General features: G+C 44.5%; 2 long non-coding RNA genes across 2 annotated transcripts; both read right to left on the reverse strand.

Moving 5' to 3' along the window:
- Positions 1–12456: 12456 nt before the first annotated feature.
- Positions 12457–55083, reverse strand: LOC121274184. Its single transcript, XR_005942231.1, has 3 exons — positions 54433–55083; positions 54137–54200; positions 12457–12794 (listed from the first exon to the last, which is right to left on the reverse strand). It is a non-coding gene; the product is annotated as an uncharacterized LOC121274184 (long non-coding RNA).
- On the reverse strand, positions 19209–22663 carry LOC121274185. Its single transcript, XR_005942232.1, has 2 exons — positions 22322–22663; positions 19209–20694 (listed from the first exon to the last, which is right to left on the reverse strand). It is a non-coding gene; the product is annotated as an uncharacterized LOC121274185 (long non-coding RNA).
- Positions 55084–72089: the final 17006 nt, after the last annotated feature.

A 72089-nucleotide genomic window follows, 5' to 3' on the forward strand; every position in this document is an offset into this window, starting at 1 on the left:
TACCTTTGGATAACATTCTCGTTATTCAATGTTACCTTTTAAATTAGTCTGCACTTTCCCTCTCAAGATTGTCCCAAATTCAAATGAAAGTGTGTTGGAATGCAGATTTCCTTTATTATTTAATTCATCTCTTCAAAATAAACCCCTGTTTATACATGGGAACCACATAGACCGTGGGTTTATGTTTTTTGATTTTTCTCGAGTTCTTTTGAATTTCAGGTAATATTTTTTGCCCTCAGAAATTTAGAATATTTACTCGTATGAGGTAAGGCAACTCGTATGTATCAATCCCAATCCGCTTGGAAAATGATTATACTAGTATGCACGGGGGTAATTCAAAAGATGTATCATCTAAGCCTGTTTAGTTTTATGATACCTTCAAATTGTGATTTTTTTTATTGCAGGCTCTCTTATACTCAAAACTTTGGAATATTTTAGCATACTTCTCCTTTAATCCAACCCTAAAGTGCTGAACTAGACACACAAATGAAAATATACGGAAGAAAATATATTAAAGTTCACATCCGAATGCTTCCTTGCAAACAAACAAGCATATATTGAGAGATATGTATTTATATTCCTGTCTCTTTAACTTAACGACTTAAAACTCTGATATTCTAAACGAATCTTCAAATAGCAGCGGGGGAAATAAAGGGATGTTGAAGGTTCCACCAAGAGAGACCATCAAACTGATGAAAGCTCACGTCCCCCCTGCTCCTGCCTGTCAGTACTAATTAACTCCAGAGGGAACCCTCCCTTACCTCCCTTTCTCTCTCTCTCACTCTCTTCAGTACAACCAGCTCTTGTAACTTAGATCAATTATACAAGCAAATAATAACTATCATCCCTTTCCTTTCCTTATCCTTTTAGTTCTACGCACCGCAGTTTTTGTTATCGGGGGTTCCCTGTGGATTCCCTGTGGATTCCATGCCCCTTTCTGCACTTTTGTATTAATTTTGACTGTTGTTCCGCTGTGAACCCCGTAATGGAGTCCCCGGTTCGCAACCAGTGTTCCACAGCTCTATTCTGTTTTCCTGATGGCCTTCTGTTCTTATTTCCCCCTCTTTCTCTGCGCAATAGGTTTGCACGGCCCCAACAAGTTAGTTATCTGAGGTATATGCGGTCTACTTGTTTAACTGGGGTCTGGCCTGCGCGGCTTCGGCTAAGGTTTTGTCTCAAACCATAGCCTGCCTGTGCGGCTCTGCCTCCCCTCAACTGGGGTCTGGCCTGCGCGGCTCCGGCGAAGGTTGTATCTGAAAGCGCAGCCCGCCAACGTGGCTCTGCCTCCCCATAACTGGGGTCTGGCCTGCACGGCTCCGGCGAAGGTTGTATCTGAAAGCGTAGCCCGTCAACGCGGCTCTGCCTTCTATCGGCGCCTCCCATTTCCTGTCCTGTGTCCTCCTCCTGATTCTTTTGACAATCGGCCGAGCCATTCTCGGGTAGTCTTACTGCACTAACTGCGGGCGGTAAGTAAAATATTCTCACCCACTTTGCAGAGCCGCCCCGAGGATCTGATCTGGGTATCCTGCTGACAACGCCAAACTGTTGTGGTCAGTTTGACAAACGGACCACAGGAGTCTCAGGTACAGGTCGCAATCGTTTATTCGAGCAATTGCAAGGGGAGGGCCATCTCAATGCAGCTTGAGATAGCGCTCTGCTAAATTTCAAGTGCTCTGTATATTTATACGTTATTGATCATGAACAAGAACAATTTCCAGATTCCAATCTCGTCAATGTATAGGTTTACATGAAACATATATCTCTGGTAACATGTATGTGCACCGTATGTCCCTATTTGTTCACTAAGGCAGATACCTTCTCTCCTCCCTAAAATAGGACCATCTGTTCTTCCCCTATCTTTTGAAGAGCACACTTACTCTGTTATAGCCATCCTCTGACACCAGTCCAGCACCGAAGGCCTTTCTGTTGTTCGCAGGCCCTAAGGCAGTGCAAGGTTCATTTAGTAACATTGAACAGCCAATTTGCTAGGCAGCACTGACTGCTTGGAGATTTTAAGTAATTTATTCCCTTTCAATAAGTTAGTTCTGTAACCCTATATTCCCCACAACAACAGAAAGACAGAGAAAAGTAGACAGAGAGCGAGAGGCAGATAGAAGGTCACAGTGAGATGGGGAGAGAAAGGGAGAATGATGCAGAAGCAGAGATAAAGGAACAGAGAGAGAGAAAGATAGAAAGAGGCAGAGGAATAGAGAGACAAGGTGAGAGATAGACAGAGAGAGAGTGAGAGAGAGAAAGATGTAGGGAGAGGGACAGATGGAGAGAAGGATACAAAGGGAATTTTGGAGAGTGAGAGGCAGAGACAGAGAGAGAGAAACACGTACACACACAAATTGATACGAACAAAGAAAGAGAGAGAGAGAGGGAAGAACAGAGAGAACGATCGAAAGGGTGAAAAATAGTGAGTTGCTGGGAGGGAAAGAGAGGGGGAGGCAGAGAGTGAAATAGAGGGAGACAGAGGGACAGGCAGAGAGAATGTGAGAGTAAAAGAGGGAGAAGGAGAGAGACAGGGTTTATGACGTAGGGCGAGAGAGAGAGAGAATAGAGAGAGAGAGAGGAGGCAGCGCACCGAGAGATGGAGATAGAGGGAGGAGGAGAGAGTTAGAGTTTGAGCCACAGCGAATGGGATCAAAAGAGATGGAAGGGGGGGAGAGAGAGAGAGAGAGAGATAGAGAGAGAGAGAGAGAGAGAGAAAGAGAGATAGAGAGAGAGAGAAAGAGAGTTTGAAAGAGAGAGATTTTGAGAGAGAGGGAGAAGGAGAGAGGGAAACAGACAAACACAGAGAGTTTGAGAGAGTGAATTAGACAGGGAGAGAGAGACAGAAATAGAAAAAGAGATATAAAAATAGATAGATAGAAAGACAGGCAGAAAGATAATTGGATAGGGCCATAGATAGATAGATAGCTAGATAGATAGATAGATAGATAGATAGATAGGTAGATAGATAAGAATATAGAGATACAGATAGTTAGAGAGATAGAAAGATAGATAAATAGGCAGAAAGGCGGGTAAAGGGGGAGGGACTGAGAGGGGAGCAGAATTGGTGGAAAGACCCAAAGAGATACACACACAGATTGAGAGTAAGAGAAACGCAAGAGGGAGTGATAGAGACCCACCGACACCCACAGAAACACAAACATTCAGACACACACACATATTTACACACAGAAGAGGGAGCGAGAGATGGAGAGAAAGATAAAAATGAAATGATAGAGCGTGATGGGCAGAGGGCAGAAAGCAAGAAGCACGTACACACAAACACGTCGAAACCCTGACAGAAAAAGAGAGAGGGCTGAGAGGGAGAGGGCGATAGAAAGGGAGAAAAATAGAGAATTGATGGGAGGGAGGTGAGAGAGAGAGAGAGAGAGAGAAAGAGAGAGAAAAAGAGAGAAAGGGGGAGAAAGATAGAGAGAGTGAGGGAGAGAGAGAGAGAATGGGAGAGTGAAAGATGGAAAAGGAGGGAGGCAGTGTGCATGACATAGGGTGAGAAAGTGATAGAGAGAGAGAGTGAGGGAGAGAGAGGAGGAAGCACACTAAGGGAGGGAGACAGAGGGAGGAGGAGAGGGTGAGATTTGGAGACACAGCAATAGAGACCAAAAGATGGAGAGAGAGAGAGAGAGGCAGAGTGAATGCGAGAAGGAAAAATGGAAAAGGAGGGAGGCAGTGTGTATGACATAGGGTGAGAGAGAAGGAGAGAGAGAGAGATTGAAAAAGAGAGAGGGGGAGAGAAAAGGGAGAGAGACAGTGTCAAAGAGAGAGAAAAAGTTAGACAAAGTTGAGAGTGAGATAGAGAGAGAGGCAGAGAGAGAATGAGACAAAGAGACAGAGTGAGAGATAAGCAGAGAGAGTGAGAGGAGAGAAAGAGAGAGAAAGAGAGAAAGAGACAAATGACATTTTAAGGAGTGAGAGGCAGGGACACAGAGAGAGAAACACGTACACACACACAAGTAGACACTGATACAGAATTAGAGAGAGAGGGCGGTCGAAAGGACAAAAAAGTGAAACTCACTGGGAGAGACATAGAGGGTGAGGCAGAGAGAGAGAGAGAGAGGCAGATAAGATGAGAGAGTGAAAGAGGAAGAATGAGGACAACAGGCTGTTTGATATAGGGAGAAAGAGAAAGAGAGAGAGAGAGCTGGAGAGCGAGAGAGAGAGAGAGAGTGCTGGAGAGCGAGAGAGAGAGCGAGAGAGAGAGAGAGAGAAAGAGAGCAGGAGAGGGAGAGAGAGATTGAAAAAATTACAGGGGGACAGAAAAGATAGAGAGACGAAAATAGAGAGGCAGAGACATATGGAAAGTGTGAGAATGAGGGAGAGACATGCAGACAGATAATGAGAGAGAGAGACAGAGTGAAAGAATGACAATGAGAAAGAGAGAGAGAGAGAGTGGAGAGAAAGATAAAGGGAACATTACAGTGTGAGAGGCAGAGACAGAGAGAGAGAGAAACATGTACACACACACACACAAACCAACACATAAAGAGAGAGAGAGGGCGAATGAAAGTGAGATAAAAAAGAGATTTGCCTGGCGAGAAAGAGTTGGTGAAGCAGAGATAGATTGAGAAAGAGAGGGGGAGAGAGGCACAGAAAATTATAGGGTGAAATAGGGAGGATAGAGACAGGGTGTGTTTCATAGGGGAGGGAGAAACAGAAAGGGAGGGATTCATAGGGAGAAGGAGAGAGTCAGAGTTAGATAAACAGCGAGAGAGAGAAAGAGAGAGAGGGAAATAAAGGTATTGACGAAGAGAAGGGGAGCGAAAAGAGCGAGAGAGGCAAAGAGAGAGGCAGAGTAAGACACATAGTGTTAAAGAGAGACAGAGAGTGATAGAGAGAGGGAGAGAGAGAGAGAGGGAAAGAGAGAGATAGAGAGAAAATGAGAGAGAAAGTGAAAGACAGAAGGAAAGGGAGAGACAAACAGACAAGCAGAGGCAGAGTAAAAGAGGCAGAGAAGGAGAGAGAAGCAATGAAACAGACAAAGGGAAGTTTAAAAACAAAAAAACTGAAGATGCTGGAAATCCAAAACAAAAACAGAATTACCTGGAAAAACTCAGCAGGTCTGGCAGCATCAGCGGAGAAGAAAAGAGTTGACGTTTCGAATCCTCATGACCCTTTGACAGAACAAAGGGAAGTTTAGCAAGTGCGAAAGAGAGAGAAAGTGAAAGAGGCGAAGAGAACAGAGAGACAAAGGGAGAGAGACTGAGAAGGACGGCGAGAGAGTGAGGCAGAGAGAGAAAGACAGATATTGACACACAAAGGGAGAGATAGAGAGAAAGAGGGAGATCGAGAGGCAGGGAGAGTATAGAGGAAGGGAAAGAGACAGCGAGAGCGATAGAGCGAGAAGTGAAATGTGAGTGATAGAGACACAGCAAGAGGGGCACAGGGAGAGAGAGAGTCAGAAAAGCAGATAAAGTTTGCGAGAGAGAGGTGCAGAAAGGCAGAGAGAGAGATAAAGTGACAGAGAGAGAGTGAGAGAGAGAGAAAGAGATAAAGAGAGAGAAATAATCAAAAAAGACAGAGACAGAAAAACAGACAGATAGATAGATAAACACAGATAAGTAGAGAGACAGACAGGCAAATAGAGGGGGAGGGAAAGAGGAGCGTGAGAGAGGCGGAAATAAAGACAGACATACACACAGATTGAAAGAGACTGAGAAACGCGAGAGACAGAGGGAGAGAGAGTCATCCACCAACACACACACAGATATACACACTAACAGACACACACACAAACTCACACAGAGAGAGCAAGAGAGAGCAAGCGAATCAGGGAGGGAGACTGAGTGAGATGGAGTGAGGCCAAGAAAGGCGGAGAGGATGAGAGAGGCAGTGAATGTGAGAGAGGGACACAGATGAATAGAGAGAGCAAGAGCCAGCGAGAGAGAGAAAGAGAGCCAGAGAACGAAAGATTTGGAGAGACAATGAGCTAAAAAAACAGAAAGAGATAAAGAGTGGAACAGCGACAGAGGAGGAAAGTGAGAGACACAGAAAGAAGTAGTGAGAGAGAGAGAGACACACACTGAGGAAAAAGAGAGAAACAAAGAGAGGGGGAGAGGAGAGAGAAAGGTAATGAGCTGGATACGCATTTGATTAAGGTGTGGAATCAATTTTTGGGGGATTTTAAATATATCATGATATTTTATTTGTTAAATTTACTTATACATTGTCACCCTTAACGCACTGTAATCACACAACAGAATTTCCACAGTTAAAGAGGACAGTTACATCCCAGAGTACAATGGAACAGAGCGGAGAGAGGCACTCTAACATTTGTCATTTAATCAATAAATGGTAACAATCAAGTGACGGATATCACTAAAACAATAGCAGAACTAGAGGGTGGACTAACGGTGTTTGAGTGGACAGCATATTATCCGGGTGAATACAGCATTTGTTCTTTAATAGTTAATTAATTTAATAAGCAGAGTCCAATATTTGGAACCTGGCAGCTCCATTTGAAAATAAGCATATTGTTTCTCAGAACTCAATATCACAATCTGTTTGTTCGTATACTTAAAAAATAATTTGAACAATGTGACAATTTCAACGTCCCTGAGGTGATCCCACAGGGTATAAATTAAAGGCTTTGGGAGTGTATCACCTCAGCGTTTAAGACACAGAGATTACCAGCAGCACAAAGGGACACATCACTTCGCACTACAACGATGAAATCAATTTATGTGGCTCAGAAAATATTCTACACAATCCTTGCTGTTATAGGTGTTCCTGGTGAGTGACCATAACTACTGAAGTTGTGTAAATCTGTATGTGAGCGGCTCTCTCATTTTAAACTGTGACTGAAAATATTACATGCTGATCTGTTGCTCACTGTCACAGACACACTGAATCAGCGATATAATTTGCTGAATTAAAATGTCTTGAAATGTCTCTGCGGCTTCACTTAACTTTGTCACTTGAAAATAAACCTTTGTTTGTAACTCAAAGGCTCTCTGATGAATCAAGTCCTGATATTTCGTGGAATACGGTGTAATGTTAAATTAGAGCTCAGTGAAGGCAAATTCTCTGAAGGAAGGTTCAGTGGGAGTCAGAGGGAAATCACCCTGAGAGTGGGTCATTAACAAGAGAGCAATACCTGACTCCAGTGACCATATATTTCTGCGTCTATCTGTAATTGTCAAATTGTACTTAGTGTGGGTTAGTAAACAGAGTGGAACACCTGACTCGAGACACCAATCTTTCACTGACTGTATCTGTTAGTGTCAAAAATTCCAAAGTGTGGGTCATTAATCAGAGTGGAATACCTGACCCCAGTCACCACTCTTTCAATGACTATCTGTTAGTGTCAAATTGTATTAAGTGTAGGTTAGTAACCAGAGTGGAATAGCTGATCCCAGTCAAAATTTATAATTGGTTTTATCTGGCAGTGCAGTATTGCATTGAGCGTAGGTCAGTGTCCAGAGTGGAATACCTGATCCAAATGATAATGTATGACTGGGAGCATTTGTCAATGTAGAATTGAACTGAGTGCGGGTCAGTAACTGGAATGAAGGTTCGATTTGGAAATCATGTTTTTTTTTTGATCAGTTTCCATAGTATTTTTTATCTAGTGATAGTCACTCCTTTATTCCCTCACCCTATTTTTCCTTTGATTATTTAGTATTTTTTTGGAATGCTATTAGTGTCTTTTACCGTGAAGGCTGATTGAAAGGATTAATTCAACTCCTCTGCCAATTCCTGGTTCACCATTATTATTTCCGCAGCATCATTCTCTAAGGGGCATTAATTCAATTCAGCCTCTCTCTTCATGATTATGTATTTATAGAAGCTGCTACTGAACGTTTTTATATTGCTTGCTAGTTTACGCATAATGTTTATTTTCCCAATCTTTAATATATTTGGGTGATCTTTTCTTGGGTTTTAAACATTTCATAATCCTCTGGCTTACCTTATTCTTTGACACACTGTATGTATTTTTATGACTTTCAATTTGATTCTATCCTCAACTTCTTGGGTAAACCATGGTTGGTTTAACTCCATCCTAGAATCCTAATTCCTCACAAGGATATATCTTTGATATGAGCCATGAAATAGTTTCTTAAATGTCTGCCATTGTTCATTAACGTTCTTTCCTGTGAACTTCCTTTCCCAGTCTACTCCAGCCAAATCTGCCCCCATTCATTTGTAATTACCTTTTTATAAGTTTAGCACAGTTGCTTCGGACCCATTTTCACTCTCAAACTGAATGCTAAATCATACCATATTATGGTCATTTTTTTCCGAGGGGATATTTTACGCTGAGATCATTTATTAAACCTGCCTCATTATTCATGAACAGATCCAAAGTAGCCTGATCTCTGACTGGAAAAAACAGCAATTGTTCTAGAAAACTGTCCCGGATACACTTCATGATTTCTTCCTCGTGGCTGCCTCTGCCAATGTGATTTTCCCAAACTACATGAAGGTTGAAGTCACAATGATTAATGTACTGCCATTTTTACATTACATAATTATCTCCTGACTTATTATCTTTCAACCAGTATAGCTACTGTTAGGTGTCCTATTCACTACTCCCACCACTGTCTTCACTCCCTTATTTCTGAGTTCGACCCATGTGGATTCTACATCTTCCGAACCAAAATAACTTCTTGCGATTGTACGTATTCTATCTCGTCTAAAAAAGCTGTCCCACCTTTTCTTCCTGCCAGTCCTTTCGAAAATCACAGACCATTGAATATTTAGTTCACAGCTTTGATCTCTTCGTAACCACGTCTCCGTCTCTCTCACAGTTAATGTCCCCGCTGCTCCTCTCTCACTCCCTCAATGTTAATGGCACCGGTGGTTCTTGCACTCTCCCACTTTCAATGGCTGTGCTGCACTGCTTGCACGCATAGAGTCAGAGGGTCACAGAGTATCTGAGTTATACAGCATAGAAACAGGCCATTCATCCCATCATGACCGTGCCAGTCTTCAAGTGCCTATCGATTTTAATCCCATTTTCCAGCTCTTTTGCCCTAGCCCTGTGTGCGATACCATTTCAAGTGCTCATGTAAATATGCCTTAAATGTTGTGAGGGTTCCTTCCTCTACCACCCCCTCAGGGAATATGTTGCAGATTCCAACCTCATTCAGGTTGATTGTTTCCCCACTCAGATCCTGCTAACAGCCTCGCTGCTTCTCTCGCAGCTTCTCTCGCTGCTAATGGCCCCTCTGCTTCTCACACTCCATCACTGCTTATGGTCCCACTGCCCCGCTCGCACTCGTAGACTCAGAGAGTCACAGAATAATGAGTTTTACAACACAGAAACAGGCCCATCGGACGTGCCAGGCGTCACCTATCTATTCAAATCCGATTTTGCAGCACTTGCTATGCCGTTTCAAGTGCTGATCTAAATACTTTTTTAATGCTGTCAGGGTTACTGCCTCTGTCACCCCTCAGACAGTGTGTTGCAGATTCCAAACACCTTCTTGGTGATGTTATTATCCCTCAAATCCCCTCTGGACCTCTTGCCCTTTGCCTTAATGTTCCCTGGTTATTGACACCTCCGCTAAGGGGAGAACGTTTGTTCCTATCTACCTCATCTATGCCCTTCATAATCTCCCAAAGCTCCATCAGGTACTGCTCTAAGAAAAAGAACACCAGGCTATCCAGTCTCTTTTCATAGCTGAAACGCTGCAGTCCAGGCAACATCCTGGTGAATCTGCTCTGCAGCCTCTCTAATGTGATCACATCCTTCCAATAATGTGGCGGCCAAAGCTCCAAACAATGCACCAGCTTTCGCCTAAGTAGCGGTTTATACAGCTCCAACATAACCTCCCTGTTATAATATTCTATGCCTGAGGTAATAAAGGCAAGGATCCCTTTTGCCCTCTTAACCACCATATCTACCTGTGCTGCTGCCTTCAGGGTCTATGGACGTGTACATCAAGTTCCCTCTGATCCTCTTTCTTCCTGGGTTCCTACCATTCATTGTGGATTCCCCTGCCGCCTCAGTCCTCCCAGAACCCATCACCTTACACTTCTCAGTATGAAATTCAAGTTGCTGCTGCTTTGCCCACCTTACAAGCTCACCTATATCATCCTGTAATAGGAGGCCTTCCTTCACACTATTTACAACACCACCAATTTTCGTGTAATCTCAAACTTATTGATCATACCTCCTAAATTCACGCCTTAACCATTAATGAGCACCATAAACAGCCAGAGTCCAAGCACCGAACCCATCAGTACATCACTCGTCACAGGCTTCCAATTTGGAAAAACAACTTTTGACCATCACCCTTTGCCTCCAGCCACTAAGCCAATTTGAATATAATTTGCCGAATTTCACTGGAACCCATGGGCTATTAACTTTTTGACCATTCTCCAATGCGGGACATTGTCAAAAGCCTTACTTAAGTCCATGTTGACTGCATCAACTGCACTACCCTCATCTGCAAATCGAGGCACCTCCTCGAAAAATTCAATCAAATTTGTTAGACATGATCTCCCCCTGACAATGTTAAGCAGACTTTCCCTGAAAAATCCTTGCTTCTTCAAGAGAAGGTTAATCCTGCCCCTCAGAATTGTTTTCAATAGTTTCTCTATCACTGACGTCAGACACACAAGCCTGTAGTTGCCTGCTTTATTGCTACGGACCTTCTCGAATAATCGTACCACAATTGCTGTCCTGTGGCACCCCTCGTGTGGACAGAGAATTTGAAAATAGGTGTCAGAGCCCTTGCAGCATCCTCCCTTTCCTCATATAACAGCCTGGGAACCATTTCACCTGGGCCTGTGAATTAGTCCACTTTTATGCGAAAAACACTAAAAGCTCCACCCTTTCAATGCTGCGGAGTGACCACATCTAAAAATGTGCTATACACATAACACTCATTCCTGGCGGATGCACCGCTGCGTCTACAGCTGACGCTCAAGCTCTGAAACCTATTGCTAAAGCTGCTGAAGCTAATGGCACTTGCTGCACATGTGGTCATCCAGACTGCAAGGCGTGTCTAAGAATCCCCATGCAACAGACGGGACTGAGTTCTTGGTAAACGTTGTGTTCATTCTAAAATTAAAAAGAAACTATTTCCAGAAATTAAAGCCAAATATAAGGCTATTTATCATTTTCATGAAAAAAAGGCAAATGTGGAGAGTCATACATTCTGTAATGTCTTTGTAAAGTGGGAAAGATAGAAAACAACTTCCTCAGTAATTACCAATCAGCTCTCTCCCACGTCCTGACATCACTCCTTTCGAATTCCAGCACCGCCCAGTGCCTGGGTGAGAACTGGCTCGCTCCCAGGAAAGCTCCGGTCGGCCCTTTATACACCCTCTCCGCTCCCTCACAGGCAAACTCCGCTCTTTATACAGCCTCTTCGACCCTGCTCTTAAACAACTGCTCGGCTGCCTCACAGGTAAACTCCTGTCCTTTATACACCCCCTCCAGTCTCGTTTTTTTCTGTTGTTTCACCTTTATTATTGGTTTAATTTCCCCCTATGCTTGTTACTAATTTTAAAATAATCAACAAGCGATTGTTACTCAGCTGCCGATTTCAATCTAAAAACAAAACTAAAAGCTGAAATACTCACCAGCCAGTCGCCTGCCTGTCCTCCTGTGACCAAACTCTGTTTTGGTGTTGAAATCGTGACCTCACTGTGAGGGTCAGACACAGAGAATGTTTAATCATTAATTAACAGGCTCTTCTCCATTGTCTCTCTGACAGTTAATTTACTGGGCATTGTGATCCTGTCCCGGGGAAAGTGCGGCCTCTCCACCTGCACCACTCGCTACCTGGTGGCCATGGCAATGGCGGATCTAATGGTCATTATCACAGACCCCATACTGACCCAGATGAATTATTATTATTTCACAGTGACTTTCCTGTATCTCACTCCTGTGTGTAGTATTCGTGCTGTCCTGCAGGCTGCAGCCATGGACTGTTCTGTCTGGTTCACCATCACTTTCTCCTTTGATCGATTTGTGGCCATTTGTTGCCAGAAGCTGAAAACAGAATATTGCACCGGGAAAACTGCAGCTGTGGTTCTAGCGACAACCGGCATCCTGCTCTGTTTAAAAAACATCCCCCAATACTTTACATTTGAACCTGCAGGGATAATTGACAATGTACCGTGGTTCTGTAGTACAAAGCCAAGCGTATTTACTGAACCCGGATGGGTTGCATTTTACAGGTTTGATCAAGTTTTAACCCCATTGCTCCCATTCGGTTTAATTCTGCTGATTAACGCTCTGACAGTCAGACACATTTTAGTGACCAGTCAAGTCCGGAAGGGACTGAGGGCTCAGAGTAAGGGAGAGAATCGCAGTGACCCAGAGATGGAGAGCAGGAGGAAGTCTATGATTTTACTCTTCACCATATCCGGCACCTTCATCCTCCTGTGGCTGGTGTCTGTTATAAAATTTGTCTATGGTGAAGTGAGAGGGTTAATTTACCTCACCTATCCTGAATATGTCTTACAACAAGTCGGGTTTCTGTTGCGGACTTTAAATTGCTGCACAAACACATTTATTTATGGGGTGACTCAGTCCAAGTTCCGAGAGCAGATCAAGAACGCGGTGAAATATCCGGTTACATCAGTTGTTCAATTAATGAAGAAAAACATGTGACTGACAGCCGCCACAGCCAATCAAAGCGCTCCTTCCGCTGACGGTCAGGCACTTCCTGCAATGAGGGAACTCCGCATGCTGACTGACATTCGCCTCAGCCTATCAGGTACCTCTGCTGCTAACTGACAGCTGCTTGTGCCAGTCAGGGAAAACAGCCCCATAACTGACAGGCGCAACAGCCAATGGGGCAGCTTCAGGTTTTCATCCACAGACACTAAGATAAACAGAAAAACAAAAATAAAATCAAAAAAACTGCAGATGCTGGAAATCCAAAACAAAAACAAAAATACCTGGCAAAACTCAGCAGGTCTGACAGCATCTGCGGAGAGGAGCACAGTTAACGTTTCCAGTCTGTATGACTCTTCAACACAACTAAGGAAAAATAGAAAATAGGTGAAATAGAAGCTGGTTTAAGAGGGGGTGGAACAGGTAGAGCTGGATAGAGGGCCAGTGATAGGTGGAGATAACCAAACGATGTCATAGACAAAAGGACAAAGAGATGTTCACAGTGGTGATATAAGCTAAGAAATGTAATAATAGGTGACATTAAGGGTAGAAAGCAGGACGAGCAAGGTACAGATAACCCTAGTGGCGGTGGGATGGGGGGAATGGAACGAAATAGGCTAAAAGGTAGAGATAAAACAATGGATGGAAATACATTTAAAAATAATAGAAATAGTTGGGAAAAAAACTATATAAATTATTGGAAAAAAAGGGGGATCAGAAAGCGGGAGGGGATGGAGGAGAGAGTTCATGATCTAAAATTTTTGAACATCCGTGTTCAATCTGGAAGACTGTAAAGTGACTAGTCTTAAGATGAGGTGCTGTTCCTCCAGTTTGCGTTGAGCTTCACTGGAACAATGCAGCAATCCAAGGACGGACATGTGGGCATGAGAGCAGGTGTTGAAATGGGAATCGACAGGAAGGTCTGAGTAATGCTTGCGGACAGACCGAAGGTGTTCTGCAAAGCGGTCACCCAGTCTGCGTTTGGTCTCTCCAATGTAGAGGAAACCGCATTAGGAGCAGCGAATGGGTTAGACTAATTTGAGGGAAGTGCAAGTGAAATGCTGCTTCACTTGAAAGGAGTGTTTGGGCCCTTGGACAGTGAGGAGAGGGGAAATAAAGGGGCAGGTGTTGCACATTTTGCGGTTGTATGGAACGGTGCCGTGGCAGGGGTTGAGATGTAGGGGGTGATGGAGGAGTGGACCAATGTGTCCCAGAGCGAACGTTCCCTACAACTAGGCACTTTACTGCTTTCCGGACTGAATATTGAGTTCAACAACTTTAGATCGTGAACTCTGTCCTCCATCCCCACCCCTTTCTGATCCTCTTTTTTCTAATAATTTAAAGAGATTTTGTTTACCCACCTATTTCCAATATTTTTAAATGTATTTCCATCCATTGTTTTATCTCTGTCTTTTAGCCTACTTTGATCCATTCCCCCCACCCATCCCCCAATAGAGCTATCTGTAACTTGCTCGTCCTGTTTTCTACGCTTAATGTCGCCTATTGTCACATTTATTAGCTAATATCACCACCTTCAACACCTCTTTGCCCTTTTGTCTATGACATCTTTTGGATAACTCCACCTATCACTGACCCTCTATCCAGCTCTACCTGACCCCCCACTCCTCCCCAGCGCCCCCTTAAACCAGCTTATATTTCACATATTTTTTATTTTTCCTTCGTTCTGTTGAAGAGTCATACGGACTCGAAACGTTTACTGTGTTCCTCTCTGCAGATGCTGTCAGACCTGCTGAGTTTCTCCATGTATTTTTGTTTTTATTCACCACAGACCCCTCAGCCGTTCAGGGAGAACCGCTCGCTGACTGACAGCTACCTGAGCCAATCAAGGTGACCTGCTGGCTGACTGACAGATGCTTCATTCAATCAGGGAGCTGCAGCCTTTTGGCCCAGTCATGTGGGCCAGTCAGGGTGTTCATCGTGGGTGCTGAATGTTGTCTCAACCAATCCGGGAGTGATACCTGCTAACTGATAGGTAGTTCAGCCAAACAGTTCATTCCACCCGCTTGCTGGCAACAGCTTCATCCAATCAAGTTGCTACGACGAGTGACTCACAGATAGTTCAGCCAATCAGCGAGCTTCACCTGTGATTACAGAAGTATCAGCCCATCAGGGAGCTGAACACGATCACGGACAGCGCATCAACCAATCAGTAAGCTTCGAAAGATGCGGTCAGCAATGGAAACAATCAGGCATCCCAAGCCAATTCCCAGCTTCCAGCGTGGAGTTTTGTCCAATCAAAGCTTTCAGTGTTTGACTGACAGCTCCTGGAACAAATGGACAAAGTGTGATGGAGGCCTGCCGTGTTCGATTGGAGCGTTTCAGTTTCAGAGTGACAGCCAAATTATCCAATCGGAGAGATACAGCAGCCCTCGAATTTCCTTCAGTAATGAAAATTCCGCTTTAAAATCCGACCAATAGCCAAGCGCCTGGCTCAGCTCAGCAAAACCTACCCCTGCCCACTCTGTGATTGACAGCAGAGTAAGCCAATTGCTCAGTTGCTTGCAGATCATTGGCCAATCGAACTCTGGTCCTATTCTTTCGATTCAGGAAGGGTCACCACCTACCCTCCGTTGTGACGTCATGACGCGCGACCCTGGCTGGAGGTTGGTCAATGATCCTTAAAGCCGGGTGGCACTGGGAATTACGCCAGTGTAACTTTTTCTCACTGATTCTAATTAAAGCTGGAACCGAAAGGCAGAAATTCATAGACTAAAATAGGAGGGACACAGGGAAAAGGAAGGATCAAGTTAAATAACAGAATCACAGAACTGTTACCAAGTTGAAGGCGGCCATTTGGCCCATCGTGTCTGCACCAACTCTCTCAATGAGCAACTCACCAAGTTCTATTCTCCAGCCTTCTCCCCATAACCTGCACTTTCTTCATTTTCAGATAACAGTCTAATTCCCGAATGAATGCTTCATTTCAACCTGCCTCCACCAGCTCTCAGTCACTGTTTTACAGATTCAAACCACTCGCTGTGAGAAAACATAATATTTAATGTTATCAGTGTTTCTTTTCTTGATGACCTTAATACTGTGTTCTGTTGAAGGGTCGATGCTGCCAGACCTGCTGAGTTTTTCCAGGTAATTCTGTTTTTGTTTTGGATTTCCAGCATCCGCAGTTTTTTGTTTTTAATACTGAGCTTCCTCACCCTGAGTGCTTTCACGAAAAGGCACCGTTTCCCCTTGTTTAATAAGGATCACTCATGATTCTAAATAGCCATATCAAATATCCTCTCAGCTTTCCCTTCTTCAAGGACAACAATCCTAACTTACACTCATAGAGTAGTAGGGGTCTGCACCACAGAAAAAGACCCTTTCCAGCCCATCGGATCTGTGCCAGTCAAACAAGTACCTAACTATTCTAATCCCACTTTCCAGCACTGGTCCCATCACCTTGTGTGCCATGGCATCGCAAGTGCACATCCAAACACTTCTTAAATGATATGAGTGTTTCTGTCTCTACCACAGTTTCAGGCAGTGAGTTCCAGATTCCCACAACCCCCTTGGTGAAAAAATTCTTCCTCACATCCCCTCTAAACCTTCCTGCACCTTACCTTAAAGCTATGCCCACTGGTTATGGATCCCTCCACCAAGGGGGATAAACTCCTTCCTGTCTACCCCATCTATGCACCTCATAATTCTATACACAACAGTCATTTCCCCCTTCAACGTCCTCTCCTCCAGGGGGGAAGAAAAAATCTATCTAATCTCTCTTCATAACTAAAGCTCTCCAGACCAGGCAACATCCTGGTAAATCCCCTCTGCACTCTGTCTAGTGGAATCACATCCTTTCCAAAATGAGGAATCCAGAACTGCACGCAATACTCTAGCTGTGGACTAGCCAGTGTTTTATATAGTTCAAGCGTAAGCTCCCTGCTCTTTTATTCTATGCCTCATCTAATATCGGCAAGTATCCCTTTTATCTTCTTAACCACCTTATCAACATGCCTCGCTATATTAAGGGACCGGTGGAGATGCACACCCATGTCCCTCTGATCCTCAGTACTTCCCAGCTACAATTCATTGTGCATTCCCGTGCCTTGCTTGTCCTGCACAAGTGAAACAACTCACACTTATCTGGGTTATATTCCATTTGACACTGATCAGCCCATCTGACCAGCGCGTCTATATTCTCTAATCTACAGCTATTCTAGTCACTATTTACCACCCCACCAATATTTGTGTTATTTGCAAACTTACTGATCAACCCTCCTACATTCAATTCTGAATCGTTTATATATTCCACAAACAGCAAGGGACCCAACACCAATCCCTGTAACTTCTGCAAGCTCAAACCTGGAAACATTCTCGTGAAGCTTATCTGTCCTCTACAGAGTAACTTCACATTCCTTGCCCAGAACTCTATGTAATACTTCAACTGGAGTCCATACTAGTGATTTATACAAATGAACTAACTTCCTTGCACTTATCCTCTATTTTACGATAAATACAGCCTTGCTTTAGTTACTGATTACTCAAAATATACTGCTACCTTCAATGAATTGTCCTTTTGCTCATACTCCCTTCAGAGATGTCTCCTTCATGTTATGTTGCTTCTCCTCATGTTCTCACTACAAAAATGAATCATTTCGCATCTATTTGCATTCAACTTTATCCACCAAGTGCCTACCCATTCCACTAACTTGTCCATGTCCTTTTGAAATTACATACTATCCTCCTCATAGTTCAGAAAACTTCTGATTTCGTTGCTTATCAGGTACCATTTTTTTCTCCCCATGTCATGTTTTCAAGACAAATACAAGAATTAGCTTTACTTTATATCTTGTATATTAGTTATCATGACCAATTCACGATTAACGCTAAATTTACCCATCTGTGTGTTGGCTGTCAAGTTAATTTTTACAAGTCAGATCGAACATTATACCCTGTGGGTCAGTCATTATATCAAATAAAAGAAACACGTACAATTGTATTCCTCTGCATAGGGTATGAAGCCCAACTTGGCAACTAAATGTCAATTTATGCTAGAGTGTATAATTTATGTTAATTATTTATTGTATATCTGTTTGTGTGTGTGTTTGTGTGCGCGGTCAAGACAGGCCCCAGCCGAGGGAAATTGCTGAAGGTTAGGTTGTGTGTGCGTGTGCCTATTTGACTATGTGAGTAAACATGTCTTTTTAGATTTCTGTCCGTCTGTGTTTACGAATGTATGTCAGAATGTGTATGTGTGTGTGTGTGTTTGTGCGTATGTCTGTGGCTCTGTGCGTATTTGAGTGTCTGTCCACCTGGGTGTGTGGCTGTCTGCATGTTGGTTTTTTTTGAGAGTGTGTGTATGTGTGTATGTGTTTGTGTATGTGTGTGCGTGCCTATCGGAGTTCAAGCATCTTTTTATGTTTCTGTCCGCCTGTACGTTTGTGTCCGTTTATAAGTGTGGGTGTGAGAGGGAGAGTGTGTATGTATCTATTTTTTCCATCTGTGTGTTTGTGTGCATGTACGCAGTGTGTTTCTGTGCCATGTGAACATGACAGCATCCTACAGCGGGAGATTGCTGAAGGTGAGTGTGTTTATGTTTAGGTGCCTGTGTCTGTCAGCCTGTTCGTCTACCTGTGTAAGTGTGCGTGTGTGTCTGCTTGCGTGCGTGTGTTTGTTTGAGAGCGAGAGTGAGAGATTGTTGTTCCAGTACAGACTATATTTTTTTATTTAGTAAATACCTTGTTATTGTTCTGCACTGCCGTCAATCCAATCTCTGTGTTAAAAAGTACAAGGCAGTGCTTGTTATGAAATGAGAATTATAAGCCTAACCAGTTTGTAAGTGTGTTTAAAATTATCAGAGTATCGCATGCTGTATCAAAAGAGACGGAACGTTAAAATGCTTAATGTTAAATTTGAACAGACATGTCCCAGAAACAAAAAATGCTGGAAAAACGTTGCAGGTCTGACAGCATCGGTTGAGACAAGGACTGAGGTAATGTTTCAATTCCATATGACTCTTCTTCAGAGCTCCCAAGAGAAATTATACGGTCGATACATTTGCTCCGTCTTTCTCTCCACAGATGCTGTCAGACCTGCAGAGTTTTCCAAGCATGTATATTTTTGCTTCAGATTTCCAGCATCCACATTATCTTGCCAGTATGGAAGAGTCATGTACTGCACCTTAACATGTTTGATGAATAAAGTGCATCATTTTTTGGAAAACTAGAGTATTACACAGTTTCCATTCTCATTTTTTCTTTGTATCAGGGACAATCATTGTGTCAGTTTCCTGCGGTCTTCAATCTGTCTTAAACCGCTTAAGTGCCTAACATTTTCAAGCTCTGATCTGAGGTAAATGACCCTAAATATAAAGTCAGTAAGTTTGGAATAGAAATACAAGGAAATAGTCTGGTCTTCAGTAGACCAAGGTGTGTCTTATGAATGTCAGTTAAAGGATTGAGTTAAGACATGCTGAGACCCTGAGGTATGTCAACCTTAAAAAGGCCCATTCTATAAAACTTTTCCTTTATAATGCCTACAGGAAGCGCACTGAAAATTTTATCTTTACAAATTTGCATTGGAAAAGGCACAAAGAACACATCACAATGGAACTAAAATACGTCTTACCTGTTTGCATTAGATCATAATTACAAATTAAAATAACTTCACAATTTGTTTATTGGTAAAAATGAAAACTTTTGACGACACAAACAGAAAAGCTGTTAGAACAATCAGCAGCTTATTAAGAGGAAGCAGTAATACAAACTGCAGCAAATCTGTTTGCACATCATATGATTCAAAAACATTGAAACGCTTTCTTTCTTGATGTTTGGAAAGCAACATCACCGATGATGTCCTCAAATAATAAAATACCAAATGTATCACTTTGGATGTACATAATGCTGAGGGCAGATCACTATCCTTGCAGCAAACTTTAGCTAAATTCATGGAACTCAGTCCTGTAGAACTGAACAGAATTTCTCAAGTAAGTGTTTGTGAACGTGTGTCATTCTTACAAAGATACATTCCGTTCAAAGCTTGTAAACACTTCGAATTCCTAGATTTCAAAAATTACATATCCAAAAATGTAGATATTGATCTTGTGCCAAAGAGATAAAAAATCCATGTGGCACTTGACCCGAGGCACAACTGATGCTGCCGTGCAGCTGGGTCCAGCAGGCTGCTGGATTTATACATGTAGTTTGCAAGTTCAACATTCAACATGGAACATAGTTAAGCCACAGGGAATAATTATGTGGACAGCAGCAAGGGGATCTGAATGGAATCCTTCATTTTGTCTGAATTTAATATTTATCTATGGCGTTTCACGGCAGTATAAAATTAATTATTGCTACACCTGCACAAATACATGAACTGATTCTGACTAGTAAGTTTGCAACGATGTAGATGAGAAAATTTTTCGCATATTAGAATTAAAATTCCATATTTGTAGTGTAACTTGCCATTTTCAAACAATTACGTCCAATTCCAGCCCTCCCAGACTCCCGACCACCTGCCCTATGTGTCTTTAAAGCCTGAAATCGCGCCGGTCCAGAACATGCACGAACCAACTTTTCAGGACTTAACAGGAAGGAGGCCTGGAACAGCTCATGGACACTGAGAACATTGGGGATGGTGGTTTCCTGAGCACCAAATGGTACCGATTATCTTGGCGATCTCTCCAATGGAGCCTCCAGCAGTAGTTACATCACTCGGGTGGTCTCTCCAGCAGTAGTTACATCGCTCGCGTGGTCTCTCCAGCAGCAGTCACTTCGCTAGGGTGGTCTCTCCAGCACTAGTTACATCGCTCGCGTGGTCTCTCCAGCAGCAGTCACTTCGCACGTGTAGGCTCTCCAGCATCATTCACTTCACTCGGGTCGTCTCTCCAGCAGAAGGTACTTCGCTTGGAAGAACTCTCCAGCAGCAGTCACATCGCTGAGGTTAACTCTCCTGCGATAAACAGCTGAAGGGGACCCGGAGCATGTCGTTGGGCGAAAGCAAAGCTTTGCAATCGGGGCATGTGTGCAGGGCAAATGACAAGCATCCAGGGAAGGCTTCTCACACAAGGCTCAAAAGCACTTGGGCAAAGACTGATTACTCCCTGTGTGCACAATCTTTTGGGTGGCGTAGACTCAGCCTGGGCTGTCCCCCTGAATATAGGGAGTGTGCTCACAAACAAAAAATAGGAAAAGCAATGAGAACACTCAAGACCTGTGTGGAAAATTCCGGCTTCTCTCTCAAACCCACACACACACATACACAAACCCACACACACACAGAGAAACAGGAAGCCATACATATTCACTCGATCTCACACTATTAAATTGTCAAACACACTTTCTCAAACATATGCACCATCTCGCCTGCACTCAGTCACAGTATCATACACTCATATTCGCCCTCACATACTCACTCTCTCACACACTCACTCACAGACACATTTTCACTCATGCACTCAAATCCCAAGCTCAATCAATCTGACACTGTCAAAAAAGTCACGCATTTTCTCCCTCACACAAACTCACACACAGTATCATAGACTGACGTACACTCACACTTTTCCATACACACACATTCTCACTCACACATTTTCACAAAATCACATGCTCACTCAATCCCACACTGTCCACATCTCTCCCTTTCTCACTCAGAGACATACACAACATGCGCACACACACAGACCGACATTCACAAGCACCCTGTATACCACATTTTTTTCTCTCATGCACACAATCCCTCACACTCATTCGCACAAGCACACACGAATAATCTCAATGATACACTCATTCCCTCTCACACACACACTCCCAGAATCAAGTATTCCTTCAATAGCACACTGTCACAATGCCACACATTCTCTGTCTCCCTCACACACACTTTCACTCACACAGACTCACATGCACACAGACACACACCAACATGCACACACAGACAGATTCTGTCACACAGTCACAATATCATACTCTCAACGTCTCACACACATTGACACTCACTCTCTAAATATCACAAGCAGAGACACACAGATTCACATACTTACTCACACCTCACAAAACGCTCTCAGCTCTCACACGTGTATGCACTCACCTATCACACTCACTCACAAACTCTTACAGAGAAGCACTCATGTGCATCAACAGGCAATCGCAAACACACATTCAGACACACACTCCCTCTATAACACTCTCACTCCCATGCACATTCACACATTCTCTTAAGCACTCTGAATGCCACAAACCCTGCTGCCGCACCACATACAGACACACATTCGCACAATCACGCACTCTCTCACACAATTACAAACGCATTTTCGCAATCTCATAATGACACACTCTTACGCAAATGCTATTGACCCACTCATACGCACACACAAACTCATACTTCCTGAATCACAAATACACAAAGTCATAGTCAAACTGACCCACACGCCCTCCCACGCATGCACTCCGTTACACACACACTCACATGCTCTCTGATACAAAGTAATATATTCGCACTGCACTATCTCACACACACACCGATACACATGTGTTCAATCACACCGTGTGTTTCTATGTGTGAATGTGTGTGTGAGTATGTGTGTTTCATGTCCATGTGTTTATTGTGTGTGTGTTTCATGCATGTTAATATCCCAAGTGTGTGGGAGTGAGTCCGTATGTGTATGTGTGTGAGGGAGAGTGTTTTCAGGTAGAAGTTCAGCCATGATCTTATTGGATGCCAGACAGGCTCCAATGCACGAAAGGCCTCCTTATTGTGCCAATTACTTAATTCATTACTCACCTTTAAGATTTCTTTATGTCCTTACTGGTGACAGTGCAATGGCGGGCTCTTTTCCCAAAATCCCCCGCGGATGGGAAAGCCCTCTATCAGTGACTGGGGCCGCACTGCACTCTGGGAGAGTAAATCGACCGCACATTCGCAACGCCATTGAATGCTTAACAGGAAGCTGCTTCTCATTTTTCATTTCATTATTATCACTATTATTATTATTTTGCCCCTCAACGGGTTAAAGTTCCAGTTCCTTCTCCATTCTGAAGAGTCGCTTCTTCCTTTCTCTTTGTCGATTTAATAAAAATGCCGGAAATGAGACACTGAACCCAGGAAGCCATTGCTCCCGACCTGTGGCCGGGGTTCCACAAGGAGCAGCGGTTCGATGCAGCGGGTGGGCAAGAGTTAACACTGGGAGGACCTGAGATTCACAGGAGGGCCAGGCGAAACCTACAGCGGCATCTAGTGGTTGAGAGGTGAAATGGCAGCAATCGCAGTCCCTCTTCCCAAAGCCCAGTTCAGTTGGCAGAGGCAGGAGGAAATGTCTCAAATATGAACTTCAGCTTCTAAATACATCAAGAAAAATTACCATTCATGCCGCACAACAGATTTAATCTCGATTACCCACACTATATCATCCCTTATCACATTAACTGTTGTGTGAGATAGTTTAAGTCGTTTCCTGTTTCAGATATCAAAATCGATTAATGGCTTTAGAAATAGGAGCAGGAGAAGGATACTCGGGCCCTCGATCCAATTCCGCCATTTAATAAGGTCATCGCTGATCAGATTGTGCCCTTATCTACAAACCATTGCTCCATTTCCACATCCGTCCCCCCATTGCCCTCGGTTCCCTTGTCGATGAAAGCTCTGCCGAACTCAGCATTGAATATAATCAGCTTCCACTGCTCACTGGGAAAGGGAATTAATGAATCTGGGAAACAAGGAATTCCTCATCATCTCCGTCTTAAATGCCTGACTCATATTCTTAAATTGTGCCACTAGTTCTGATTCCGTCACAAAGGGAAACATCCTCTCAGCAGCCACCCGTTCAAAGCCTCTCGGAATTTTACCTGTTACAAGGCGACTCTGAACTCCAATATGCATCAATTCAAAGGGCTGAAAATTTGTTCCTGAGACAACGCCTTCATCACTGGAATCAGCATCTCTGAACTGCCTGCAGTGCAAGCATTACCCTTGGTCAGGAGGCCAAACTGATTGGAGAAGATTAGACGAGAATGGATTCAGCAATGATGGACCTACGTTAAAGAATACATTAGAGGAGCTGGCATTGATCATGGAGAAGAGAAGCTTGCGAGACTAGGTAGATGTGACCTGAATCATGATTGATCAAGACAGAGTAGATAATTATTCTTCACTTTGGCAGAAGGGCCGAGAATCAGAAGACATTAGGTTAATTTGTTTGCCAAAGAAGCAAAGGTGAGATGAGGAAAAACCCCATTTAACACCGTGAGGAAATGGGGTCTTGAATGTTTGTCCGAGAAAGAGGTGGAGCAAAGTTTAATCCTGGTTTCTGAGAGGAAATGGGACAGGAAGCTGAAGGGAAAATATTTGCTGGGTTTCGGGGAAAGGGTGGACAAGTGGCAGTAGTGACATTGCTCCTGCAGTGTACTTTCACTGGCTGGATGTGCTGAATGCCCTCCTTCTGTACTGAAACCGTTCTATGATTCACACATAGAGCTGGGTATCAGTTATGCTGACTGCTCCGTTGCATCCCCTGTTTAAATCTGATTTCTGCTCCAACACATCCGTGCTCACTTTAAGGGCAAATGATTGATGATGGAATTTGAACAGCCCAAAGGGTGTGTTGAATGATCTCAGGAGTAAAGATTCCTCATCAAGCTTCACGTTCTAGTCACCTTATCTGGTATCAAGCTGCTGAAAGCTTTGGCCCCAGCCAGTTCTGGCATGGTCCCTTGCACTGTTGGAATAACATAGTCAGTGCTCTTTATTGTTTGAATTAGGTCTTTGGGATCCAGGCAAATACTTACTCGCAAATTTGCCTTCTCTCTGACGGCATTGAAATTTACCAATCTCTAGGCTCGGTGACTTGGGTAATTATTTTCTTCTATCTCTTGGAGCTCACTTTCAAGCTTCCTTTCAGCTCTATTGGTAATTTACATGGGGTAGGAATCAGTGATATTCTCTGGATCAATCATCATCTGATACTCAAAATATTCAGTGCATTCACATATCTTATCTAAACACTCTGGGTCCAATTGGACCAGATCTTTCTTTCATCTGCTTGGAGGTTGCTTTTTCAATGAATGTATTATTTTCAATCCTCAGTGACGCCTCATTCATTTCTTGATTTGCTGCGATCAGATACTGCTTTTCACAGCTGCTCAACCCTCGGATAGCCGGTCCATCTGTTTCACTGGCATATAAAATTCAATTAACGTCACTTCCTTTTGGTCCCTTTGAATTTGCTCGACCCCAGTTATGAAATATCAGTTCCACCTTAGACCTTCAGCGTAAGTTTCCTGGCTTTCATTGCACCTTTCTTCAGGGAACCATTCCCTTTCAAACTTTCAGAAGTTATTTCCTGCTTTTAGCCTGAACGGTTTGACATTTCTTTGTGCTCTGGCATTAAGCTTTGGGTTAATGTTTGTGAGCGTATTTCCCATCTCATCCAGTTCTGAGTAATGGTGTAAATTACTTCTGTTCAGGAAATGGCACTTCTATAAATTTCATTCAATTGTCTAGTTCCAATCTCGTATGTATCCTCAACCTCATCGCCATTTCCTTGGAAATGGAGTTTTTGATTTCTTCTCTTCCACACTCGCCCTGTTCCTCTGCCTCAGATAATTTGTTGACTGTGTTCTTTCTTTGCCCCCGTGCATCTGTTCCCAGTGATTGTGTTGTCCACAAGCTCTGCCTCCAAGTGTCTGAGGGCTCTGTTTGCCACCTGTTTCTGCAGGCAGGTACTACTGTGGGTCAACATTGTATCCCCACACTGCCAGTCATGATCATGACCACATTGGTCATTTACATTTGGAGACATGGAAGGATTGAGTCTGCTCTGCCATTCAATGATGGCTGATAAGTTTCTCAACCCCATTCTCCCACTTTCTCCTTGTAACCTTTGATCCCCTTTACAATCAAGAACCTCTCTATCTCGCTCTTAAATACACTGAATGACCTGGCCTCCACAGTCTTCTGTGGCAATGAATTCCATAGATTCAAAACTCTCTGGCTAAAGAATTTTCTCCTCATTCTGTTCTAAAAGGTCTTCCCTTTACTCTGAAGCTGTGACCTCGAGTCCTAGTCTCTCCTACTAATGGAAACATCTTCCCCACGTCCACTCTATCCAGGCCTTTCAGTATTCTGTAAGTTTCAATCAGCTGCCCCCTCATCCATATAGTTCCCTTATATCCCAGAACTGGTGCCGGTGCCCGTTGAACTGCAAAAACATTTTCCCACACTCAATTCTGAGCGCATATTTAACTCAGTGACTTTATTTATCCTATGGCAGTTTGCCCGTGGCTCAGGTAGTAATCCCAAGACATTTTTCTGAGAGGTTCTACGTTTTAATTTGGTTCCTGACTGTTTGAATACTTTCAGCAGGATTTTGTTTCTAGTTCTGTCAGTGTCGCCGACACCAACGTGGACGACGACAAGTAGATTTCTCCCCTCCACTCCAATTCCTCTCCAGCCCTGAGGAGATGCCTTGGCATCAGGCAGGCAACAGGGCCTTCGTAACTCATGCTCAGGGCTGCAGAGAACAGTGCACATCTGCCCATTTTGCCGTCCCCTACCACCACTGCATTCCTAATCCCTCCCCAAAATTGAATGGCTCCCTGTATCACGGTGCTGTGGCAAGTTCGCTTTTCCACCCTGCAGTCCCCGCTCTCGTCCACACAGCTTGCAAGAAGCTAGCAACTGTTGAACAGTTGCAGGGGCAGAGGCTGCTTGAACACGACCCCCTTGGTCCCCATAACTATGTCACCTGTGGTCAGTCCCTCCTGTCCCTGATCCCAGGCCAATTGTGAATTACCTGATCTGAGGGGTGTGACCACCTCCTGGAGCAAAGTGTCCTCTCTCTGATGTGGGGCAATGTCTGAAGTTCGGACACCAGCTTCTTAAATTGGATCAAAATGTCCTCGAACTGCAAACAGTTGCTACTGATGTACTCGCTCTGGATCGCCTTTCTGTCCAGCAGGCCCACATGCTGCAGCAGCAACACATCAGGCGTCCTGCCATCGCTATCGTATTTTAATTAATTCATTAACTGATTAGATCAGCATCCCTGCTGTTTACACTTGAAGAATCCCCCGCTTGAAGCAGTTGATTGTTTTTTTTTTACACACCAGTACAGATCTTGTACTTAAGAGGGTTTTTTTAAGAGACAAAAAAATCCACAGACATCAACACAAACTAAAGGCCTTACATTTACTTTAACGACTACAAATACCACCAATCAGCTGTTCTCACGCTCTTTCCCCCCTCGAGCTCCTTCAAGGTCTATCACCTTTCTCCACACTCTTTAATGATCTCTCTTTAATGAGTGACACAAAAGTAGGTGGGAAGGCAAGTGGTGAAGATGACACAATGTGTCAACAGATGGGTAGAGATAGGTTAAGTGAGTGGGCAAATAACTGGCAGATATAATACAATGTGTGAAAATGTGAGGTTATGCACTTTGGTACGAGGAATTGAGGAGCTGAATATTATTTAAATGGAGAAAGACTGCAGAAAGCTGCAGCACAGAGGGATTTGGGAGTCCGGCTGCGTGAACCCCGCAAAATAATTTCAGTGGGTAACAGGGAAGGAAACAAGAATATGGACCTTTAATCAAAGCGAATGGAGTATAAAAATTGGGAAGTCTTGCTAATATTTTGCACAGCATTAGTTAGGCCACACCTGCAATACTGTTAACAATTTTTTGCCCCTTATCATTGGAAATATATACTGACATTGGAGGCAGCCCAACGAAGTTTCACTAGATTGAGCCCGGGAACGGAGGGATTTTCTTCTGTCGGGTGATTGAGTAGGTTAGACCTGTACTCACTGGAGTCTGGAAGAATGAGAGGCAACTTTATTGAAACAAATATGATTATCGGGGGGCTTGAGAGGGTAGATGTTGAGAGGTTGATGCCCATTGAGGATGGTATCGGACCAGAGGGCATAATCCCAGAGTTAGGGGTCACCTATTTAACACAAAGAAAAGGAGGAATTTCTACAATCAGGTGGTGGTGAAGCTGTGGATTCTTTACTGCTGATGGCGTTGAAGGCTGGGTCGTTAGATATATTCAAGTCTGAGATAGGCAGATTTATAATCAGAAAGGTAACAAAGGGCTACGGGAAAAGGAAGGAAGGTAGAGTTGAAGATTATCAGGTTAGCAATGACCTCATTGAATGGCGAACAGACTCGTTAACCGAATAGCCTACTTTCAGCTCATAGTTTTTATGGTCTTTTGGTTTCATGGTCTCTCTTCTCCCCCTGCTCATTAATGCTCTGTGGTCTCTCGCTCCGTGTGCTCTAATGGTCGTTCACTCTTCTCGCACTGTCTCACTATTAATGGTCCCGCTGTTCCTTTCAATCTCTATCTATCGCACCACTGGTTCTCGCCCTCTCCCAATGTCAATTGCTGCGCTGCTTCTCTCGCACTCATAGAGTCATTGGATCATAGAGTAATAGAGTTAAACAGCATATAAACAGGCCCTTCGGCTCATCATGACCATGCCAGGCGTCAATTACCTATCTATTCAATTCCATTTTCCAGCTCTTGGCCCCTAGCCCTGTATGCTATGCCATTTCAAGTGCTCTTCTAAATACTTCTTAAATATTGTGAGGATCCCTGCCTCTACCACCACCTCAGGCAGTGTGATGCAGATTCCAACCTCATTCCTGCTGATATTATTTTCACTCAAGTCCCCTCTGAACTTCTTGCCCCTTGCCTTAATATTCGCTGTTTATTGACATCTCCGGTAAGGGGAAAGCGCTTATTCCTATCTACCATTTCTACACTCATCATAATTTTCCATACCTCTATCAGGCGCCCCCTTAGCCTTCTCTGCTTTAAGAACAGGAACACTAGGCTATCCAGTCTATTTTCATAGCTGAAATGCTCCAGCCCAGGCAACACCCTGGTGAATTTCCTCAGCACCCTCTCCAATGTGATCTCATCCTTCCTGTGATGGGGCGGCCATCACTGCAAACAGTGCTCAAGCTGTGGAATAAATAGAGTTTTATACAGCTCCAACATAGCCTCCCTTTTCTTATATCTATGCCTCAGCTAATAAAGGCAAGTACCCCATATGCCTTCTTACCCACCTTATCTACCTGTGCTGCTGCCTTCAGGGGTCTATGGACTTGGACACAAACATCCCTCTGATCCGTTCTACTACCTGGTGTCCTACTGCTCATTGGGTATTCCCTTGTCGTTTTCATCCTCCCAGAATTCATTACCTCACACTTCTCAGTGTGAAATTCAATTTGCCACTGTTCTGCCCACCTTACCAGCCCACCTATATCGTCCTGTAACCTGAGGCTTTCCTCCACACTATTTATGACACCATCAATTTTCGTATCGCCTGCAAACTTACCGATCATTCCTCCTAAATTCACGTCTTAATCATTAACGTGCAGGACAAACAGCAAGTGTCCCAGCACCGATCCCATCGTCACACCACTCATCACAGGCTTCCAGTCGCAAACACAACTTTTGACCATCACACTCTGCCTCCTGCCACTAAGCCAATTTTGAATCCAATTTGCCGAATTTCCTTGCATCCCATGGACTCTTAACTTTTTGACCATTCTTCCATGTGGGACTTTGCCAAAAGCCTTACTGAAGTCCATGCTGACTGCATCAACTGCACTACTCCCATCTACACAGCTCGGCATCTCCTCGAAGAATTCAATCAGATTTGTCAAACATGATCTCGCCCTGACCATGTCACGCTGACTATCCCTGAAAAATCCTTGCTTCTTCAAGTGAAGATTAATCCTGCCCCTCAGAAATTTTAAAAGTAGTTTCTCTATCACTGACGTCAGGCTCACGGTCCTGCAATTGCCTGCTTTGTACCGACGACACTTCTTGTGTAATCGATCCACATTCGCTGTCCTCCAGTCCTCTGGCACCCCTCGTGTGACCAGAGAAAATGAAAATAAGTGTCAGAGACATTGCAGCCTCCTCCCCTACCTCTTTTATCTGCCTGGGGTATATCTCACCTGAGCCTTTGAATTTATGCACTTTTAAGCTAAAAACATAGAAACGGCCACCCTTTCAACGCTAATTTGTTCAAGTATATCACAGTCCCCCTCCAAGATTTCTACACCTACATGTGCTTCTCCGCAGTCATCACAGATGAAAAGTAAGCATTTATAACCTCACCTACAATCCTTCGGCTACAGCACAAGCTGTAGCTCCCTATGCAGTTAGTACCAATGTGAACCAGGAACTCTGACTGTTTGTCCTCCCCCTTCAGGATGCCCTGCAGCTGCTCTGTGACATCCTTGACCCTGGTCCAGGGGGGCAACACACCACCTTGGAGTCACATCTAAGGCTGCAGAATCTCCTGTCTGCAACCCACACTATTGACTCTCCTACCACTGTTGCTCTTGCATACTTATCACCCCCTCCCTGCAACTTTTGCAGCTGAGACACCCACAGTGCCGGGAATTTGGCTCTGGCTGCACTCTCCAGAGGAACATCCAACACAGAAAAATGTGTCTTTCCTCACTATCTGACTGGGGATGTCCTCATTACCTGCCTGGCCCCCTCCTTCTCACTGGTGCTCACCCATTCCCTCAATGACAGCATTTCCTTAAGCTGCGGAGTGATGACATCGAACAATCTGCTATCCACGTAACTCTGGGCCTCGCGGATGCACCACTGTGTCTCCAGCTGGCGCTCAAGCTCGGAAACCCGTTCCTCAAGCTGGTCAAGCCAGCGGCACATCCTGCACATGTGGTCATCCCGACTGCAAGGCGTGTTCCACAATCCCCATGCAGCAGGCAGGACTGGGTTCCTTTGCCAAACGTTTTGTTTGTTTTTAATAAAAAAAACTATTTCCCTAAATTAAAGCCAAGTAGAAAATCACTTAGCTTTTTTCTGAAAAAAGACAAATGCGGAGACTCTGACCTCCTGTGCTGTCGTTTTAAAGCGGCAAAGAAGGAAAACAACTTACTCACTAACTACCAATCAGCTCTCCACCTTGTCCTGATGTCACTCCTCTCGAATTCCAGCACCGCCGAGTGCCTGGGTGAGAACCGGCTCCCTCACAGGTAAACCCCGCTCCACTCTTTATACACCCGCTCCGATCCCTCACAGGTAAACTCCGCTCCACTCTTTATACACCCGCTCTGATCCCTCACAGGTAAACTCCGCTCCACTCTTTATACACCCGCTCTGATCCCTCACAGGTAAACTCCGCTCCACTCTTTATACACCCGCTCTGATCCCTCACAGGTAAACTCCGCTCCACTCTTTATACACCCGCTCCGATCCCTCACAGGTAAACTCCGCTCCACTCTTTATACACCCGCTCTGATCCCTCACAGGTAAACTCCGCTCCACTCTTTATACACCCGCTCTGATCCCTCACAGGTAAACTCCGCTCCACTCTTTATACACCCGCTCTGATCCCTCACAGGTAAACTCCGCTCCACTCTTTATACACCCGCTCCGATCCCTCACAGGTAAACTCCGCTCCACTCTTTATACACCCGCTCTGATCCCTCACAGGTAAACTCCGCTCCACTCTTTATACACCCGCTCTGATCCCTCACAGGTAAACTCCGCTCCACTCTTTATACACCCGCTCTGATCCCTCACAGGTAAACTCCGCTCCACTCTTTATACACCCGCTCCGATCCCTCACAGGTAAACTCCGCTCCACTCTTTATACACCCGCTCTGATCCCTCACAGGTAAACTCCGCTCCACTCTTTATACACCCGCTCTGATCCCTCACAGGTAAACTCCGCTCCACTCTTTATACACCCGCTCTGATCCCTCACAGGTAAACTCCGCTCCACTCTTTATACACCCGCTCTGATCCCTCACAGGTAAACTCCGCTCCACTCTTTATACACCCGCTCTGATCCCTCACAGGTAAACTCCGCTCCACTCTTTATACACCCGCTCTGATCCCTCACAGGTAAACTCCGCTCCACTCTTTATACACCCGCTCTGATCCCTCACAGGTAAACTCCGCTCCACTCTTTATACACCCGCTCTGATCCCTCACAGGTAAACTCCGCTCCACTCTTTATACACCCGCTCTGATCCCTCACAGGTAAACTCCGCTCCACTCTTTATACACCCGCTCTGATCCCTCACAGGTAAACTCCGCTCCACTCTTTATACACCCGCTCTGATCCCTCACAGGTAAACTCCGCTCCACTCTTTATACACCCGCTCTGATCCCTCACAGGTAAACTCCGCTCCACTCTTTATACAGCTGCTCCGATCCCTCACAGGTAAACTCCGCTCCACTCTTTATACACCCGCTCTGATCCCTCACAGGTAAACTCCGCTCCACTCTTTATACACCCGCTCTGATCCCTCACAGGTAAACTCCGCTCCACTCTTTATACACCCGCTCTGATCCCTCACAGGTAAACTCCGCTCCACTCTTTATACACCCGCTCCGATCCCTCACAGGTAAACTCCGCTCCACTCTTTATACACCCGCTCCGATCCCTCACAGGTAAACTCCGCTCCACTCTTTATACACCCGCTCTGATCCCTCACAGGTAAACTCCGCTCCACTCTTTATACACCCGCTCTGATCCCTCACAGGTAAACTCCGCTCCACTCTTTATACACCCGCTCTGATCCCTCACAGGTAAACTCCGCTCCACTCTTTATACACCCGCTCTGATCCCTCACAGGTAAACTCCGCTCCACTCTTTATACACCCGCTCTGATCCCTCACAGGTAAACTCCGCTCCACTCTTTATACACCCGCTCTGATCCCTCACAGGTAAACTCCGCTCCACTCTTTATACACCCGCTCTGATCCCTCACAGGTAAACTCCGCTCCACTCTTTATACACCGCCTTCGGGCTCGCTCCTTATGCATCCATTCTGCTCTTGCTCTTTTTTGCTGTTTTGCCTTTATTATTAACCTAATTTCCCCCTATAATTAAGTTACTCATTTAATAATAATCAATAATTGTTAAGTGCTCAGCTGTGAATTTCAATCTAAAAACAAAGCTAAAAGCTGAAATACTCACCAGCCAATTACCTGCCTGTCCTCCTGTGACCAAACTCTGTTTTGGTTTTGAAATCCTGTCCTGTCTGGGTCAGACACGGAGAATGTTTAATCATTAATTTCCAATTTCTTCTCCCTTCTCTCTCTGACAGTTAATTTATTGGGAATTGTGATCCTGTCCCAGGGAAAGTGTGGACTATCCAACTGCAACACTCGCTACCTGGTGGCCATGGGTGTATAAAAGGCGGAGCGGAGTTTGCCTGTGTTGGACTGGAGCGGCTGTACAAAGAGCGAAGTGGAGTTTACCTGTGACGGAGCGGAGCATGTGTATGAAGAGTTTGCATGTGAGGGCACAGACCGGCTGTAAAAAGTGTAGCGGAGTTTACCTATGAGGGATCAGAGCGGGTGTATAAAGAGTGTAGCGAAGCTTACCTGTGAGGGATCAGAGCGGGTGTATAAAGAGTGGAGCGGAGTTTACCTGTGAGGGATCAGAGCGGGTGTATAAAGAGTGTAGCGAAGCTTACCTGTGAGGGATCAGAGCGGGTGTATAAAGAGTGGAGCGGAGTTTACCTGTGAGGGATCAGAGCGGGTGTATAAAGAGTGGAGCGGAGTTTACCTGTGAGGGATCAGAGCGGGTGTATAAAGAGTGGAGCGGAGTTTAGCTGTCATTATCACAAACATCATACTGAACCAGATCAATGTATTTTATCTCCCAGTGACTTTCCTGGGCCTCACTCCTGTGTGTATTGTTCACGTTGTCCTGCTGGCTGCAGCCACAGAATGTTCTGTCTGGTTCACCATCACTTTCTCCAAAGGGAATTTTAGATTGTGAGAGGCAGAGGACAAGACAGCGAAACACATGCACACACAAGCGTAGACACTCACACAGAAATAAAGAGAGCGCTGAGAGAAAGACGGCGATCGAAAGGGAGAAGAAGAGAGAGTTGCTGGGAGAGAAAGAGAGGGTGAGGCAGAGAGAGAGAGAGATAGAGAATCAAAGTTTGAGAGGGGGAGAAGCATAGAGACAGAGTGTGTGACATAGGGTGAGAGAGAAAGAGAGCGAGAGAGAGGGGGGATACAGATAGTGACACAGAGAAAGAGGGAGAGATGGAGATGGAGTGAAAGAGTCAAAGGGAATTTTAGATTGTGAGAGGCTGAGGACAAAGAAAGCGAAATACATGTACACACAAGCGTAGACACCCACACAGAAATAGAGAGAGGGCTGAGAGAAAGACGGCGATTGAAAGGGGGAAGAGCAGAGATTTGCTGGGAGAGAAAGAGAGTGTGATGCAGAGAGAGAGAAAATGAAAGTTTGAGAGAGGGAGAAGGAGAGAGACAGATTGTATGACATAGGATGAGAGAGAAAGAGAGCGAGAAAGAGAGAGGGGGGTAAACAGATAATGAGAGAAAGAGAATAGAGAGTGAGGAGTAAACACACCGACTGGGGGAGGCAGAGGAATTGGAGGGAGTGAGATTTAGACCCACAGTGAGAGTGACACAGAGAGAGAGGGAGAGAGAGGGAGAGAAGGGGAGAGAGGGAGAGAAGGGGAGAGAGACGGAGAGAGAGGAATAAACAGGGAGAGAAAAATTGGAAATATGAGAGGGAGAGAGAAAAGTGAGAGAGATCCCAAAGAGAGAGACAGAGTTAGGCAAAAAGTGCGAGAGCGAGAGAGAGAGACAGAGAGATAGTGAGGCAAATAGGCAAAGTGAGAGGTCGACGCAGAGACAAGTAGAGATAGGATGGGAGGGAGAAAGTGAGGGAGAGAATAAAAGGGAAACAGAGAGGGAGAGACGTGCAGACAGGCTGAGGCAGAGAAGAAGTGGCAGATAGAGAGAGGTAGACCATGATCTAGATAAAGTGAAGTTTAGCAAGCGAGAAAGAGAGAGAAACCAAGGATGAAAGAGGGAAAGAGAACATAGTGACAAAGAGAGAGAGACTGAGATAAATACGCAGAGGGAAAGATAGAGAGAAAGAGAAGGAGAGAGACACATTGGGAGAGTAAAGAGGGAAAGAAAGAGGCAGCGAGAGCTATAGAGCAACAAGCAAAGAGTGAGAGATAGAGACACAGCACAGAGAAAGAGAGGAAGAGAGAGAGAGAGAGAGGGAGGGAGGGAGATAGAGAGAGAGAGATAGAGCTTCAGAGGAGGATAGAGACAGAGACGGACAGAGAGGAAGGGAGAGAAGGACAAAGATCCAAAAAGACAGAGATAAGTACATAGATAGATAGATAGAGCGATCAATCGGCAGAAAGACAAATAATGAGATAGACAGACAGGTAGTTAGACAGGCAAAAAGACACAGGAAGACAGACAGACAGATAGTTGGACAGGTAGATAGATAGACAGAAAGGCAGTTAGAGGATGAGGGACTGCGCAGGAAAGCAGGAGAAGCGGAAAGACACACAGCTACGCACACAGATTGAAAGAGACATAGAAATGTGACAGATACAGATAGAGATCTACTGACAAACACCCACACAGGTGCACACACGTACACACCCATACACACACACACATGGAAACACATACGCAAACAGATGGACACACAAATTCTTGCACACTCACAGACACACACACACGGACACACACAGACACACACACACAAGGATGCAGAGAAAGAGGCAAAGGGAATTTTAGAGTGTGAGAGGCAGAGGATAGAAAGAGAGAAACACGTACACACAAACACGTAGGCACCCACACAGAAAAAGAGGGAGAGGGCTGAGAGAGAGTGAGTGGACGATCGAAGGGGAGAAAAAGAGAGAGTTGCTGGGAGAGAAAGAGAGGGTGAGGCAGAGATAGAGAGATAGAAAGGAAGAGACAGGCAGGCAAACATAGAGAGTGTGCAAGAAGGGGTGAGAGACAGAGAGAGATTGACTGGCAGAGAGAGATAGAGGGAAAGGGTTGTAGGGATAGAGAGAGGGAGAAGGCAGAGATACAACGAGACAGATAGATAGGTAAATAAATGGAGAGAGGAAGGCAGGCAGAGAGACAGACAGACAGACATATAGATAGATAGATAGAATGATAGATAGATATAACGAAAGAATGAAAGATAGATGGATGAATGGGTAGATAGATGGATAGACAGAAATGCAGATAGAGCGAGAGGGACTGCAAAGGAAAGCAAGAGAGGCGGAAAGACACACAGACATATCCACACATATTGAAAGAGACAGAGAAAAGCGCAATAGAGAGAGAGATAGAGACCATTTGACACACACACACAACAACAAACACATCCTCACACACACTCAGAGAGGGTGAGGGAGATGAAAAGAGAGAGAGACAATGGGAATTTTAGAGTGGGAGAGGCAGCGGATAAAAAGAGAGAAATACGTACACACACAAACACGTAGGCACCCACAAAGAAAAAGAGAGAGAGGGCTGAGAGAGAGAGGACGATCGAAAGGGAGAAAAAAAGAATTGACGGGAGAGAAAGTGAGGGTGGGGCAGAGAGTGTGATACAGAGAGAGACAGAGAAAGAGAGACATGGATAGAGACAGGCAGAGAGAATGAGAAAGGGAAAGAGGGAGAAGAAGGGAGACAGAGTGTATGACAAAGGTCGAGAGAGGAAGTGAGAGAGAGAGAATAAAGTGAGAGGAGAAACGCGCATTGAGAAAGGGGAAGAGAGGGAGGAGGAGAAAGTGAGAAGTTAGAGGAACAGCCAGAGAGGGAGAGGGAGGGAGAGAGAGAGAGAGATTGTAAAAGAGAGAGGGGAAGGGAAAGCAGAGAGAGAGGCAAAGAGAGAGACAGAGTTAGGTGCACAGTGTGAGAGAGATACTGAGAGATTATGAGACAGAGAGACATCATTATGAGAGATGGACGCAGGGAGTTGTATAGAGAGAGAGATACAGAGAAAGTGAGAGAGGCAATGAGAGAGGGAAAGAAAGGGAAGGAGAGAACGAGAGACAAACAGACAGCCAGAGGCAGAGGAAAACAGGCAGAGAGAGAGAGAGACAGAGAACATGATATAGACAAATGGGAGTTTAGCAAGTGAGAAAGAGATTTAAAGCGAGAATGGAAGAGGGAAAGAGAGCAAAGATCCAAAGAGAGATAAACTGAGAAAGAGGAAGAGAGAGTGAGGCACAGAGAAAGAGAAACATACACCGTGGGAGAGAGAGACATCTCGAGAATAAAGAGGAAGATCCAGCGAGAGCCATAGAGCGATAAGGAAATAATAAGAGCTAGAGACACAGAGAGAGAGAGTCAGAGAGAGAGAGAGAGAGAGAAAGACAGACAAGCAGATTGAGTGTGTGAGAGGGCAAGAGAGACAAAGAGAGAGAGTGAGAGAGAGGGCGAATGAAAGAGATAAATAGAGAGGGTTGCTGGGCGAGAGAGAGAAAGTCAGGCAGAGAGAGAAATAAAGAGAGACAGGCAGAGAGTGAGAGTTTGAAAGAGGGAGAAGGAGAGAAGCAGAGTATTTGACATGGCGAGAGAGAAAGAGGGAGAGGGGCACAGATAGTGAGAGAAAGCGAATGGAGAGAGAGGGATGTAAATGCACCGATTCAGGGCGGCAGAGGGAGATGGAGGGAGTGAGATTTAAAGACACAGTGAGAGCGACACAGAGAGAGAGCCAGAGTGAAGGAGACAGAGGGAGAGTAAAATTGGAAATGAGAGAGAGGGAGAGAAAAGTGAATATGGAGCCAAAGAGAGAGACACAGTTAGACAAACAGTCCGAGAGAGAGAGCGAGAATGACACAGAGAGACAAAGTGAGAGATAGACGCAGAGAGAGAGATAGGATGGGAGGGAGAAAGTGAGAAAGAGAAAGAAGTGGAAAGAGAGACTTAGAGACATACAGACAGGCTGAGGCAGAGAAGCAGTGGCAGAGAGAGAGGGAGACCATGAAATAGACAAAGGGAAGTATAGCAAGCGAGAAAGAGAGAGAAAGCAACAGCGATAGAGGGAAAAAGAACAGAGAGACAAAGAAGGAGAAAGACTGGGTTGATGTGCAGAGGGAGAGCGAGAGAGAAAGGGAGGGAGAGAGACTGAATGAGTGAGTAATGTGGGAGAGAAAGAGGCAACGAGAGCCAGAGTGCGACAAGAAAAGAGTGAGAGATAGAGACACAGAGAGAGAGAGAGGCACAGAAAGAGAGAGAGAGAGACAGGCAGAGAGAGAGTGCTTGAGAGGGGTGTCGAGACAGAGAGAGATAGAGAGGAAGATATAGAGACAGATATGGAGAGTGGCAGATATACAAAACTACAGAGTTAGTCAGATGGACAGATAGATTCGTAGATAGGCAGGAGGCAGAGAGACACATATACAGATAGATTAGATAGATAAATTGATAGACAGATAGGTAGACAGGCAGACAGGCAAACAGGTAGGCAGATAGATGGATAGATAGATAGACAGACAGGAAGGAAGATAAAGGAAGAGGGACTGCAAAGGAAAGCAAGAGATGGGAAAGGCACACAGAGATACACACACAGATTTAAAGGGGCACACACACCCACAAACAGACAGGCATGCTCAGACTCAAACACACTGACAGAGAGAGAGAGAGATGGAGAGAAAGAGACAATGGGAATTTTAGAGTTTGAGAGGCAGAGGATAGAAAGAGAGAAGCACGTATACAGGAACATGTAGGCAGCCAAGCAGAAAAATGATAGAGAGGGCTGAGAGAGAGAGAGAGGATGATTGAAAGGGAGAAAAGGAGAGAGTTGATGGGAGAGGTCGAGATGGTGAGGCAGAGATAAAGAGAGAGAGAGGGAGAGAGAGACAGGTTGAGAGAATGAGAGATTGAAAGAGGAAGAAGGAGGGATACAGAGTGTATGACAAAGGGTGAGAGAGGAAGTGAGAGAGAGAGAGAATAGAGTGAGAGGTGGAAGCGCACTGAGAAAGGGAGAGAGAGGGAAGAGGAGAAAGTGAGAGATAGAGTCACAGCAAGAAAGAGAGTGAGAGTTTGAAAAATAGAAAGGGGAAGAGAAAACAGAGAAAGTGGCAAGGAAAGAGACAGAGTTAGGCGCACAATATGAAAGGGAGACTGAGAGAAATGAGAAACAGGGACAACATGAGATGGACGCAGAGAGTTGGATAGAGATAGAGAAAGAGATAGAGAGAAAGGGTGAGAGAAAATAAGAGAGAGAAAGCAAGGGAAGGAGAGATCGAGATGCAAACAAACAGGCAGAGGCAGAGAAGATGAGTCAGAGAGAGACAGACCATGAAATGGACAAAGGGGAGTTTAGCAAGTGAGAAATAGAGATAAACCGAAAGTCGAAGATGGAAAGAGAGCAAAGAAAGAAAGAGAGAAAGACAGAGAAAGAGGGCGTGAGAGTGAGGCATAGAGTGAAAGATGTTTACACAGGAAGAAAGAGAGGGAGAGTATGACATAAGGAGAGTAAAGAGGAAGAGAAAGCGAGAACCATAGAGCGAGAAGGAAAGAATGAGAGCTGGAGACACAGAGAGGGAGGCACAGAAAGCGAAAGAGAGAGAGGGAGACAGACAGAGAGACAAACAGAGAGAGCGTGTGAGAGAAACAGAAAGTTAGAGTGGCAGAGAGAGCAGAGGAGAGAGAGAGGAGGAGAGAAAAAGGGTAATCGAAAGGGAGAAAAAGGGATGGTTGCTGGGTGAGAAAGAGAGTGTGAGGCTGAGCACGAAATAGAGAGAGAAGCAGACAGAATGAGAGATTGAAAATGGAAGAAGGGGAGATACTGAGTGTGTGACATAGCGCGAGAGGGAGGGAGAGAGAGATTGAGAGAAAGAGAGGCAGAAGCACACCGAGTGAGGGAGGCAGAGGGAGAAGGAAATAGTGAGATTTAGAGACACAGCAAGAGAGGCAGACAGAGAGATAGAGAGCAAGAATATTGAAAAAGGGAGGGAGAGAGAGAGAGAAAAGAGAGAGACAGAGTTAGGCACGAAGTGCGAAAGCGAGACAGATAGAGAGTGAAAGGGAGAGAGATGACACAAAGATTGGCCGGGTATTTAATAGTGAGGTTGAGTGTCTTCGGCTACAGGAAAAAATAGATGGGATGGTCAAATGGGCAGCTAAGTGACAGATGTAATTTAACCCTGAAAAGTGTAAGGTGATACGCTTTGGAAGGAGTAAATTGTCACGGAAGCATTCAATGAACGGCATGACACTAGGAATTTCTGAGGAACAAAGGAACCTTGGCGTATTTGTTCATCGATATCGGAAGGCGGAGGGGCATCTTAGTGGGGTGGTGAAAAAGGCGGTGAATATGGGACACTTGCCTTTATCAATCGAGGCGTAGATTTCAAAAGTAGGGTGGTCTTGTTGGAGTTGCATAGAACATTGGTGAGGCCACAGCTGGAGTACTGTGGTACTGTGTGCAGTTCTGGTCACATCATTATAGGAAGGATGTGATTGCTGTGGAGCAGCTGTAGAGGAGATTCACCAGGATGTTGCCTGGGATGAAACATTTAAGATATGAAGAGAGATATGCTTGGGTTGTTTTCTTTGGAGCAGAGAAGACTGAGGGGCCACCTGATCAACGTGTAAAAGATTGTGAGGGGCATGAAGAGGGTGGATAGGGAGCAGCTGTTACCCTTAGTTGAAGGGTAAATCACAAGCGGGCATAGTTTCAAGGTGCGGGGCAGGAGGTTTAGAGGGGATGTGAGGAAAAACTTTTTTTTCCCCAGAGGGTGACGGTCTGGAATACACTGCCTGGGAGGGTGGTAGAGGCAGGTTGCCTCACATCATTTAAAAAGTACCTGGATGAACACTTGGCGCGTCATAACATTCAACGCTTTGGGCCAAGTGCTGGTAAATGGGATTAGGTAGATAGTTCACATATTTCTCATGTTTCGGTGCAGACTAGATAGGCCGAAGGGCCTCTTCTGCACTGTGATTCTCTGTTTCTGTGATTCTGAGAGAGTGAGTGAGAGAGAGAGATAATAGAGAGAGAGGGGGGAGGAAGAGCACTGAGAGAGGGAGACAGAGGGAGGAGTAGAGAATGAGAGTTGGAGACACAGCAAAACAGGTCAAGAAATGGAGAGAGAGACAGCGAGAGGAAGAGAGGCATAGAAAGAGATAAAGTTAGGCACACATTGTGAGAGAGAGACTGAGAGAATGAGACAGAGAGAGAACGTGAGGGATAGACACAGAGAGAGAGTTGGAGAGAGAGAGATCAAGAGAAAGTGAAAGTGAGAAAGAAAGGGAAGGGGAGAGCAAGAGACAAATAGACAGGCAGAGGCAGAGAAGGAGAGACAGAGAGAGAGAGACACTGAAATAGTGAAAGGAAAGTATAGCAAGTAAGAAAGAGAAAGAAAGCAAGAGTGGAAGAGGGAAAGAGAACAGAGAGACAATGAGAGAGATAGAATGAGAAGGAGGGCGAGAAAGATAGATGCGCAGAGGGAAGATGGAGAGAAAGAGAGGGAGAGAGAGACATTGAGAGGGTAAAAAGGAAGATTAAGAGACAGCGAGAGCCATAGAGCGAAAGGGAAAAAGAGAGGTAGAGACAGGGTGCGAGGGGCACAGAGAGAGAGAGAGTGATTGGGAGAAACTGGCATACAAACAGAGAGTGTGCGAGGTGAGAGAGACAGCGTGGCAGAGAGAGGGAGAGAGAGAGAGGGGGAGAAGGCAGTGATACATAAAGACAAACATAGATCGATAAATAGATAGATTGGATGACAGGTCGGCAGGCAGGAAGGCAGATGGACAGGCAGACAAGCAGATAGACAGATACACAAATACAGAGATAGATAGATAAATAGATAGACAGACAGACTGATTGAATGTCAGTTTTCGGGAAAGGAACTGAGAAGGAGAGCAAGAGAGGCAGAAAGACAAACAGAGGTACACACAGAGATTGAAAGAGACAGAGAAACGTGATACAGCAAGAGATGCAACGACACATGCACACTCACATGGACACACATACATACTCAGTGTGTGTGTGTGCAGGAGAGAGAGAAATTGAGTGAGAGATAAAGATTGTGAGAGAACGAGAATAGGTAGAGATGCGTAAATGCATCAAGTGGAGGAGACAGAGGGAGATGGAGGGAGTGAGATTTAGAGACACGGCGAGAGGAATAGAGAGACAGAGGGGGAGAGACAGAGGGGGAGAGAGATAGAGAGACAGAGAGAAACGTTGAAAAAGAGGGGCAGAGACAGGGCGATTGAAAGGAGAAAAGGAGAGAGTTGATGGGAGAGAATGAGAGGGTGAGGCAGAGAAAGAGAGAGGGAGAGAGGCAGATAAATTAAGAGAGTAAGAGGAGAGAGACAGATTGTGTTACATCGTGTGGGAGGGAAAGAGAAAGGGAGGGAGTCATAGGGAGGAGGAAAGAATGATAGATAAATAGCGGGAGAGACACAGAGAGACAGAAAGAGAGAGATAGACATTGAAAAAGAGAGAAGGGGAGATAAAAGAGAGAGAAGCAAAGAGAGAGACAGAGTGAGACACGGTCTGAGAGAGAGAGAGTGAAAGAGAGGGAGAGAGAGAGAGAGATAGTGATAGCGAGCGAGTGAGAGAGAGAGAGAGAGAGAAAGTGACAGAAAAAAAGAAAGGGAAAGAGAGAGGAACAGACAAACAGACAAGCAGAGGCAACGAAGAGGCAGAGAGAGCGAGAGAGGCAATGAAACAGGCAAAGGAAAGTTTGTCAAGCGAGGAAGAGAGAGAAGGTGAAAGTGAAAGAGGGGAAATAGAACAGAGAGACAAAGAGACAGTGACTGAGACGGAGGGCGAGAGTGTGAGGCACAGCAAGAGACAGGGACAGAGAGAGTAAAGAAGAGAAAGAGACAGCGAGAAGGGATGTGTGAGAGATGGAGACACAGCGACAGCGGTACAGACAGAGAGAGAGAGAGTCATAAAAGCAGAGAAAGTTAGCAAGAGAGGCAGAGAGATATAGAGTGACAGAGACAGTGAGAGAGACAGAAAGAGAGAGAGGGAAGGACAGACACAAAAATTCAGAGAGGGATAGATAAATAGATAGATAGACAGACAGACAGACAGAGCGAGGGAGAGGGAAACAAAGGGATAGAGAGACAAAGAGAGAGAGAGAGAAAGTGGGACATAAATAGAGAGTGCGGAAGTGAGAGGGGAGAAAAAGAGACAGGGTGAGCGAGAGCCAGAGAGAGAGAAAGAGAGGAAGAACGAGGCAATGGGAGAGACAGTGAGCGGAAAAAACAGAGAGAGGGATCAAGAGTTCAAGAGCGAAAGCGAGGAAAGGGAGAGACACAGCATAAGGGAGAGAGTGAGATGTGCCCGGAGAAAAAGGGAGACAGGTAGCAGGGGGAGGGAGAGAGAGAGGGAGAGAGAGAACGAGAGAGATTGATAGTGAGATAGTTTCACATTTGACTGTGGTGTGGAATCAGTTTTTGAGGGATTTTGAATATTTCCAGATATTTTATTCGTTGAATTTAGTAATAAACAGCCACCCTTAACCCACTGTAATCGCACAACTGAATGTCCACAGTTAAAGAGGACAGTTACACCACAGGGTGTAATAGAACAGCATGGAGAGAGGCAGTCTAACATTTGGAATTTAATCAATATATGGCAACAGTCAAGTGACGGACATCACTGAAACAATAGGAGATCTAGATGAGGGACTGATGGTTATTGAGTGGACAGCATATTATCCAGGTGAATACAGCTCTTGTTCTTTTTATTAGTTAATTACTTTGATAAGTAGAGTCCAGTCCTTGGATCCTGGGAGCTCAATTTAAAAATAAATATTGTGTTTCACTCAACTCAAAGTCATTATCTGTTTGTTCATATATTTTAAAGAATAAGTTGAACAATGTTGCAATTTCAACGTCCCTGAGGTGATCCCACAGGGTATAAATTAAAGGCTTTGGGAATCTATCACCTCACCGTTTAAGGCAGAGATTACCAGCAGCACAAAGGGGCACATCACTTCGCACTGAAACGATGCACTCAATTGATGTGGCTGAGAAAATATTCTACACAATCCTTGCTGTTATAGGTGTTCCTGGTGAGTGACCACACCTACTGAAGTTGTGTAAATCTGTATGTGAGCGGCTCTCTCATTTTAAGCTGTGACTGAAAATATTACATGCTGATCTGGTGCTCACTGTCATAGACACACTGAATCAGCAATACAATTTGCTGAATTAAAATGTATTGAATGTCTCTGCAGCTTTATTCAATTTTGTCAAATGAAGACAAACCTTTGATTGTTACTCGCAAACTCTCTGATGAATTATGTCCTAGTATTCAGTGGAAAATTGTGTAATGTTAAAATAGACCTTAGTGAAGGCAAAATCTCTGAAGGAATGTTTAGTGGGAGTCAGAGGAAAATCACCCTGAGTGTGGGTCATTAATCAGAGTGGAATACCTGGCCGCAGTCACCACTCTGTCACGGACTGTGCCTCTTCGTGTCAAATTGTCCTAAGTATGTGTTAGTAACCAGATTGGAAAACCTCACTCCAGTGGCCATATGTTTTTGGGTCTATATGTTAATGTCAAATTGTACTAAGTATGTGTCAGTAACCAGAGTGGAATACCTTGATTCCAGTCACCAATCATTCACTGACTTTATCTGTTAGTGTCAAATTGTCCTAATTGTGGGTTAGTAACCACAGTGCAATGCCTGACGACAGTCACCAATATTTCAATTACTGTATCTGATAGTGTCAAATTGTCTTAATTGTGGGTTAGTAACAAGATTGGAATACCTGGCCCCAGAGATCATGTATTACTGGGTCTATCTGTCATTGTAGAATTGTACTGAGTGTGGGTCATTAATCAGAGTGGAATACCTGGCCCCAGTCACCACCCATTCACTGACTGTACGTGATAGTGTCAAATTGTCTTAATTGTGGGTTAGTAACAATATTGGAATACCTGACTCCAGTGACCATATATTTTTGGGTCTTTCTGTTGGTGTCAAATTGTACTAAGTGTGGGTCTGTAACCAGAGTGGAATACCTGTCCCCAGTGAACATGTATTACTGGGTCTATCTGTCAGCATAGAATTGTACTGAGTGAGGGTCATTAATCAGCGTGGAATACCTGGCACCAGTCACCAATCTTACACTGACTGTATCTGTTAGTATCAAATTGTACTAAGTGTGGGTTAGTAACCAGAGTGGAATAACTGACTCCAGTCAACATTTATTTTTGGTTATATCTGGCATTGTAGAATTGCATTGAGTGTAGGTCAGTATCCAGAGTGGAATACGTGCTCCAAGTGATAACGTATGACTGGGAACATTTGTCGGTGTCGAATTGAACTGATGTGGGTCGGTAACTGCACTGAAATGATTCGTTTCGATTTGGAAATCATGTTTGTTTTTATTGATGAACAGTCTTGCCATTCCTTGGAGCTCTCTCTGTGTTTTACCTTCTGTATACTGTGACAACAGGAAGTGTTTTGATGTTGGTTGAAGATATTTGGTAGTGAGTGTATGAAGTTAAATGTCTGGATTTAGCTCCATTTTCTATTGAGCTGCTCCAACAGAAATAGATGTCAACCTGTTCCTGATATTGAAGCAATCTGGCAGCACTCTTACAGTGTTCCAATGTTCTTTTTGATTGTTTTATAAGGCCAGAAGAGATCGGAGCAGATGAAGGTCATTCCGCCCATGTAGTCAGCTCAGCCATTCAGTGAGATCATTGCTGATCTGATCATTGTCACCTCCACAATCCTGCCTTTTCCCCATAACCCTTGATTCTCTGACTGATTAAAAATCTGTTGAGCTCAGCCTTGAATATATTTAACAACTCATCATCTACAGCCTCTAGGGGAACTAATTCCACAGATACACTAATCCCTGAGAGAAGAAATTCTTCTTAATCTCTGCATTAAATTGGTGAACACTTTCTCTGAGATGATGCCCACTCGTCCTGAACCCTCTCACAAGGGGAAACAGCTTCTCAACAAGTACCGTGTCAAGCCCCCTCGGAATCTTATATGTTTCAATAAGGTCCCCTCTCATTCTATTAAACTCCAATGAGTACGGACCCAACCTAATCAATCTCCCCACATAAAAAAAGTCCTTCCACATCTGGCACCAGCCTTTAACCTTCTGTGTGCTGCCTCCACTTCCAGCATATCTTTCCTCAAATAAGGCGACCAAAATTGTTGACATTATTCTAAGTGAGAGCCTTGTATAGTTCTAGCATGACTTCCCCACTTTTATAATCCATTCCCTTTGAAATTAAAGCCAACATTTTATTTCCCTTCCCTATCACCTGCTGAAATTAACATTTTCATATTCATGTACGCGGGCTCCCAAATCCCTCTCTGCTGCAGCTTTCTGCAGTCTTTCTCCATTTAAGTAATATTGAGCTCCTCTATTCTTCCTGCCAACGTGCATAAACCCACAGATTCCGATAATAGATGGCATCTGCCATGTTTTGCCAACTCACTTAACATTTCTATTTGCCCCTGTAGGCCCTTTGAGTCTTCCTCACCACTTGCCTTCACACCAATTTGTTTGATAACTTGAAATTTGGCGATGGTACATTCACTTCCATCATATAAACCATTAATATATATTGTAAGTAACTGTGGTCCCAGTACTGATCCCTGTGGCGCTCCATGACTTCCAGTTTACTATTCTGAAAATGCCCCCCTTTTCTCAGCTCTCTGTCTTCTTTTAGTGAGTAAATCCTCTATCCATGCTAGTGTACTACACCCAAGACCAAGAGCTCTTGTCTTATTGAGCAGCCGTATGTCTGGTACAATATTGAACGCCTTTTTGGAAATACAAGAGTACTGCATATCCTGTTTCCCCTTTATCCATTCAGCTTTTTACTTCCTCAAATAATTCTAATAAATTTGCCAGGTATGATTTCCCTGTCATCAAGCCATGCTAACTCTGCTTAATTATATGATGTATTTTAAATGCTCTGCTATCAGATTCCTTGTAATAGACTCTAACGTTTTCCCAATAGTGCATGTTAAGCTATTTGGCCTATAGTTACCTGAGCTTTTTCTCTCCCTCCCTTTATGAATAAGGTTGTTACTTTGGCAGATTTCTGATCTTCTGAGTCTTTTCCACAATCAAACAATTCTTGGAAGATTACTGTCAGTGAATCCATTATTTGTGCAGATACTTCCTTTAATATCCTAGGATGCAACCCAACAGGGATTTATCAGCTTTTAGCTCCAGTAGTTTCTTGATCACTTTTTCTCTAGTGATAGTTATTTCTTTATTCCCTTCCCCCATATTCCCCCTGATTATTTAGTATTTTTGGAATGCGATTAGTGTTGTCTACCATGAAGACTGATGCAAAGCATTAATTCAACTCCTCTGCCATTTCCTGGTTCCCCATTCTCATTTTCACAGACTCATTCTCTAAGAGGCATTAATTCACTTAAGCCTCTCCCTTGATTTTTTTTATATTTAATGCAGCTGCTACGTAACGTTTTTATAAGATCTGCTAGTTATCGCTCAATGTTTATTTTCCCAATCCTTAAGGTGTTTTTGGTTAACTTTTCTTGGTTTAAAAAAAAATCATAATTCTGGCTTGCGACTAACCTTTGCCACATTGTATGTATTTCTTTTTTTAGCTTGATTCTATCCTCAAATTCTTGGGTAAACTATGGTTGATTATGTCCATCCTAGAATCCTAATTCCTCACAGGGATATATCGCTGATATGAGTCATGAACTATTTTCTTAAACGTCTGCCATTGTTCATCAACCGTCTTTTCTGTTGAACTCCTTTCCCAGTCTACTCCAGCCAACTCTGCCCTCATTCCTTTGTAATTATCCGTTTGTGAGTTTAGCACAGTTGTTTCGGACCCATTTTCACTCTCAAACTGAATGCTAAATTACACCATGTTATGGACATTTTTTTCCGAGGGGACCTTTTACACTGAGATCATTTATTAACCTGCCTCATTACACATTAACAGATCCAAAGTAGACTGATCCCCGATTGGATCCACAGCAAATTGTTCTAGGAACTCTCCCGGATACACTCTATGATTTGCTGATCGTGGCTCCATCTGCCAATGTGATTTTCCCAAACGACATGGAGATTCAAGTCACCCATGATTAATGTACTTCCATTTTTTCATGTCATAACTATCTCCTGACTTATTCTCTTTCCTATGGTATAGCTACTGTTAGGTGCCCTGTAGACACTCCCACCACTGTCTTCACCCCCTTGTTATTTCTTACCTCTACCCATGTGAATTCTACATCTGCAGATCCAAAATAATCTCTTGCTATCCAACGTATTCAATCTCATCGAAAAAAGCTATCCCACCACCATTTTCATCCTGCCTGTCCTTTCGAAAATCACATGTCCCTGAATAATTAGTTATCAGCTTTGATCTCTTTTTAACCACGTCTTCGTAATGGCTATATCATTCCCATTAACCTCTATTTGTGCCTTTAATTTAATTGTTTGGTTCTGAATACTGCCAGCAATTAAGTAATGAGGCATCAATTTTGACTTATTTACCATTTCCCCATTTGACTCAATTTGCTGTTTTTTATGTTTCTACACTCTGTCCCTTTCTGTCACATTCTGGATATCATTACCTAAATAGCTGCCCTGCAAAATTCCCACATCGTTTTGCTTCTTAAACCTACTTAGCCCCTCTCCAGAAATCCTGCCCACCTATTTATCTTAAAACACTCCCTAGAGCCCTAGTTATTCAATTCACCACGATGCTGGAATCTGCATTTTTAAAGTGAAGACCTTCCCAGCGGAATAGCTCCCTCCTATCCCAGCACTGGCGCCTGTGCCCCGTGAACTGAAACCCATTTTTCCCACACAAAACTTTGAGCACATATTTAAATCCGTGACTTTATTTATCCTATGAGAGTTTTCCTGTTGTTCAGATAGTAATTCCAACATTTTTTTCTCAGAGGCTTTGCTTTTTAATTTAGCTCCTAACTGTTAGAATTCTTTCAGCAGAATTTCGTTTCTAGGTCTGTCAATGTCGCTGGCATCAACGTGGATGGTGACAAGTTGATTTATCTCCTCCATTCCAAGTTCCTCTCCAGCCCTGTGGCGATGACCTGGCACCGGGCAGGAAAGAGAGCCTTTGGAACTCATGCAACGAACAATACCCTTCGCCAATTATACTGTCCCCTACCACTACTGAATTTCCTAATTCCACCCCCAGCTTGAAAGTCTACCTGTATCACGGTGCCGTGGTCAGTTTGCTCATCCTCCCTGCAGTCCTCGCTCTCGTCCACACACCTTCCAAGAACCTAGCCACTGTTGAACTGTTGCAGGGGCCGAGGCTCCTCGAATGCGACCCCCTTGGTCCCCATAGCTACGTCACCTGCGGTCAGACACTCCTGTCCATGATCCCAGACCAAATGTGAATTTCCTGATCTGAGGGGTGTGACCACCTCCTGGAGCAAAGTGTCCAGGTAACTTTCCCCTCCCTGATGTGGTGCAATGTCTGCAGCTCGGACACCAGCTCCTTAACTCGGATCCAAATGTTCTCGAGCTGCAAACTCTTGCTACTGATGTGCTCTCTCTGGATCACCTTGGTGTCCAACAGGCCAACAAGCTGCTGCAGCTACACATTAGCTGTCCTGCCATCGTTAATGTATTTTAATTCATTAATTAACCAATTATATTAGCATCCCTGCTCGTTACACTTGAAGAATCTCCCCCTAGAAGCACTTGATTGTTATTATTATTTTGCACAACAGTACCGAATTTATACTTAAGAAGCTTTTTTCGGAGGAAAAATACCCTACAGACCTCAAAACAAACTGAAGACTTCACTTTTACTTTAATGACAACACATACCCACCAATTAGCTGTTCTCGCGCTCTTTTCCCTCTCTGCTCTTTCAAGGTCTATCACCTCCCTCCGGACTCTTTAATGATCTCTTTCTAATGGATGATACAAAAGTAGGTGGAAAGGCAAGTGGTGAAGATGACACAAAGTTTCCACAGAGGGGTAGAGATAGGTTAAGTGAGTGGGCAAGCACTTGGCAGCTGGAATATAACGTGGGAAAATGTGAGGTTATGCACTGTGGCACGAAGAATAGAGGAGCTGAATATTATTTAAATGGGGAAAGACTGCAGGAAGCTGCAGCACAGAGGGATTTGGGAGTCCCCGCCTGCATGAATACCCCCCAAAAAAACAAATATATAATTTCAGCAGGTAATAGGGTAGGTGACAGGATTGTTGGCATTTATTCAAAGGGAATGGAGGAAAACATTGGGTGGTCTTGCTAATACTTTGCACAGCATTAGTTAGGCCATGCCTAGAATACTGTAAACAGTTTTGGCCCCTTATCTAAGGAAGTATATACTGACATTAGAGGCAGCCCAGAGAAGTATCACTAGATTGAGCCCGGGTATGAAGGGATTTTCTTCTGTGGAGAGGTTGAGTAGATTATACCTGTACTCACTGGAGTCTGGAAGAATGAGATGCAGCTTTATTGAAACAAATAAGATTCTTGGGGAGCTTGGCAGGAGTAGAAGGTGAGAAGTTGATTCCCCTTGTGGAGGGTCGGGGACCAGAGGGCATAAACTCAGAGTTAGGGGTCACCTATTTAACACAGAGAGCAGGAGGAATTTCTTCGCTCAGATCTTAATGTAATCTGTGGATTATTTACTGTTGATGGCGTTGAAGGCTGGGTCTTTTGTTATATTCAAGGCTGAGATAGGCAGATTTTGAATTAAAAAGGTAACAAAATGTTCTGGGAAATGGAAGGAAAGTGGAGTTGAAGATTATCATGTCAGCAATGACCTTATTAAATGTCAAACAGGTTCATTGTCTGGATAGCCTACTTCAGCTAATAGGTTTAATGATCTCTTGGTTTCATGCTCTTTCCTCTCCCCCTGCTCAGTAATGCTCTGTGGCCACTCTCTCCGTTTGCTCCAATGGTCGCTCACTCAACTCGCACTGTCTCACTGTTAACGTTCCCGCTGTTCCTTCTGCTCTCTCACTGTTAATGGCACGGCTGTTTCTAGCACTCTCCTAGTCTCAGTGCCTGCTCTGTTCCTCTCTCACTCATAGAGTCAGAGGGTCACAGAGTATCCGAGTTACACAGCATAGAAACAGGTCCTTCGGTCCATCATGACCGTGCCAGGCGTCAAGTACCTATCTATTCTAATCCCATTTACCAGCTCTTGGCCCCTAACCCTGTATGCGATGCCATTTCAAGTACTCATCTAAATACTTCTTAAATGTTTTGAGGGTTTCTGCCTCTACCACCCCCTCAGGCAGTGTGCTGCAGATTCCAACATCATTCTGGGTGATTTCCACCCCACCTCTCAAATCCTGCTAACAGCCTCACTGCTTCTCTCGCAGCTTCTCTCACAGTCTCTCGCTCCTAATGAACCCGCTTCTCCTCTCTAACTCTCTCACTGCTAATGGCCCCATTGCTCCTCTCTCACTCTCTCAATGTTAATGGCCCCGCTACTACTCTCTCCCTGCTAATGGCACCGCTTCTCCTTTCTCACTGCTAATGGCCCCGTTGCTCCTCTCTCACTCTCTCTCTGCTAATGGCCCCGCTACTCCTCTCTCACTCTCCTCCAGTACACTGGCACCCCTCGAATGGCCAGATCATTTGAAAATAAGCTTCAGAGACATTGCACCCTCCTCCCTTATCTCATATTACAGCCTGGGATACATCTCATCTGGGCCTATGTATTTAACTACTTTCAAGCAAAAAACACTAATACCTCCACCCTTTCAAAGCGAATTTGTTCAAGTATATCACAGTCCTCCTCCCTGATTTCAACACCTACATCATCCTTTTCCACAGTCATCACAGATGAAAAGTAAGCGCTTATAACCTCACCTATGTCCTTCGGTTACAGGACAATCTGCCACTTTGTTCCCTGATGGGTCCTACTCTTTCCCTGGTTATCCTCAGGCCCTGAATATATTTATAAAATGCCTTGGGTTTTCCTTTACCTTTCCTGCCAGTGTTTGGTAATGTCTCCTGTTCACTTTCCTAAATACTTGTTAACTACCACACCCATCACCCACCACGCACTTTTTATGCTTCTCCAGGGCTTCCGCGCTGTGTTAACCCCCCTGTATCTACCATCAGTCACTTTTCTATTTCCTTATCCAATCCTCTATATCCCTTGATGACCAGTATCCCCTGGAATTATTTGTCCTACCCCTCACCCCTACGGGAACATGTTGGCCCTGAACTCTCACTATTTCCTTTCTGAATGACTCCCACAAGCCTATTGTAGACTTTCCTACAATTAGCTGCTCCCAGTCCACTTTGGCCACATCCTGTCATAAAATATTGAAATCGGCCTTCCCCAATTTCAGGACCTTTATTTACAAGCCATCTTTGACATTTTCAATAACTACCTTAAAACCGCAAGAACTATGGTCTCTCTCCCCGAAATGCTTTCCCCCACTGACACTTATACCACTTTCCTGGCTTCATTCCCTAAGATTAGGTCCAGTGCTGCCCCTTCTCTCGTAGGGCTTTAGTGTTGGCTCAAAAAGCTCTCTTTCAACCACTTTAAGAATTCCACCACATCGAAGCCTCTCACACTAATTCTATCAAACTTAACATTGGTGAATTGAAATTTCCTACTATTATTACCCTTGTACACATCTCTGAGATTTTCCTACATATCTGCTCCTCTAGCCCCCCTGACATTTGGAGGCATTTAGTGCACCCCCAGCAGAGTGATTGCCTACTGTATTTAAGTTCTCTACAGATGGCCTCATTTGAGGAACCTTCTAAAATAACATCACTCCTTATGGCATTAATTTACTTCTTGATCAATCGTGCAATGCCAACTTCCATTTTAAACCCCCACCACCATGTTGCCATCAGCCCCATGTCATGCCTGAACATTCTATACCCTGGAACATTGAGCTGTCAGTCCTGCGCCGCCATCAACCATGTCTCTGTGACAGCAACAATATCATATTCCCATGTGTTAATCAGCACCCTCAATTCATCTGCCCTACTTTTAAGACTCCTTTCATTACAATAGCAGCGAACCAGCCTTGCATTGTTCCCCTGTGCCTTAACAGGTATAAGTTTGCTCTGCCTTCCAGACTCACTTAGTTCCTCTTCTATATTAGGCTGTGCACCATCCTCTACTATACCTTCATTCATTATTACATAAAAATACCAAATTAGTTTTACCCTCCCCCCACAACCCCAACCCAACATCACTAGCAAACCTCCCCACAAAGATGTTGCTCCTGTGCGAGCTCAGGTGCAACCTGTCCGACATGTACAGGTGCCAACTTCGCCAGAAACATACCCTGATCAAGGAACCAGAAGGCCTCCCCCCCGCAACATTTCTTCAGCCACGCATTCATCGTCTCTTTCCTCATATTCCTATACTCACTCTCACGTGACAAGGGGGGCATCCAGTTGCAACCTTTGAGGTCCTGCTTTTTAATCTGCTGCTTAGTTCCCTAAGTTCATTTTGCAGGACGTCATCCTCTTTCCACCTAAGTCGTTTGTACCAATGTGAACCACGACCTCTGAGTTTTCCCTCCCTCTTCAGAATGCCCTGCAACTGTGCTGTGATATCCTTGACCCTGGTACCAGGGAGGCAACACACCATCCTGGAGTCACATCTACGGCTGCAGAAGCTCCTGTCTGCACCGCTCACTATTTAGTCTCCTACCACTCTTGCTCTTGCAATCTTACCCCTCCTCACTTGTGCAGCTGAGACACCCACAGTGCTTGGAATTTGACTCTGGTTGCACTCTCCAGAGGAACATTCAACCTTATCATTTCCAACACAGAAAAACGGTGTTGCCTCATTACACGCCTGTCTCCCTTCTTCTGACTGGTGGTCACCCATTCCCGCACTTCCTCAAGCTGCTGAGTGACCACATCTAAAAATGTTCTATCCACGTAACTCTCAGTCTTGCGGATGCACTGCTGTGTCTCCAGCTGCCGCTAACGCTCTGAAACCCATTGCTCAAGCTGGTGAATCCAGTGGCACTTCCTGCACATGTGGTCATTCACATTGCAATGCGTGTCAAAGAATCCCCATGCAAATCATGTGACTGTGTCCCTTTGCCATACATTTTGTTTGATATTTATTAAAAAAACTCTTTCCCTAAATTTAAGCCAAGTAAAAAACGATTTAGCTTATTTTCTGGCAAAATAAAGTCAAATGCGGTAACTGTTACCTACTGTAATGTAGTTTTAAAGTGGAGAAAAAAGAAAGCACCTTACTCACTAACTACAAACCAGCTCTCCCCCTTGTCCTGACATCACTCCTTTCGAATTCCAGCACCGCCCAGTGCCTGTGTGAGAACAGGCTCCCTAACAGGTAAACTCTGCATCGCTCTTTATACAGCCGCTCCACTCTCTCACAGGTAAACGCCTGCTCTATATGCACCCGCTCCACTCTCGCTCTGTATACAGCCGCTCCGCTCCCTCAAAGGGGCACTCCACCCGACACTTAATACAGCCGCTCCGCTCCCTCACAGGTAAACTCCGCTATCGCTCTTTATACAGCCGCTCTGCTTCCTCACAGGTAAACTCCACTCTCGCTCTTTATACAGCCGCTCCACTCCCTCACAGGTAAACTCCTGCTCTATATGCACCCGCTCCACTCTCACTCTTTATACAGCCGTTCTGCTCCCTCACAGGTAAACTCCAGGCCGTTAAACACCCGCTCATGTCTGGCTCTTTTTTGTTGTTTCACCTTTATTGTTTGTTTAATTTCCCCCAATCATTAAATTACTAAAGTTAATAATAATCAACAAGTGATTGTAACTCAGCTGCTAATTTCAATCTAAAAGCAAAGCTAAAAGCTGAAATACTCACCAGCCAGTCGCCTGCCTGTCCTCCTGTGACCAAACTCTGTTTTGGTGCTGAAATCCTGTCCTCCCTGTGAGGGTCAGACATGGAGAATGTTGAATCAATAATTTCCAGGCACTTCTCCCCTCTCTCTGACAGTTAATTTACTGGGAATTGTGATCCTATCCCGGGGAAAGTGCGGCCTCTCCACCTGCACCACTCGCTACCTGGTGGCCATGGCAACGGCGGATCTATTGGTCATTATCACAAACGTCATACTGAACAAGATCAATTATTATTATTTCCCGGTGTGTTTCCTGTACCTCACTCCTGTGTGTCGTGTTCACGGTGTCCTGCAGGCTGCCGCCATGGACTGTTCTGTCTGATTCACCGTCACTTTCTCCTTTGATCGATTTGTGGCCATTCGTTGCCAGAAGCTGAAAACAGAATATTGCACCGGGAAAACAGCGGCTGTGGTTCTAGCGACAACCGGTATCCTGCTCTGTTTAAAAAACATCCCCCAATACTTTACAATGGAACCTAAAGTGATAATTGACAATGTACAGTGTGGCTGTAAGACAAAGCTAAGCTATCTTACTGATCCCGGATGGGTTGGATTTTTCTGGTTTGAGAAAGTTTTAACCCCATTGCTCCCATTCGGATTAATTCTGCTGATCAACGCTCTGACAGTCAGACACATTTTAGTGACCAGTCGAGTCCGGAAGGGACTGAGGGCTCAGAGTAAGGGAGAGAATCGCAGTGACCCAGAGATGGAGAGCAGGAGGAAGTCTATGATTTTACTCTTCACCATATCCGGCACCTTCATCCTCCTGTGGTCGGTGTATGTTATAAAATTCTTCTATGTGAGAGGGTTAATTTACCTCACCTATCCTGAATTTATATTCCAACAAGTCGGATTTATGCTGCAGAGTTTAAATTGCTGCACAAACACATTTATTTACGCTGTGACTCAGTCCAAGTTCCGGGAGCAGATGCAGAAAATGGTGAAATATCCGGTTACATCAATTATTCAATCAATGAAGAAAAAAACCTGACTGTCAGACACCTCAGAAAATCAGAGAGTTCCGGCCGCTGACAGACAGCCACTTCCGCCAATGAGGGAGCTCTGCATGCTGACTGACAGTTGCCTCAGCCAATCAGGGATCGCCGCCGCTAACTGACAGCAATCAGGGCAATCAGCCCCATAACTGACAGGCGCGGCAGCCAATGGATCAGCATCAGATCTTCATCCACAGCCACCTCAGCCAGTCAGGGAGAACCGCTCACTGAATGACAGCTACATGAGCCAATCAAGGTGACCTACTGGATGACTGACAGTCGCTTCATCCAGTCAGGGAGCTGCAGCCTTTTGACCCAGAGTCACGTGGGCCTAGTCAGGGTATTCTTCTGCTGCGCCGACATTCATCTCAACCAATCAGGGAGCGACAACTGCTGACTGATAGACAGTTCAGCCAAACAGTTCATTCCAACAGCTGACTGGCATCAGCTTCATCCAATCACGTGGCTGCAACCAGTGACTCACAGATAGTTCAGCCAATTAGCGATCTTCACCATTGACCACAGTAGTATCAACCCATCAGGGAGCTGAACACCATCACAGACAGCCGCATCAGCCAATCAGTAAGCTCCGACCGCTTCGGTCAGCACTTCAATTAATCAGACACCACAAACCAATTCCCACCATCTAGCGCGGAGTTTCGTTCAATCATATCGTTCAATATTTGACTGATAGCTCCTCAAACAAATGGAGAGTCCCGAAGGTGTGAGGGACACCAGCCCTGCCCGATTGGAGCGTTTCAGCATGAGTGACAGTTCTAATATCCAATCGGAGAGATGGAACAACCCTGGAATTTCCTGGAGTAATGAAAATCCCGCTTCAAAATCCGAACAATAGCCGAGCGCCTTGCTCACCTCAGCAAAACCTATCCCTGCCACTTTGCGATTGACAGCAGCGTAAACCAATGGCTGAGTTGCTTGCAAATCATTGGCCAATCGAAATCCGGCCCAATTGCTTCGATTCGGAAAGGGTCACCAACAATCCACCATCATGACGTCATTACACTCGATCCTGGCTGGAGGTTGGTCTACAACACAGAAAAAGGCCCTTTTCGGCCCATCGAATCTGCGCCAGACAGACAAGTACTTAACTATTCTAAACACACTTTCCAGCACCAGGTCCATAGCTTTATTTGCCTTGGCATCGCAATTGCACATCCAAACATATCTTAAATGTTATGATGGTTTCTGATTCAACCACCCTTTCAGGCAGTGAGTTCCAGATGCCCAACACCCTCGAGTTGAAAAAAATCTTCCTCACATCCCCACTGAACCTCCTGCCCCTTACCTTAAATCTACGCCCACTGGTTATGGATCACTCCACCAAGGGGATGAGCTCCTTCCTGTCTACCCCATCTATGCACCTCATAATACTATACACTGAATGATGGTCCAATTCAATCAGCTCTCCTCCTGGGAAACACAACCCAGTCTGTTTAATCTCACTTCATAACTAATGCTCTCCAGTCCAGGCACCATCCTGGTAAATCTCCCTTGCACGCTATCTAGTCGAATGACATCCTTCACATAATGCGAATTCCAGAACTGCATGCAATACTCTAGCTGTGGCCTGACCAGCATTTTATATAGTTCAAGCATAACCTCCCTGCTCTTATACACTATGCATCATCTAATATCACAAGTATCCCATATGTCTTCTTAAACATCGTATCTACATATTCCGCTACTTTAAGGGACCGGTGGATATGCACACCGAGGTCCCTCTGATCCTCGGTACTTCCCAGGTACAATTCATCGTGTACTCCCCTGCCTTGCTTGTCCTGCCCAAGAGAATCACTTCACACTTACCCGGGTTAAATTCCATTTGCCAATGATCAGCCCATCTGACCAGCGCGTCTATATCCTCCTTTAATCTGGGGCTATCCTAGGCACTATTTACCACCCCAACAATATTTGTGTCATTCGCGAACTTAATGATCAACCATCCTAACGTCAATTCTAAATCATTTATATATACCACAAACAGCAAGTTACCCAACACTAATTCCTGTAACTTCTCCAGACACAAACCTGGAAACATTCTCCTGAATCTTATCTGTCCTCTGTACAGTAACTTCACATTCCTTGCCCAGAGCTCGACGTAATACTTCAACTAGAGTCCAAACTAGTGATTTATACAAGTTGAACTAACTTCCTTGCATTTATACTCTATTTTACGATAAATACAGCCTTGCTTTAGCTACTGATTACTCAAAATATACTGCCACCGTCAATGGCTTGTCCCTCTGCTCATACCCCCTTCAGAGATGTATCCTTCATTTTGTGCTGTCTTTCCTCATGTTCTCGCTACTAAAATGAATCATTTCGCAACTATTTGCATTGAACTTCATCTACCACCAGCCTATCCATTCCACTAACTTGTCCAGGCCCTTTTGAAATGCTATTCAATCCTCCTCACAGATCAGAAATCTTCTGATTTAGTTGCTTATCAGCTGAAATACCGATATACCTTTCTTTTCTCCCCTTGAAATCTTTTCAAGACCAATACAACAATTAGCTTTACTTTATATCCTGTATATTCATTATCATGACCAATTCACGATTTACACTAAATTAACCCGTCTGTGTGTTGTCTATCAAATTAACTTTTCCAAGTCAGATTGAACATTACACCCTGTGGATCAGTTATTATGCCCAATAAAAGAAACACGTACAATTGTATTCCTCTGCATAGGGTCTGAAGCCCAACTTAGCAACCAAATGTCAATTTATGCTACAGTGTATAATTGATCTTAATTATTTAGCATCTATTTGTGTGTGTGTGTGTGTGTGTGTGGGTGGGTGTTTGTGCACCTGCTGTCACGATAAACCCCAGCCGAGGGAGATTGCTGAAGGCGAGGTTGTGTGTGCGTGTGTGTATTTGACTGTGTGAGTAAATATGTCTATTTATGTTTCTGTCCGTCTGTGTGTGCAAATGTGTGTGACAATGTGTATGTGTGTGTGTGTGTGTGTTTGTGTGTATGTCTGTGGCTATATGCGTCTGTGTCTGTCTGAGAGCCTGTCCACCTATGTGTACGTGCGTGTGTATATCTGCGTGGGTGCGTATTTGAGGATATGTCCACCTGTGTATTTGGCTGTCTGCACGTATGATTTTTGTGTGCATGTGTGTAGGTGTTTGTGTATGTTTGTGCGTGCCTATCGGAGTGCACGCATCTATTTATGTATCTGTCCGCCTGTACGTTTGTGTCTCTTTATATGTGTGTTTGTGTGAGAGAGTGTACATATCTCTGTCTGTCTGTGTGTGTCTGTCTGTGTGTGTGTGTGTGTGTGCGTGTACGCAATGTGTTTCTGCGCCATGTGAACGTGACAGCATCCTACAGTGGGAGAGTGCTGAAGGTGAGTCTGTTTTGTGTAGGTACCTGTGTCTGTCAGTCTGTTCGTCTTCGTGTGTGTGTGTGGGAGAGAGAGTGAAAGAGTGAGAGTAAGAGAGAAGGGGAGAGAGAGATTGTTGTTCCAGTGCATACTATATTTTTTATTTACAAAATACCTTGTTAATGTTCTGTCATCAACCTGATCTCTGTGTAAAAAAAGTACAAGGCAGTGCTCATTGTAAAATGAGAATTATAAGCCTAACCAGTTTGTAAGTGTGTTTAAAATTATCAGAGTAACGCATGCTGCATCAAAAGATTAGACAAAGTGGAACAGTCAAGTACACAAAACAAAAAAAATTCTGGAGAATCTCAACAGGTCTAACAGAATGTGTTGAGAGAAAGACTGAGTTAAAGTTTCGAGTCCGTATGACTCTTCTTCAGAGCTCCCAAGAGTAGTCATGCGGAGTCGATACACTAATATTGTCTTTCTCTCCACAGATGTTGTCAGACCTGCTGAATTTCCAAGCATATTTTTGTGCTTCAGATTTTCAGCATCTGCATTATTTTGCCATTATGGAACAATCATGTACTGCACCTTAACATGTTTGATGTATAAAGTCTATCATTTTTTGGAAAACTAGAGTTTTACACAGTTTCCATTCTCCTTTCTCCAATTTCTCACAGACATTCATTGTGTCCATTTCCTCCAGTCTTCGCCCTGTCTTAAACCTCTTAATTGCCTAACGTTTTCCAGCTCTGAAATAAACTCAATGACATGAAATATAAAGTCAGTAAGTTTTGAATAGAAATACAAGGAAATAGCCAGGTCTTCAGTAGTCAAAGACGTGTCTTATGAATGTCAGTTACAGGACTGGATTAAGACATTCTGAGACGCTGAGGTATGTCAAGCTTAAAACGGCCCATTCCGTAAAAGGTTTCCTTTCTAATGCTCACAGAAAGTGGACTGCAAATTTTATCTTCGCAAATTTGCAACAGTAAAGGCACAAATATCACATTAATTTGGAACTAAAATACATCTTACAAAATAACTGCATTAGATAATAATTTCAACTTAAAATACGTCCATGATTTGTTAATTGGTAAAAATGAAAACTTTTGACGACACAAACAGAAAAGCTGTTAGACCAATCAGCAGCTTATTAAGAGGAAGCAGTAATACAAACTGCAGCAAATCTGTTTGCACATCATATGATTCGAAAACATTGAAACGTTTTCTTTCGTGATGTTTGGAAAGCAAAATCATCGGTGATGTCCTCAAATAATAAGCTACCAAATGTATCACTTTGGATGTACATAATGCTGAGGGCAGATCACTATCCTTGCAGCAAACTTTAGTCAAATTCACGGAACTCAGTCCTGTGGAACTGAACAGAATTTCCCAAGTAAGTGTTTGTGAACGTGCGTCATTCTTACAAAGATATATTCCTGTCAAAGCTTGTAAACACTTCGAATTCTTGGATTTCAAAACTTACATATCCAAAAATGTAGATATTGATCTTGTGCCAAAGAGAGAAGAAATCCGTGCGCAACTCGACCAGAGGCACAACTGATGCTGCCGTGCGGCTGGGACCAGCAGGCTGCTGGATTTATACACATAGTTTGCAAGTTAACATTCAACATGGAACATATTTAAGCTACAGTAAATAATTATGTGGACAGCAGCAAGGGGATCTGAATGCAATCCTTCATTTTGTATGAATTTAAAATTTATCAATGGGGTTTTACGGCATTTTGAAATTAATCATTGTTACACCTGCACAAATACATGAACTCATTCTGACTAGTAAATTGTAACGACATAGGTAAGAATGTATTTTGCATATTAGAATGAAAAGTCCATATTTGTAGTGTAACATGCCAGTTTCAACCGATTCTGTCCAATTACCGCCCTCCCAGCCACCGACCCCCCGCCCCACATGCTTGAAAGCCTGAAATCGCGCCGGCCCGGAACATGCACGGACCAACTTTTAAGGACAAAACAGGATGGAGGCCTGGAAGAGCTCATGGACATTGGGAACAATTGAGAACTTTGGGGATGGTGGTTTCCTGAGCAACAAATGGTACCGATTATCTCAGCCATCGCTCTAATGGACCCTCCAGCAGTAGTTACAAAGCTCGGGTTCTCTCAAGCAGTAGTTACATCGCTTGGGTTGTCTCTCCAGCAGTAGTTAGATCGCTCGGATGAACTCTTCAGCAGCACTCACATCGCTGAGGTTAGCTCTCCAGCGATATACAGCTAAAGTGGACTCGGAGCATGTCGTTTGGCTAAAGCAAAGCTTTGCAATCAGGGCTTGTGTGAACGGCAAACGACAAGCATCTAGAGAAGGGGTCTCATGCGAGGCTCACAAGCACACACGCAAAGACTGATTCCTCCCTGTGTGCACAAGCTTCTGGGTGGCATAGCCTGGGCTGTCCCCCTGACTATAGGGAGTGTGCTTATGAACAAAAAATAGGAAAAGCTATGAGAACACTCAAGCCCGGCGTGGAAAATCCCAGCTTCTCTCTCAAACCCACACACACACAACTACACAAACACATACTCACTCAATTACACACACAAACCCACACACACGCTCATACAAAAACACACTCACAATAACACGCAGCCATAGATATTCACTCGATCTCACACTATTAAATTGTCAAACACACTTTCTCAAACATATGCACTATCTCGCCTGCACTCATTCACAGTATCATACACTCACACTGGTCCTCATACACTCACCCTCACATACACCCACTCACAGGCACATTTTCACGCACGCACTCAAATCCCAAGCTCACTCAATCTGACACTGTGAATATGTCACGCATTCTCTCTCTCACACAAACAAACACACACACACACACACTATAATAGACTGACGTACAATCACACTTTTCCCCACAATCACTCTCACACACACATTCTATCTCATACATTTTCACTAAACCTCATGCTCACACAATCCCACACTGTCTCTCTCTCTCTTTCTCTCTCTCTATCTCTTACACACAACATGCACACACTCATACAGGCAGACACTCACAGACACTCTGTATTCCACAATTTTTCACTCTTGCCTCACACATATTCACAGAAGCACTCACACATTAATCTCAAGCACACACTGACTCCGTCAAACATGCACACTCCCAAAATCAAATACTCATTCAATATCACACTTTCACAATGCCACACATTCTCTTTCACCCTCATATACACACTTTCACTCACAGACTCAGAATCACATGCACGCAGGTACACAGCAACATGCACACACACAGACACACACACACACACAGATTCTGTCACAGTCAAAATATCGTATACTCAATGTCTCACACACATTGGCACTCTCACTCTCAATCTCTCACAAGCAGGCACACACACAGATTCACATCCTTACTCCCACACCCTCACAGAAAGCACTCAGCTCTCACACTTGTGCGCACTCACTTATCACACTCACTCACAAACTCTTGCAGAGAAGCATTCATGTGCATCGACAGGCAATAGCAAACACACATTCAGAAGCACTCTCCCTCTCTAATACTCTCACTCACATGCACATTCACACATTCTCTCAAGCACTCTAAATGTCACACACCCTGCTGCCCCACCATATACAGGCACACATTCGCACAATCACGCACTCTTTCACACAATTACAAAGTCACTTTCGTCATAACAAAATGACACACTCTTATGTACACACTATTAACACACAAAAGCACATACTTCCTGAATCACAAATACACAAAGTCAGTCATACTGACTCACAAGCTCTCCCTCGCACGCTCTCCATCAAACACACACACACACACACTCTCACAGGCTCTCAGATACAAAGTAATATATTCGCAACGCACTATCACATACACAAAGTTACACACTTGCTCAATCTTACCCTGTGTTTGCCTATGTGTGTGAGTTTGTGTGTTTTATGTGGATGTGTTTTTTGTTTGGGTGTGTGTTTTATGCACGTTTATATCCGAGCAAGTGGGAGTGAGTCTGTTTTTGTGTGTGTATGTCTGTGAGGGTGAGTGTTTAGAGGTAGAAATTCAACCATGAACTTATTGGATGCCGGACAGACTCCAATGGCCGAATGGCCACCACATTGTCCCAATTACTTAACACATTACTCACCTTAAGGATTTATATTTGTCCTATTTGGTGATAGTGCAATGGCGGGCGCAGTTCCCACAATCCCGCAGGGATGGGAAAGCCCTCTATCAGTGAGCAGGGCCGCACTGCACTTTGGGAGTGAACCGACTGCACATGCGCAACTATTTGCCTGCTGAACATGAAGCTGATTCTCATTTTTCATTTAATTCTTATCACTATTATTATTTTTATTTAGTTCCTCGACGGGTCAGAGTTCCAGTTCCTTCTCCATTCTGAACAGTCGATTCTTCATTTCTCTTTGTCGATTTAAAATAAATGCCGGGAATAAGACACTGAACCCACGAAGCCATTGCTGCCGACCTGTGGCCGGTGTTCGACAAAGAGCAGCGGACGTTGCAGCGGGTGGGCAAGAGTTAACACTGGGAGGACCATAGAGACACAGGAGGGCTAGGCGAAACTTAAAGCAGCCCCTGGCGGCGCAGATGTGAAATGACAGCAAACGCACTCCCTCCCTTCCCAAAGCCCAGTTCAGTTGGCAGAGGCAGAAGGAAATGTCTTCAAAAATGACTTCAACTTCTAAACTCAACAACCTCAACAACAAAAAGAACCATTCACGCTGCACAACAGATTTACTCTCCATTCCCCACACTATATCCGCCCTTATCACATCAACTGTGGTGTGAGATAATTTAAGTCGTTTCCTGTTCAAAGATTTCAGATATCAAAAGCGATTAAGGTCTTTAGAAATAGGAGCAGGAGAAGGATACTAGGGCCCTCGAGCCTACTCCGCCATTTAATAAGGTCATCGCTGATAAGATTGTGCCCTTAACTACAAACTTTTGCTCCATTTCCATGTCCATCCCCCCATTGCCCTACGTTCCCTTGTCTATGAAATCTCCGCCGAACTCAGCATTGAATATAATCAATGACCCGGATTCCACTGCTCACTGGGGAAGGGAATTAATGAATCTGGGAAACATGGAATTCCTCATAATCTCCGTCTTAAATGCCTGACTCATATTGTTAAATTGTGCCATTAGTTCTGATTCCGGATCAAAGGGAAACATCCTCACAGCAGCCACCCGTTTAAAGTCTCTCGGAATTATACCTGTTCCAATGTGAATCTGAACTCCAATATGTACCAGTTAAAAGGACTGCAGATTTGGTCCTCAGACAACGCCTTCGTCACTGCTATCAGCATCTCTGAACTGCCTGCAGTTCAAGCATTACCCTCGTTATGTCAGGGAACCAGAGTGAGTACAGAAGATTAGACGGGAATGGATTCAGCGATGAGGGACCTGCGTTAAGTGAATAGTTTGGAGGAGCTGGCGTTGTTCTTGGAGAAGAGAAGCTTGTGAGACTAGGTAGATTAGACCTGAATCATGATTGATCGATACAGAGTAGATAGTTATTCTTCACATTGGCAGGAGGGCCGAGAATCAGATCAGATTAGGTTAATGTGTTTGCCAATGAAGCAAAGGTGACTTGAGCAAAACCCCTTTGACACCGTGAGGAGATGAGGTCTCGAATTTTCTGACCGAGAAAGAGGTGGAGCAAAGTTTAAGCATGGTTTCTGAGATGAAATGGGACAGGAAGCTGAAGGGAAAATATTTGCTGGGTTTCGGGGAAAGGGTGGACAATTGGCAGTAGTGACATTGCTCCTGCAGCGTACTTTCACTGGCTGGATGGGCTGAATGCCCTCCTTCTGTACTGAAACCGTTCTATGATTCACACATAGAGCTGGGTATCAGTTATGTTGACTGTTCTGTTGCATCCCCTGTTTAAATCTGATTTCTGCTCCAACAAATCCGTGCTCACTTTAAGGGCAAATGATTGATGATGGAATTTGAACCGCCCAAAGGGTGTGTTGAATTATCTCAGGAGTGAAGATTCCTCATCAAGCTTCACGTTCTAGTCGCAATATCTGGTATCAAGCTGCTGAAAGCTTTGGCACCTGCCAATTCTGGCATGGTCCCTTGCACTGTTGGAATAACATAGTCAGTGCTCTTTATTGTTTGATTTTGGTCTTTGGGATCCAGGCAAATACTTACTCGCCATTTTGCCTTCTCTCTCACACCATTGGAGTTTACCAATCTCTAGGCTCGGTGACCTGGGTAATTATTTTCTTCTCTCTGTCTCTTTCTGCTCACCTTCAAGCTTCCTTTCAGCTCTATTGGTAATTTACATGGGGCATGAAACAGTGATATTCTCTGGATCAATCATCATCTGATACTCAAAATATTCAGTGCATTCACATATCTTATCTAAACACTCTGGGTCCAACTGGACCAGATCTTTCTTTTATCTGCTTGGAGGACGCTTTTTCAATGAATGTATTATTTTCAATCCTCAGTGACGCCTCATTCATTTCTTGATGTGCTGCGATTCAATACAGCTTTTCACAACTGCTCAACCAGAGGATAGCAGGTCCATCTCAATCAGTGCCATATAACATTCAGTTAACGTCGCTTCCTTTTGGTCCCTTTGTCTTTGCTCGTCCCCAGTTATGAAATATCAGTTCCACATTAGAACTTCAGCATAAATTTCCTGGGTTTCATTGCATCTTTCTTCGGGTAACCATTCCCTTTCAAACTTTCAGAACATATTTCCTGGTTTTAGCCTGAACGTTTTAACATTTCTTTGTGCTCTGGCATTAAGTTTTGGATTAATGTTTGTGAGAGTATTTCCCTTCTCATCCAGGTCTGAGTAGTTGTGTAAATTACTTCTGTCCAGGAAATGTCACGTCTATAAATTACATTCAATTGTCTAGTTCCGATGTCTTATGTATCCTCAACCTCATCGCCATTTCCTAGGGCATGGAGTTTTTGATTTCTTCTCTTCCACATTCGCCCTGTTCCTCTGCCTCTGATAATTTGTTGACCGTGTTCTTTCTTTGCCCCCGTGCATCTGTTCCCAGTGATTGTGTTGTCCACAAGCTCAGCCTCCAAGTGTCTGTGGGCTCTGTTTGCCACCTGTTTCTGCAGGCAGGTACTACTGTGGGTCAACATTGTAACCCCGCACTGTCAGTCATGATCATGACCACATTGTTCATTTACATTTGGAGACATGGAAGGTTCTGGGAAACATTAATTTCCATCCCCACTTCCACGATGGTTTATGGGTTGGCAAAGCTGGTGCTCAATGAAGAGAAAACAGGTGGAAATCTGGTCCAATATGACAACAATGCAAAAGCCTCAATTGCCGTGGTGGCTCAGCATGTAGCCTTTGAGTTTGGGAAGATGGAAGTTCCTGCCAATCAGGTGCAGGGGGCATGTTATTGTAACTGGATCTGAAGTTGGAGTTGGAGAGAAGACAAACAAAACGCTCAGAGAGACGGACTGAGGGAGTGGAGCCGAGGGAGATGGTCACGGTTACTTTGAAAAGTTAACTGGGTCATTGTGAATTTTCAAGAGGTGGGTTATGGTAACGTGGGATGGCAATACCTTCGGATATACAAGTCATAAAATCATAGAGGCCCACAACACAGTTAAAAGACACTTCTGACCACCGAGTCTGCGCTCATCAAACAAGTACCTGACAATTCTAATCCCATTTTCCAGCACTAGGCACTTTAGCCTTGTCTGCCAGGGTATCGCAAGTGCACATCCAAACACTTCATAGATATTATGAGGGTTTCTGCCTCTACAACCGTTTCAGGCCCTGACGTCCAGATTCCCACCGCCCTCTGCGTGAAAAAAATTCTTCCTCACATCCCCTCTAAACCTCCTGCCCCTTACATTAAATCTATGCCCGCTGGTGATTGACCACTCCTCCAAGGGTAATATTCCCTTTCAGCCTACCCTATCTATGCTCTTCATAATTCTATACACCTCAGTCATGTCCCCACTCAATCACTTCTGCTGTAGGGAAATTAACCTCAGTCTATCCAATCTGTCTTCATAACTGTTCCAGGCCCACCCTGTTAAATCTCCTCTGCACTCTCTACAGTACAACCACTTCCTTCCTATACTGCGGACACCAGAACTGCATGCAATACTCAAGTTGTGTCTTAACCAGCGTTTTATACAGTTCCAGCATAACCTCCCTGCTTTTATATTATACTCCTTGGCAAATAAAGGCAAGTCTCCCATATGCCACCTTGAACAAGTTATCTACCTGCCCCGCTACCTTAAGGGTTGGATGGACATGCACAACAAGATCCCTCTGATCCTCGGTACATCCCAGAGTCCTTGCGTTCATCGTGCATTCCCGTGCCTTGTTTGTCCTGCACAAGTGCATCACCTCACACTAATCCAGATTAAATTCCATATGCCACTGATAAGCCCATCTGACCAGCTCGTCTATATCCTACAGTAAGCTAAGGCTATCCTCCTCACTACTTACCAACCCACCAATTTTCATGTCATCCACAAGTGGCCAGCTGGATGGGCTCAATAGTTTCTCAAAGACTTTGTGACACGGGAGAAACGATGGAAATCTCTCCAAAGGTCTGGGTGCCCCCCTGAGTCGAGAATGAATCTACAGTGAGTAGAAACACCTGCAGGCGAGGCCTCCTCCAAGCTCCATAACCTCAAACAAGGGAACTGAAGGAAGAGTATACAGTGGTCACTGGCACCAAGGCACTCACGGAAAAAAGTAAGTTGCTAACTGAAAATGGAAGCAGGGGTCACCTCTGCCCCTTCCCCTCATAGCCCCACCCTCACACTGCCGCACCCCAACAGGCATTGCTCGGTAACAGCCAAAGGGACCCTCATCAGCAATGCTTTAGTTGTCCTAGCTGAACGGGAACCTGTTGGCAGCCACTGCCCCACTGTCCCACCCCAGATTGCATGTCACGCGTTGAAAGTGGTGAGGCTGATTGATTTGTGCTAATGAGATGGAGGCTGCAGTCAAGCTGAGAGCAGTTAAAGACAGACATCAAAATTCAGATGCTTTGGAGGAAGAACGTCCTCCGATAGATACTTGCCGTGGAGACTCGTGACATCTCCACCTCTGGAGAAGTGGGCTGGTGTGAGGTAGAGCAGCTTTATGAGGTGGGCCAGGCTGATCCACAGCAAGATGGTTTCTCAAGCACTGGTGGGGTAGGAGGTTGTTGAATCTCCTGTTGGAGGTCTGCATGTGTCTGACACCATCGTGACTGTCCCATATCAGGCAGAGGAAACGGCTCCATGTGACGGTGTTAGTGAGTTAGTGCTTCCTGCGGGTGTGGTCTCGTCCATTCCAGCGACTGAAATGCAGGTCAAATGGAGGAAGACGATTCACTGCTCAGAAACACGGAGGCACCCACGGCCCATAGTGAGTTCCCAACTGGAACCCGTGAAAAAAAATCCCTGCAGGAAAAGTGGCGGAAATGCTGAAAATGAGAGAAGTCGAACACCCCCTCCTTTGGGTACAGAGACAAAGTATTGCATCAACACGACTTTAAAACATGTTTTGTCAAAATGGAGAGTGACTATTCACTGAAAATCATTTCCCCAGCTCAAGAGAAATGTGGGGAATCCCAATCACCCACAGCGCTCTCATACACATGCTGCTTTCCAGATGACAGCGCAGGATTGTCAGTGCCTGTGAGATATAGCAGATGAGGCAGTAATGTACCCGAAGGCCTGGACACATCCTGGCATGAGAGTGAAGTGATAAGAGCGCGGAATGTGTGCCAGAGGTAAAGCCAGATTCGACCGTTTTTGTTGGTGCTGGTGGGCGGCCGGGTTTGGGGGAGTTGTGGGATGTGGATATGGCTGAAGCCAATCTGGGAGCACCCAATGCCGGTCATCGACATTCGGCTGCCTCCAAGTTTGGCGTCTACAGCCCTGGACCCTACTGGCTGCTACTTTCACATCATTGAATAAGCGCTTTGCTTTCCACGGTGGCGCTGAAACCCAAACTGCAACGAGCCATTAGTTGGCCGTATTCAGCTGGATAGCACAGCTTTGTGGGACGGCCATTCTGCAAGAAAGTATTCGAACTCCCCAGGTCTTCCTGTGCAGCCACTGTGCTTGTAAATGCAAATCAGCTTTTAACAACAAAGCAGTGAACTTCAGAACCAGGTCTCAGACATACTTGGTACACTGAAGGTTCAGTTGGAGTCTGTTCCTTTCCAGGGTATGAAACACTGGGTTCTACATTGTGTGATGATTTTGACCTCAGACACCACAGCTGCAGCTGTGTCCTGTTCCTTTCCCCATCCATTCAGACAAGTTCATCAAGCACGTATGACAATCAGTGGGAAAGGGGCAGAGACTGTGCAGTCAGTGCTTTTAAGCAGCTGTTTGGAAAATAACTAATCCATCCATGAGAAATATTATCCCTGGCAATGAGCTGCATGAGATTCTCATTAAACACGAATTGGCAGGATCGTTCAACACATTCATCCCCCTAATAATCATCACACGACTGATTTATCTAAGTTACTTTCTTAATCGCTTTCTACTTAATGATTTTGCTGCTGATACTGAATAGCAGCAACAGAGTTTGAAACTCTGTCATGTGGGGCTTTGAGTGAGAACTTCAAAAAAACAGTGATACTGCTGTTGAATCATCCAATTGTCATGACTCATGGACGTTATAAGTTAGTAATAATCCAAGCTTTCTCTTCAAATTTAAAGCAAGAAAAAAATACCCCCTGGAATGGAGGACGGCGCGAAGTTGAATTGAACTCTTCCAGGAGACAGGGCATTGTGATCTGGTTAACATGGATATCTGGGGCTGAGGTTCAATCCTACTGAAAGTCAGTGGTGAGCTTTAACACCTTGACACAAAGGAAGAAGTAACCTGTGCTTTGATGAGTACAGACTTCAAAACCTCAGAAAAAATCAGACCGGAAGTGTCAGGGGAAAGAAGACCCACAGCAGGCTGTGCTATGCCATGCAGAAGAAAAGGACTGCTTTTCAGATAATGACCAAGCAGATAGCTCGTTAGAACCACGGACTGGTAAGAGTTAAAGATGGTGGAACCAGCAGAGGGAATCTTCAATGGGAATTTCAGTTAATTATGTTCAAAGTCTTGAATGGTAGAGACTTTGTTTCACCTCGGTGAAGAAGGGAAAAGGGTTCCTGTTAGAGCCGGAATGCGCCAGACCTTAAGGTTAGGGCTACATGACTACAGTTGTGTCTATAACGTATAAACTCGGAGTGAGTTTTTCTTTTTAGTTATGAAGTTAAAGCGGGATATATTCCCTGTAATTTAATGTATTAGTTGGCTGCTCATCAATGTTTAGTCTTGGTTGATTTCATTGAACTTTGCACAGCAAAAGTCTTAAAATGAGAAAACTCATTTTGCATAATTTTGCAAGGTCACTTGGTCTTCAGATCTCTTTCTAAACGTTAGCAGACTTTGTGCAACAAAACACACAGAGATATGGTTCAACAAATGGAGAGAAATTGAGGATTTATTAATTCCCCAATTGATCTGTTCTGCTGGTCAGGGCAATGACAGAACATGCAGCCACAGTCTGCTCCTAAATTTTCACAAAGTTGTTTCTCAGATCCTCACAGCTCAAAACGATCAGGCAGTTACTATGGTCTCCTTCTTTACTGGACTGTTGAGAGCTCCGCGGGTTTCAGTGCTGTAGTTCATCATCACAGTGGTGAAAGTTTATTGAGGGATTTGCTGATCCTCTGTCCTGTTACCGACTGTTTGTGACAGAGCCCTGGAAATGTCTGGAAGCGAAAATAATGTCTTGGATTATGAAAGACAGATTGAATGTCCTACAGGAGAATGATCAGAACTCAGATATAATAACACTTGTGTTATTGTCCTGCCTGCATAGCACGCCAGTCAGGTTTAGATTCCCGGGCACGTTGAGTTCATTCGCAATGGATGGCGAGTTATTCAATAATGAGCAACAGCAGCTCCGAGTTCGCGCAGCGGAATTTTCAACCTTACTCCTGTAGCGTTCAAAATGTTTCCAAGTCTCCCAATGAGCCTGCAACCTGTTCACATAATTGCAGAGTCAACTACTGCTGTCCAGACCCTGAATGAACACGAAATCCCCAGGATACGAACCTTGTGCACCTCCTCCTGCTTTTTAAATGAATTAATTATTCTCCCAAAATGAGATATAAATAAAGCCTTGGTGTATATAACAGGTTGTTCTACTGCAAAAGCTATTGTGTGCACTGTAAATAAATATATTTCTTGGTTATGTCAATACTGGAGGACCAGAGCCTGGTTTAGCCAGAGGATCTGACACATACAGAGCCAGGGAATCAGACACTGGCAGAGCCAGGGGATCGGACGCTTTCTGAACCAGAGGATATGACACTGTCTCTACCAGAGGTCTGACATTGGCTGAAACATGGGGTTTGACAATGATTGAATCGGGGATCAGCCATCAGCGAAATCATGGAATCAGTCACTGGCTGATCCAGGGGATCAGTGACTCGCTGAACGAGGGGTTCAGGCACTCGCGGAGCCAGGGGATCAGATAATGGCTGCATAAGTGCCATAGAGTCACGAAGTCATAGTTGTGGACTTGTACAGCGCAGGAACAGGCCCATCAGCCCATCGTGTCTCTGCCGGCCACCTGCACCAATCTACTCTAATCTCATTTTGCATCACTGGGCACATAGCCATGTCTGCTATGACATTTCAAGTGCTCATCTAAATACTCCTCAAACGTTGTGAAGATTCTGTCATCTACCACCACCTCTGGCAGGGTGTTCCAGATTCCAAACCCCTCTGGGTGTAAAAAAAAAATCCTCAAATCGCCTTACCTTAAATCTATGCTCCCTGGTTATTGACACATCATCTCAGGGCAAACGATTCTTCCCACCTCCACAATCTCTATCTCTCATAGTTTTGCCTACCTCTGTCAGGTACTCCCCAGCATTCTCTGCTGTAAGGAAAACAGCCCTAGCCTATCCAGCCTTTCTTCATAGCTGAAATTCTCAGCCCAGGCAACATCCTGCTGTATCTCCTCTGCATCCTCTCCAGTGCAATCACATTCTTCCAATAGTTTGGCGACCAGAACTACACACAGTACTCCAGCTGTGACTCAAATATCGTTTTATAAAGCTCCAACATAATCTTCCCGATTCTAAATTCTATGCCTTGGCTAATAAAGGCACATATCCCGTAAGCCATCCTAACCACCTTATCTTCCTCCGCTGCTGCCTTCAGGGATCAATGGACATCTACACCAAGGTCCCTCTGATCCCCTGTTCTTCTGAGTTTCCTACTATTCACTGTGTATTCCATTGCCATGTTTGGCCTCCCAAAATGCATCAGCTCACATTTCTCTGGATTAAGTTCCATTTACCACTGCTCTGCCCGTCTTACCAGCCCAACTATATCGTCCAGGACTCTAAGGGTTTCCTCCTCACTAATTACGTCACCACCAATCTGCAAAGCTACTGATCATAGCTTCTATATTCACGTACAAATCATTAATGTGCAGTAAAAACAGTAGGACTCCCAGCACCGATCCCTGCGGTACGCCATTGGACAGAGGCTTCCAATCGCAAAAGCAACCTTCGAT

Source organism: Carcharodon carcharias (assembly GCF_017639515.1).
Source record: "Carcharodon carcharias isolate sCarCar2 chromosome 35 unlocalized genomic scaffold, sCarCar2.pri SUPER_35_unloc_1, whole genome shotgun sequence".
In the NCBI taxonomy this organism is placed as follows: Eukaryota; Metazoa; Chordata; class Chondrichthyes; order Lamniformes; family Lamnidae; genus Carcharodon; species Carcharodon carcharias.